Here is a 51,389-nt window from a genome sequence, read left to right as displayed (position 1 = left end):
CTGTGTTTTGAAACTGAATACCCTGTAAAGTATTTTCCATCCTGATTTTACAGAGATGATTTTTACCTTTCTTTTTTTTTAATAAAACCCTTCTTTTAAGAACCTGGCTGATTTTTCCATTGTTCCAAGATCCAGGAGTTTGGGTCTTTGATGATTTTGTAACCAATTGGTTAGGATATTATTCTCAAGCCTCCCCAGGAAAGGAGGTGTGTAGGGCTTGGGGGGATATTTTGGGGGAAGACGTCTCCACGTGGTCTCTTTCCCTGTTCTTTGTTCAGTATGTGGCAGCATACTGTTCAAGGCCAAGGCAAAGTTTGTACCTTGGGGAAGTTTTTAACCTAAGCTGGTCAGAATAAGTTTAGGGGGTCTTTCATGTGGGTCCTCACATCTGTACCCTAGAGTTCAGAGTGGGGAAGGAACCCTGACAGATGGCATTGGTCCCCGTCAGCATGACTTCATTGGAAATCCACTGCTTGAGAGCTGGAGCAAGAAGCAGGAGGCCCAGAAGCTGCTGTGGAGACACAGAAGGTGATATCCTGGCTCCAGTAAAGTCAATGAGAATTGTGCCATGGATTTCAAAGGGGCTGGGATTTCACACAGGGACTGCATAGATAGCTCTGGCCTCTGGAGGAGCCTTCAAGATCTGTAGGAAATCCTGAGAGAAATTTGGATTCCAGGGGCTCAATCCCTAGTTTCTTTTGCAGGGGGCAAACTTGCACCCCCTGCTCCTGATAGCAGGATCCTCCTCCAGAAGGGGAGCCTCGTGGAGTTTCCATCCTCTTGGGCAGCTTTTAGTTCCCAGTGGAATGATCAGGCCCTATGGAAGTGACTGATTTAGTTCTTGTCCTACACGAGTTTCTCATGAAGCTCTGAGTAGCTTAAATCTTGTGTGTTTTGTTTAATTGTCCCATTCACCATGACCACCATTAATCACATGTAGAAACCTCAGTCACTGCACTCTTTGATGGTAACTGTATAACTTTGACCTTAATTCTTTAGCCCCTGTTCAGTGTCTCATTAAAAAAAGGGGGGGAAAGTAATAATGTAGACTTCTTAAACATACATGCCCCTAGCATTAACACCACTGTAAAACTTATAAAATTAGGTTGGTTGGGGTTTTTTTTGGAGGGGGGGAGAAATCTGATTAGATCCTTTTATAATCTGGTTCTCAATGTAAAAGCCACAGTAGCCACTAAACAACAAATGATAAGGAAAGTACTATTAATATAATTTGCCCTTAACTATCACATTTCATCTGCAGATCTACAAGTGATTTACAAATATTAAATCAATTAACCCTTACTGTCTGTGAGAGCCCATACTGGGGCAGTCCGGCCCAGTGATCAGACACAGGATGGAGTCAGGGTCACCACTGGAAGTCACATCAAAGGTCAAAGCCAGAGTAGTCACTGGATTTAAGGTGAGGAAGCAGGAACCAGTAACAAGTAGCGATAACATGGACAAAGAGCAAAACCAGGAATAAGGAGAAGTTACTTAGTCTGAAGTCTAGCAACTAGTTGTTTAGACAAAGGGTGGTACAGGAACAGGAAGCTTTATGCACAGTGGTGTCCAATCAGCAGTCTGGTGCTAGTCACCTGACCCAACAGCGTCAGTGGGTGTAGCTTCTGGTGGTGGGGTCTTAGCTGCAGTTCCCTGTTCTCCCCCTTTGCAGTGCACTAGCATAAAGGCTAAGGCTCTTGCTCAGCAGCCCTCTAGGCCTGGGTTTGGTACTTGACTTATGAGGAAGGTCAGATTACCACAGCCATTTTATAGATAGGTTAAAAGCCAGGGTTAAATGATCTGCCCAAGGTTATCTATGAAGTCAGTGGCAAAGGTGAGGAAAGGCGCCAATGGATTTAAGCCCATGGTGAAATCTTGGCTCCATTTAAGGCCCACTGACTTCAGTGGAGTCAGGATTTCACCCCAGGAGTCTCATCACTTGTCCAAACTGCCTCAGAGGCTGCTAGAACTGCTGTGTCTGTACAGCTCTAGGTACAATGTGGGGGCACACACTGCCCAACTACATGGGCTTGGCACCAGTGTTCTCCATGAGTTTGGGGGAAGGAATTTTCTCACGTGCCTTGGAAGAGTAGCAGAGTTGATCCACGGCAGCCGTTTCAACAGTCCCTATATGCACTAGGACTCCCCCGCCCCCGCAACACACGCACAGTCAGAATGACTGGGAATCTGTATTGTCACCCATCCCCACCTATTCTTTATCACACCCCAAGTGTTCGGTGTAGGCTGTAGTGAAGCCAAACCATTTCTGATGCATTATGGGCCGCTCTGCCCATAAAGGGCTATGATGGGATTGGGGAAATGGATTTGCCCAAATATGCATAACGCAAGTGATCGGGACTGTAGGAAGATGAGGCAAGAATGATCTGCACAGATATTAATCCGCTACAGAAAGATGAGATTAATTACCTGAGGGCTGCAGGAATGCTGGAGAGATAATCAGTCAGCCATAAAGTCTTTTCAATCCTCTCAAGGTCATCAGCGTCGACTAAATCTGCTCCTATTGTGAAAGGAGAAAGTGCTCTAATCTTCAGAGGCAACTTCACATTATCAGTTCTGGGAAGTAGGTTTCTAGGGCCATCCTCTGCCCTCAGGTACATACACGTAACCTCTTTCAAGCCAATGGGGTTGCCCGTGTGTTAAATGAGGGCAGAATTCAGCTACCTGAAGCTTTTACAGTAAGAGGTATAAAGTGTCAAGTCCCTCTACAAAACAGGTTTAAGACAATCAAATACCAAGTCTGCTTTGTCTTAATTACCTGCTTCGAAACAGACTGCTGCAAAGTCTAACCGCAGCCTTTACGTTTCTGTTTGTTAACTGCTACAGGGGAGTTAAATGGTCAAGGGTTGCATGAGATTTAGCCAAACAACAATGAAGTCAATAGGAAGCACCCAGATCAGTATTATGCAGCTCTTTGAAACTGTAAGAAGAGGGCTTTTCTCTTGTTTCTCTTTTCTCTAGTTTTCTCTTGGGACTGCCACTAAATAGAGATGATCATAATGGTCCCTGCTGGCCTTACTTTCTGCAGGTAAGAGGCTGTGCTATGTTTCTGAGAGGTGCAGGATAAAACTAGAAGCCAAGGAGGAGGGGAGACCTAGTGTGGCTTTAAGTCGCCTTTATATCCTCCAAGGCCTGGAGAGACCCCCAGCATAATTTAACCAGCCCTGGGGGTCCTGTCTAAATTACAACCACCTCCCAGGGCTGCCCTGAATCTCTGCAGTTCTGCACCCGCCCCAGACATGCCCCACCCCCTACTTGGGAGGTAGTCCTCAGGAAGTAGCCTGACAGCTGGCTTCTGCCGTTCCTGTCCTGGGGAGAATGCTCCTCCAGCCAAAACCATGACTTTTAGGACCCCCCTGTGCCACTCCAGATGATTTACCCTGTGTAAAGGGGCCAGAGTGGGGGGTGAGGATCGCACCCTGTGAATCTAAGAAAATGTATTTACGGCTGACAGGAGACATGAATGTGCTAATTACCATCTTTTCTTTTGACATGACAGTAGCAGAACTCAGCATCCCCATTTAGCACAATGGGAACTTCCACTGATTATACCGTATGCTACAGCACCTGTCACAAGCCTTTTGGAAGGGATGTTGAAAACCTGTGTCACCCTTCACTGTTACATTTATTTTACTCACCTGACTGACACCTCCTGCACTGTAGCTTAAGTGATAGAAATTGCAGAGGTTGAACGCTTGAATTACAATATGTGTGTGTGGGTCTTATGGTTCATCCTCAGAACTTGTTGCTATGGACACTACTGGTTTAACAGATCTTCTGACTGATTTTCTTCAATGTATCATAAATATTTGTAGCGCACCACTGACTATAGGGTCTCGCTGACAATCTTCTCTTCCAGCCATCCTCTCATCTCCATTTTCCTACCCCTTAACTTCCAAGCACATTAGGTATCTAGTGATATATTAACTTCCTTTTTCTTTAAATTAAAGAAGGTAAGTGCCTCCGAATCTCAAGAACTGGTTAAAACTTCTGACAGAATGCACAGCTTAATTGAAAACATTCATTTTGTCCCAGAAATTTAACGAGGGGAAAACTGCTGTTTGCCTAGCGCTTCTGCCAGTGGCAATTGAACCATTATTCTCCAGTGAATACCTCACCACAGCAATTCAGCCATCCCTTTGCAAAGTCAGAGCTGGAATACTGCAATCTACTGCATTTGTAGTGACTTTGAGAAGCATCTGGAGGTTTCAGCTAATGCAGAATGCAGAAGCTCAGTAACTGGACAGGCTGACTCATTATGCATGGTTTTAGCAAAAAGGTAATTCTACAGTATCACTTAGAGTTGATTGAATAATGAAAACATTTATTTGCAAATAATTAATTAAACATTAATTGCAAAAAACTGGTCAAATCATTTTTAAAATATTCACAAATACCTTTTTCCAGGAAAAAAAAATTGCCAGAATTGATTGGGTCAATTATTCACAATGAATGATTCAACTGCTGTAGTATCAATAATCTCTAACCATGCTTATTTAAAAAAAAAAACAGAAAGGCTGTAAATGTAGTGAAGCACATTCAGTTTCCAGATGATCAGCTGTTTTTGTGTTTGCTTTGCATTGTTGAAAGAAGTAACATAAGCCCTTTCATGTGAACCAAGTCATTTTTCTTCTTCTTTTTATAGAAGTCAAATAGCACTCTGACTGCTATGAGTTAGGTGCTGCTCTGAGCAAACAAGTTGTCATTTGGCCAATTAATATCTGTGTAAGTTTTTTATGAAAGGTTTGCTTAAGGATATTGAGGGGAACAGAGAAAAACTTTAACTATGCTTTGCTTTCTTTTTGACACTGAACATGCAACCATGCACGTACCATCAGCTACGTTCCAATCGAAACTGCTTTCAGATTCTAGATCAAAACTCTGTAGAATCCTTGAAAAACTCCATGGACCAAATTCCTCATCTGCAAGCGAAGGTGAGGGAAAAGGTGCTACTTGCAATCCCCACTTCTTGGATCTGCTCAGTGCTGTGTTGGTCCCCTCAGCTCAAGTTAGAGCAGCCTTCAACTACCAGTGACCCCATGAATGGAAAATCCCATAACTTAGATTATAAAGTCACCTCTCTAGGTAGTAAACGAATGTGGAAAATGACACAAGAGAGAGGACAGGATCCTGAGTGGGTTGTCATCAGTAAAACTTTCAGATTCAAACTGAATGTGCAAAATACAAGGCCTGGAAAACAGTGGAAGGAGAAAAAGTGTCTGCAGTATTGGAATACATCCCAGTTGCCCTGAAGTCAGTGAGGGGTTTGTTGATTTCCGTGGTAGCACAAATTGATCCAACAGCAATACATGAAACAGAGGAAGGTAAAACTCAAGTAGAACGGGATGAAAACAGGATCTCCAAACTCCTCAGAAATATGGTTGTATATACAGGAACCTTTAAGACACAGAGGAAAAGAAAGCATCTGTTTTAGCACATCTTCTATTGTCCATGTGAAGTGCCTATACCTAACAGCCAGAGCCTGATTCTCCACTAGTTGCACGGTTAACTTCTGTACCCGGAAAGATAATGGAGCAAATAATGAAGCCATCAATTTGCAAACACCTAGAAGATAATAAGGTGATAAACAACAGTCAGCATGGATTTGTCAAGAACAAATCGTGTCAAACCAACCTGACAGCTTTCTTTGATGGGATAACAAGCCTTGTGGATAGCGGGGAAGCGATAGATGTGGTAGATCTTGACTTTAATAAGGCTTTTGATACCGTCTCACAAGACCTTCTCATAAACAAACTAGGGAAATACAACCTAGATGGAGCTACTATAAGGTGGGTGCAAAACTGGTTGGAAAATCATTCCCAGAGAGTAGTTATCAGTGGTTCACAGTCATCCTGGAAGGGCATAACGAGTTGGGTCCCACAGGGATCGGTTCTGGGTCCAGTTTTGTTCAATATCTTCATCAGTGATTTAGATAATGGCATAGAGAGTGCACTTATAAAGTTTGCAGACGATACCAAGCTGGGAGGGTTGCAAGTGCTTTGGAGGACAGATTAAAATTCAAAATGATCTAGACAAACTGGAGAAATGGTCTGAAGTAAATAGGATGAAATTCAATAAGGACAAATGCAAAGTACTCCACTTAGGAAAGAATAATCAGTTGCACACATACAAAATGGGAAATGACTGTCTAGGAAGAAGTACTGCCAGGATCTGGGGGTCTTAGTGGATCACAAGCTAAATATGAGTCAACAGTATAACACTGTTGCAAAAAAAGCAAACGTCATTCTGGGATGTATTAACAGGAGTATGTAAGCAAGACACGAGAAGTAATTCTTCTGCTCTACTCTGAGCTGATTAGGCCTCAACTGGAGTATTGTGTCCAGTTCTGGGCGCCACATTTCAGGAAAGATGTGGACACACTGGAGAAACAAAAATGATTAAAGGTCTAAAAAACATGACCTATGAGGGAAGACTGAAAAAATTGGGTTTGATTAGTCTGGAGAAGAGAAGACTGAGAGGGGACATGATAACAGTTTTCAAGTACATAAAAGGTTGTTACAAGGAGGAGGGAGAAGAATTGTTCTTCTTAACCTATGAGGATAGGAAAAGAAGCAATGGGCTTAAATTGCAGCAAGGGCGGTTTAGGTTGGACATTAGGAAAAACTTCCTAACTGTCAGGGTGGTTAAGCACTGGAATAAATTGCCTAGGGAGGTTGTGGAATCTCCGTCACTGGAGATTTTTAAGAGCAGGTAAGACAAACACCTGTCAGGGATGGTCTAGACAATACTTAGTCCTGCCTTGAGTGCAGGGGACTGGACTAGATGACCTCTCAAGGTCCCTTCCAGTTCTCTGATTCTATTTCTTACCTGGTGCAGTTATTGACACCAGTGCAAATCTTAAAAACTACCATTCTGATCTGGCATTTTACACCCCTTTTGTCCTCACAAGTGTATTTGTCTATGCCAGGCAGTGGAATCAAGCCCCTGGTGTCCAATCCTAATAAATATTTAGCCCTGCTATTGATATTGATAGGAGCTGAAGAGCCCTATTCTAAGAACCTCTCCTAACAGCAAATCTTGATTATTTTCTTAATGCTCCCTTTCACCTTATGTTAAGAGTAAGAGGTGCAAGATGGAAACATTATAAAACACTGGAAAAGAGGAAGACAACAATGCCTGATTCCTCACTTAGTTGGAGAAGCCCTGGAGCCACAGCCCCATGAGCATGCCCCTGCTATAACTTCTCTGTGGATATCAGCCACAAGTGCTATCAGTCTAACACTTTTCACCTGCGCTCAAAATCATGTATTATTTTTACACCCTTCCAAACACCTTCTACACCCCTGGAAACAAACATACAGTATAAACCATTCACCGCAGGGCCACTGTTGTGTACTGCTACTGTGCTATTTGTTCCACTAAACAAATAAACTCATGAGTTATTCAGTCTTTCCTGGTGTAGCCAAACACAGGGCCAAATAATCAAATGCATAAATAATCTTGTTAATGACAGAAGCTATTGAACATTTTGTTATACTAATTAGGCCAACAGGCACACAGGTTACGAGCAACACATTTTACATCGGAGGGGAGGAAAAAGCACTGTAGCAATGGAGCAGGCTTTGTAGTTTTAAATTATATGAGTAAGCACAGCTCAGAAAGCAACTCAGCAGGCTTTGATCCACTCAAACGCAGCTGAGAGCTTTTCAATCACTTCTGACGAAGCAGGCGTCCTTCTGTCTTTTTTACGCACACACACACACACTTCACGATCTTCCTTATACATAATCAGTCAGATGCCGTATAAGTTCTCCAGATGGTCACATTTAGAAAACAGAAAGACTGCATGTGATATGTCGCCATGATTTAAAAATATAGTGAAAACTGTCAGACTAAGGAGCCAGTAAGAAAATCAAGTGCTGGGTCTTTAAAGATCAAACTTGGAGATGCTTTACAAGAGGGTGCTTAAAAATACAGGTTGCCTATTAAAGCAGTCTTCTGTGTTCACTCCATTGTTCAGCTTTATAAACCGTACACTGTTCTGGAGCACAGAATGCTGAGAGATCTTTTACCTTAGTCCACTCTTTAGGTACCATGGGAGTCCAAAGTGAAATGAGCTTGAACAACTGTCCTCAAAACGCAGAACTTTCCCTCCTAAATCATCTCACCTCCGTGGCACTGAGGATCCCCCATGCAAGGGGAAACCCCAGCTAATCACACAAACTAGTTTTATATCTGTTTTGTGCTACTGGGGCCAAAGTCTGGCCCAGTACCTCCCACAACACACTGTCCCCTCACACTGGGGTGGAGCATTGGCTCAGTGTGAATTTGGTAAATTAAATCAAAGACACTTTCTGCCCACTCACATGCCGTTAGGGGGAATCAGATCCTAAAATGGCCAAGAGTTTTAATACAAACCTTCAGGGCCAAGATTAGCAAAACCTGCCTTCTCATGACAGCCCATGTTGTATCTGAGTCTCCTTTCTTCTTCTGTCATTAAATTTTACCTACCATTAGCATTAGCCCAACTTCGTAATTAGGTAAACTTCATTAGTCTGCATCAAAGAAAATCTTTCTTAAATGAACTGTTAATGAGCTCCATCTGTCTGATTAGGGGACTCTGCTTTCAGTTTCAGCTTGTGCAAAATTTCATTTCAGAGAAATACTTTATAGCATTAAAAGAAAAGCCAATTAGCACAAAGCCAGCCATGACTTCGAAACAAAATGAGTCAGATCCTCAGCGAGTGTCATTTGCTGTAGCTCCATTGACTTCAATGGCATTATGTGGATTTACTCCAGCTGAGGTTCTGGCCCTAGCTCTTTACTGTGGCCACTGATTTGATTGTATTTATTTTTATATGACATTGAAGGAGGCACTGAGGAGGCTTGTAAAGCACAGGTACCAAATCTTATGGGGGAGGGGGAGATCTATAATACAAGTTTTATAGAAATGGACCGAAGCTCCAGCAATTGGGAAAGCCTGGGACTGAATTCTAGGGGTCAAGCCCACATCTGGTTTTATGGAGATGTTTTGAAACAATCTGTGGGGGTTGAGCCTATAATGAATGGCATCCATCTGATTCTTTGGTAGGAGTTCATATGAAAAACAGCAGTAGGAAAAGATGATTAATGACACCTCAGTGCTGCCATGACATTTGTACCTATAATTTTGTAACCTAAATGGCATTTGTGTGCACACATTCAGTGTCATTTGCACCCACATTCATTTTGCAAATGGAAAACAAATGGGTGTTAAGAAAATATTGCAGGTCAGTAGCTGGGCTGCACCTGGCACAGTTTAAAAAGAATATATTTTCCAGGCATAAGGCGCTAATAGTACACAAATCCCCTTCGGCACCATGACTTTACTAGGAGAGCGAGTTGGAAAGCCTTGCTGCTGGGGCCCCGTTCCAATCCCACTTCCCATTGACCAGACAGGAGAATACAGCCATAGCAAAATGCCAGGCCAAAGAAATGCTTTTTACAACCGTTTCTGAATGTGGCCAGGCTCAGGTTTCAGCCAGTTCCTACAAGGCACTAACTCCAGGGGTCGGGGCCTGCTGCCATTCCTACCAGAAGACTGCTGGAAGGAGAGGTCAGTAAATAAAATAAAAAAATAAAAATTACTTTTATCTTATATAGCTCCTGTCACCAGAGGAGCTCAAAGGGTTTTATATTCATAAGCCTGGCAACACTCCCTTGAGATACGTGGGAAATAATATTCACCTTTTACAAATGGGGAAACTAAGGCACAGAGACGTTAACTTATTTGCTGATGGTTGCACACAGTCACTGGGAGAGCCAGGAACAGACCACAGGTCTCCTGCCTCCTACTTCTGTAACAGAACCAGCTGAGCATGCTTCCTCTCTAGTCCCCACTCTTTTCTTACTGCGATCTTGATCACACTGTAAATGTGTCATACTGAACTTCTGACAGTTCAATCATTTTACAGTGTTTACCCTTCGAGATTTAAATGTAATAAGTTCATTCTAAATACACACGTGTCCTTTTTCTCTGGTTCTATGAACACTTTGCACCTGGATACAATGTTTCTCTCATTATTCTTCTGTGACAAGGCAACAAAAAGCACTACTCATTTATAGCCTTTTCGTCATCTCAGAGAAGCAGCAAAGGGACTGGACCACAGGGGGAGGGAAGAGCTTTGTTTAATTTTAATTAAATTCACTTCTTTCAAGTCTGAGTAAACTCTGGATCCAGAGCAATCAGGCTAATTAGATTATGAACACTGTTTGTTTCCTTAAAGGACAGCCAGCATTGTGCTATGAAGCACCTGACACGTTCCTCCAAAGCAGTTCTGTAGTACTTTACACTCTGGGTTTAGCAAACATTCTAGCATTTAAAGGATGATATATCAACATTACAAGGGGATTTTCTAATTCAGAATTGCCATCCATGGGGTAGCCCTGTAATTGTTCCTTCCTTCCTGTAATTCTGTTCCTTGCACTCTTGCTCCAAGTGGGAATGCCTTGTTTTTCATCTATCATCTGCTTCCCATGGAACTGTGACCATCTTTTATGTAGTACACAATGCAGACACTGATCCAAAGGGGCTACTATAACCCACGACTGGGGCAGCCACAAAAACAGGACAAAATAGAGTCATTGGGCAACACTCTCCCGGATTGAAAGCCCACTGAAGTTAATGGGCATATGCCCAGGGATGAATTAGCCAAAAGAAAGCAAAGAATCCCTATTCACTCTGCCACCCAACTACCCACACGTGATCATGCAAAAATACTGCAAAATTGCTTCCAGATCTAAAGTAGTCATCACACCATGACATCACCATTGTGTTGTAAAATGAACACCTATGGAACACACTGATCTGGACATCCTTGAATATACTTTTACCAAAGTTTGCATTATGAGACTATAATTTACATGTAAAGGGCCAAATTCTGTGCTGACTTATCCACTGAATTCATTAGGAGATATAGATTAGCAGAATTTGACCCAAAACATGCACCCAAATCATGCAGAAAAATGTAGTAAAAGTCATCATTCTAATCCCTGATGCTAGACTTTCATCTTTGGAAAACTACAGTAAGTTCAAATACCAAGCAGGGCACTAGTGCAGTGAATTATATAGGCTCTTCCTAGTCATCATTTGTCTACATCATAAAACCACTTCACCAACTGGCATAATACTTAGACCTGCCATGAGTGCAGGGGACTGGACTAGATGATCTCTCGAGGTCCCTTCTAGGCCTATGATTCTACGTTTGCCAGTATGCTCAAGAGCTGATCAAGACTGGAATAGCAGGGGTGTTGCAGGTCAGGGCTCAGATATGCTGGCTGAACTATGTGGAGAAGCTTGCCTGTGCAGACTGTACCCAGGCTACTCCAGTTATTAGTCGCTCATCCTCAAGACCAGGTGGCCTATAATATACATTAATCCTCTAAGTAATTGACTCATGCATCTTCAGTCTCCACGTAGAGTGACTCGGTGCCAATATCTTCCAAATCCGTCTCCTCCTTCCTTTCAAGGACTATCAAATCCTCTCTAACAAAAAAGGATAAATCTTCCCTTCATCCGTGTTTTGAACAGTCCCATAGAAACAACCTGAAACACTCAATGGCCAAGGTATCACAGCTCCAGGCAGGCTTCAGTTGGATCCACATTATTAATGCCTTATATGCAATTTTGCCTCCATGTTTCCTGTTTTTCCTTCCTAGATGTCTTTCAGTTGTAAACAACACATTACTGAGCTTACTTTTTTCTATATATTATAGTCCATAAACCCCAAATTGCTTGTTTTTCCTTAATGTATTTCCACTACAATCATATTTCATTTTTCTCTTTCTCGACATTCAGACCTTGTGGGTTTGTGTATACACACACACACCTCTCACCTCCTCCTTCAGTCAGCTAATTTTAATGCCTGCCTCACAAACATTATCTAGTTATTTGGCAGATTATCTTTTTTATATAGGATTGGTGTGTCCCAAAATAATTTACTGTGCTACTGTTTCCTTTCTACACCCTTAAGCCATGAAATCAGAGTCCTCACAAATCAGGACAGACCTGAACAAGGCACAAGAGGGACTTTAGATACAGCCACTCCCAGGATTCGTCTCTAACCCTCCTTCCGCATGCTGTGCCCATTCAAACAAGACTCTACTCTTTATTTAGCCAAATCATTGTTTACGAACATATTCCATGATGTTAAATAAAGCAGAGTTTATGCAATGCAGAAGATTTTTAATCAATCACCTTTTATAATTGCAAAAGGTTTGACGTCACAGGTTATTTATGATCTTTAACACTAGAATATAATGTTGTGGCTATATTGTAGAGCTGGATAAAAGTATACGTACACTTTCCTGTGTATTTCAATATCCTCTATTGACAGAAGATAGGAGACCTGTGGTAGGATTGGAGACCAGGAAATGATTTTTGTGATTTCATTAGAGTAACTGACGGAAGCATTTCCCTCTAAGGAGGGTTAACAGATGGCCCGTTAAAGTTACAACTTCTTCTTTAAATAGGCTGTCACCAAAAATGCTCTGCATGGCAACAAAAATAATATTGATACAAACTCAGTGCCCAATTAAAAGATTGTCTGCATAAACTAGAACGCAACATTAATAACTGCTATCATTGCAATACAGAGGACTATGGAGATGCATTTGCTCTTTGGGGTTTCCTTTGAAATGGTTTTGAAGTGAAAAATGTTTAAATAGCTTGAAGGAACAAAACAAAGCATGGGACTGCCTAAACCACTGTGGCTTATAGTTATTATGTACATGAGTCTGCTGGAAGTCATCAGTAAATCAGATTATTCTGCACCTGGAGCCCACTCCAAACATCTTTGAAGTCAGAGGGAAAATTACCATTGACTCCAATAGTCTTTGGATCAGGGCCTTGGGTTTTGATCCTAACAGGAAATGAATGTGTTAGTTGACTGAGTTTCTAGATCTAGTTCAAAAGATTTTAGACAACAATTATTGAAATTATATCTTGGGTCACCTCAGTGAGTGATGTTGCAGCCTGAGAAATTATTTCCTTCACAAGAAAGAAAAATAGCAAACATTCAAAATAATATGATACCATTTAATTTGATGTTTGACTAGTTATAAAATTCTACAGCACACTGAAAGGTACTTTACTAATGCCAAAGCACTGCAAAATAACAATCAGTATTAGCTCTATGAAATGCTGCCCAAACTTTTACATGTACAAAAAACGGAAATTGCATCGCCCCCAACCGCTGAACAACTCCATTGGCTTCCCATTCATTTTAGGAACCAGTTAAAAACTGCAGTCTTTGGCAAATGAAGACTGTGATGGATGATCAGAAGCCCTCATATCCCTGTTCATTCTGATCTGCAGCAATGCCTTATCCACCTTATCCAGCCTAGCTGAACTTCTTCACATCTTCTTAGAAGGTTGCAAAGTGCATTCACTTTTCAACATGTTAGATCAACCTCATATTTAAGAGAAATACAATGGTGTATTGAATGTGACATTTAGGGGGAAGTTAGTGGCCTAGAATTATTAACATCTCTTTTTACTATTATTTAACCCTGTTTTTCTTCAATGTCGGGATTGTTAGAAATTTCTCTCATCTGTTCTAGACTTCCTTTCTTCTACTCCTAATTCCTTTCTTCTTTCTCCATTCCCGCTTCTTCTCCTACCTCTCTCTTGTGTTTTTTCGTCTTTTCTCTCTCACTTTGCTATTTTTCCATCTCATCCTACTGCTGTCATCTCCTTGTGAATCCAGTTCACATTGGTCAGTATGTAAAATTAAGCCCTTGCACAGTGCACCTTTGTGTTCACCATCGCTAAAGGCTTGATCCAGCTCTCATTGATGTCAGTGGAAAACTTCAACCGACTTCAGATGGTACAGTAATTTTCCATGCTTCCTTCATGGTAACTACTCTGCAAGAACACATTTGTTTCTTTAGTTTACCACTCTTAAATTTCTGCTTCTTACGTTGTTTCTACTTTATGTAGCATGGGAGAAAAAAAGTGATAAATCAGAAAATAAGTCTTAAACTCAGAGAGGGAAGCAAAAGAAGGAGTATTTTCTTATTGCAAAACCTACTCCTACAGCTGTGGATGCACTCCCTGGTATGATTGATGTGCACAATTGAAACTTAGGAGCCTAAGGCTGTTCTAGTATGGTTTGTGCTCTACTAAAGATTTGAGAAATTGCAGAATACTATGGTGGAATAGTTATTACCTCAGGTACATTAGACCCCAAAAGGTCTCATCTGGTCCAACAGATGAAATATGATTTTATTGTCTAGAACAAAAATACAGCAAAGAAGACAAAGGTTCAGACTCTTTGGGAAGGAAAAGCTGAGAGACTATTATTGATACCAAGACATTTTGCCCAAGATCTACAGGGAAATGTTTAAGTGAAAATATAGTAAAGATGTTGCTTTCATAACTCTAATTTGTAAACTGCAGAAATGTAAATGATATAGCTCAGTGGTTTCCAACCTGCGGTCAGTGGACCCCTGGGGGCCCACAGACGATGTCTAAGATTTCCAGAGGGGTCTGCACCACCATTTGACATTTTGTAGGGGCCCGCTAATGAAAAAAGGTTGAAAACCACTGATGTGGCTAAATAGTAGGATTTTCAAAGTGCTCAGTGTTGGCCTAACTCTGCTCCCATTGACATCAATGAGAGTTTGATTTCAACAGGAGCAGAGTTAGGCCAACATAAGGGTATTTTTTTTTTTTAAAACAACCCTTAAGAGTCTAAGGGGATGTCTACACTGACAGAGTTACAGCGCGGCTCAGAGAGCGCTGAAGGGAAACCGCTGTTGTGTGTTCACACTGTCAGCTGCCTGCACAATAGCGTGTTCACACTTGCAGCTGTATTCAGAGTGGTGCATTCTGGGCAGCTATCCCACAGAGCACCTCTTTCTCTTTTGCTGCTAAGACTTGTGGGAAGTAGAGGGGGTCGCGGGGCATCCTGGTTTCCTGTCCAAGTGCCCCATGATACATTGCTTTGCATCCCAGCAATCCGTGTGCTTCCATCTGCATTTGGTACCATCTTTCAATGGTTTGTGTATTGCGCGCCCTGCCTCTTTGGTCTGCAGGAATGGATCCCGCACTGCTGACCAATATGCTGCTCACTCTGACTAACATGTCTCGAGTGGCAGTGGAGTTATTCCTTAAACTCTTGCCTTTGTAGGAGTGCGACATTGATCTCACCACACATAGTAGCTATGACATGAGATTGCTTGTGGCATTCACGGAGGTGCTGACCACAGTGGAACGCCGTTTTTGGGCTCAGGAAACAAGCACTGAGTGGTGGGGTGGAATCACATTGTGATGTACATTTGGGATGATGAGCAGTGACTGCAGAACTTTTGGATGAGGAAAGCCACATGCATGGGACTGTGTGATAAGCTCACCCCAACCCTGCAGTGCAAGGACACGAGAATGAGAGCTGCCCTCTCACTGGAGAAGCGCGTGGCGATTGCACCGTGGAAGCTGGCTACTCCAAACTTCTACCGATCGGTAGCTAACCAGCTTGGAGTGGGAAAGTCGACCGTTGGACTCCTGTTGACGGAAGTGTGCAGGGCCATTAATCGCATCCTGCTCCGAAAGACCATGACTTTGGGCAACGTGCGTGACATTGTGGATGGCTTTGCACAAATGGGCTTCCCTAACTGTGGAGGGGTGATAGATGGCACGCATATTCCAATTCTGGCACCAGATCACCTAGCCACTGAGTACATTAATTGTAAGGGGTATTTCTCAATGGTTCTCCAGGAGCTTGTGGATTACATTTACAGACATTAACAATAGGCATTTTACAGACATTAACACAGGGGGGTGGAGTGGAATGCCACGGGTATAGACTGGAGCCAGGAGGTTGATCAGAGTGTGTTGACGGTGTCTGGGGGCAGCATGGGAAAGAGTTTTGTGACAGCGGCTGAAGGGGAGGGCGAGCGCAGAGCTGCTTGGTTTGAAGAGCTAGTATCTCCTGGAGCGTGTCTGCTTGGTGCTCCATAACCTTTAAGAGCCTCTCCATAGCTTCATTCTGGCATGCTGTGTTCTCCTTTCAGTCCCTCTTCTCACTGTCCCACCGCTCCTTCAATTCCTGTTTCTCGGCAGTGGCGAGCATCATAACATCACGCAGAGGGTCCTCCTTAGTTTTTCTTGTCCGCTTTTTAATTCTGCGCAGCCGTTCTGCTGCCGGTAAGGGAGGCTGGCCTCCCAAGGTCACCTCCGTGAAGTTTAAATGCAATATTTTACAGAACCAGTTTTGTTTGCAACACAAAGAACACTGATTCAGTGATTTAAAACACAGCCAGTACTCACACACCTGTCACTAACTGGCTGACCCCAGGCAAGCACACATAAGCCACAAGACCCCCAAAATGGTGAGTAGCCGCAAGGGCAGGGTAAATCAGTGTTCCCGGACCCTCCTGTACACTGTAGGGGGGGCCTGATAATAATTCCTGTGCCCACACTTTCCACAGGATGCAAAAAGAAAAGAGTGGCACCTTAGAGACTAACAAATTTATTTGAGCATAAGCTTTCGTGAGCTACAGCTCACTTCATCGGATGCATTCAGTGGAAAATACAGTAGGGAGATTTATATACACCGAGAACATGAAACAATGGGTGTTGCCATACACACTGTAAGGAGAGTGATCACTTAAGATGAGCTAATACCAGCAGGAGAGCGGGGCGGCGGGGGTGGGAGAAAACCTTTTGTAGTGACAATCAAGGTGGGCCATTTCCAGCAGTTGACAAGAAGGAACAGTGGGGGGGGGATAAACATGGGGAAATAGTTTTACTTTGTGTAATGACCCATCCACTCCCAGTCTCTATTCAAGCCTAAGTTACTTGTATCCAGTTTGCAAATTAATTCCAAGTCAGCAGTCTCTCGTTGGAGTCTGTTTTTGAAGTCTTTTTGTTGTAATATTGCGACTTTTAGGTCTGTAATCGAGTGACCAGAGAGATTGAAGTGTTCTCCGACTGGTTTATGAATGTTATAATTCTTGACATCTGATTTGTGTCCATTTATTCTTTTACGTAGAGACTGTCCAGTCTGACCAATGTACATGGCAGAGGGGCATTGCTGGCACATGATGGCATATATCACATTGGTAGATGTGCAGGTGAACGAGCCTCTGATAGTGTGGCTGATGTGATTAGGCCCTATGATGGTGTCTCCTGAATAGATATGTGGACACAGTTGGCAATGGGCTTTGTTGCAAGGATAGGTTCCTGGGTTAGTGGTTCTGTTGTGAGGTATGTGGTTGCTGGTGAGTATTTTCTTCAGGTTGGGGGGCTGTCTGTAAGCAAGGACTGGCCTGTCTCCCAAGATCTGTGAGAATGATGGGTCGTCCTTCAGGATAGGTTGTAGATCCTTGATGATGTGTTGGAGAGGTTTTAGTTGGGGGCTGAAGGTGATGGCTAGTGGCCATCTGTTATTTTCTTTGTTGGGCCTGTCCTGTAGTAGGTGACTTCTGGATACAATTCTTGCTCTGTAAATCTGTTTCTTCACTTCTTTTCTATGGGTCCAGATGATGAAGATGTCATCCCTCCTCAGGCCCTACGCTACCAGCACTCCCAGCAATCTTCGAGACACCACTGACTTCCTGAGGAAACTACAATCCATCGGTGACCTTCCTGAAAACACCATCCTGGCCACTATGGATGTAGAAGCCCTCTACACCAATATTCCACACAAAGATGGACTACAAGCTGTCAGGAACAGTATCCCCGATAATTACACGGCAAACCTGGTGGCTGAACTTTGTGACCTTGTCCTCACCCATAACTATTTCACATTTGGGGACAATGTATACCTTCAAACCAGCAGCACTGCTATGGATACCCACATGGCCCCACAGCATGCCAACATTTTTATGGCTGACTTAGAACAACGCTTCCTCAGCTCTCGTCCCCTAATGCCCCTACTCTACTTGCGCTACATTGATGACATCTTCATCATCTGGACCCATGGAAAAGAAGTCCTTGAGGAATTCCACCATGATTTCAACAATTTCCATCCCACCATCAACCTCAGCCTGGACCAGTCCACACAAGAGATCCACTTCCTGGACACTACAGTGCTAATAAACGATGGTCACATAAACACCACCCTATACCGGAAACCTACTGACCGCTATTCCTACCTACATGCCTCCAGCTTTCACCCAGATCACACCACACGATCCACTGCCTACAGCCAAGCTCTACGATACAACCATATTTGCTCCAACCCCTCAGACAGAGACAAACCCCTACAAGATCTCTATCAAGCATTCTTACAACTACAATACCCCCTGCTGAAGTGAAGAAACAGATTGACAGAGCCAGAAGAGTACCCAGAAGTCACCTACTACAGGACAGGCCCAACAAAGAAAATAACAGAACGCCACAAGCCATCACCTTCAGCTCCCAACTAAAACCTCTCCAACGCATCAAGGATCTACAACCTATCCTGAAGGACAACCCATCACTGTCACAGATCTTGGGAGACAGGCCAGTCCTTGCTTATAGACAGCCCCCCAGCCTGAAGCAAATACTCACCAGCAACCACATACCTCACAACAGAACCACTAACCCAGGAACCTATCCTTGCAACAAAGCCCATTGCCAACTGTGTCCACATATCTATTCAGGGGACACCATCATAGGGCCTAATCACATCAGCCACACTATCAGAGGCTTGTTCACCTGCACATCTGTCAATGTGATATATGCCATCATGTGCCAGCAATGCCCCTCTTGCCATGTATATTGGCCAAACTGGACAGTCTCTATGTAAAATAATAAATGGACACAAATCAGATGTCAAGAATTATAACATTCATAAACCAGTCGGAGAACACTTCAATCTCTCTGGTCACTCGATTACAGACCTAAAAGTCACAATATTACAACAAAAAGACTTCAAAAACAGACTCCAACGAGAGACTGCTGACTTGGAATTAATTTGCAAACTGGATACAAGTAACTTAGGCTTGAATAGAGACTGGGAGTGGATGGGTCATTACACAAAGTAAAACTATTTCCCCATGTTTATTCCCTGTTCCTCAGACGTTCTTGTCAACTGCTGGAAATGGCCCACCTTGATTATCACTACAAAAGGTTTTCTCCCACCCCCGCCGCCCCACTCTCCTGCTGGTATTAGCTCATCTTAAGTGATCACTCTCCTTACAGTGTGTATGGCAACACACATTGTTTCATGTTCGCTGTGTATATAAATCTCCCCACTGTATTTTCCACTGAATGCATCCAATGAAGTGAGCTGTAGCTCACGAAAGCTTATGCTCAAATAAATTTGTTAGTCTCTAAGGTGCCACAAGTCCTCCTTTTCTTTTTGCGAATACAGACTAACACGGCTGCTACTCTGAAACCTTTCCACAGGATTTGGTCATTATGGAAGATATCTTGCTGCTGAGGGTCAGCAGAGAATCAATGGAGGGTCTTTTCCAAGACTGCAGCTTCCGTGCTGGCCCCTATGCGGCTCGCCTGTGTGCAGCAATGGTCCCTGCCCCAGTGATGGCACAGTGGCACGGGAAAGTTACCATTAATGGGGCAAGAAACAAAGCAGCTCTGCCGAAGAACCTGTGGTACTGGATTGCCCCATATCTTCATGAGAGTTTCCTGGAGATCTCTGAGGCAGATTCCCATGAAGTGAGGGAGTCAATCAACAGCCTGTTCCGCCACTCAGACTAGGCATGCGGTGGGAGACAAGCCTGCTTTCTGCAACCCTCCTTCCCCCAATAACTTGCTTCAGTGATTCCCAAAATCAAATCCACTTACCAGGGCTTCCTCTCCTGTTTGCACTTTGCCAACATCCAACAGCTGTGACTGGCTAGGCTCCTCTGGGGTAGAAAAGAGCTCCTGGCTGCATGCAGCTCTGACCTCCAAGTCATCCTCTGTCTCTGGGTCTTCCTCCTCCACATCCTCGTACAAGATTTCCTTCTCCTGGCTTGGTCCACTTTTGACTGGCACATGAGCCACCTAAGTATCCACAGTGGTCTTCGCAGTGAAGGTGAGGTTGGTTGCCACCAAGTATCACGTCTAGCTCTTTGTAGAACTGGCAGCTTGTGGGCACACACCAGAGTGGTGGTTTGCCTCCCGCGCCTTGTGGTAGGTGTTTCACAGCTCCTTCACTTTGACCCTGCACTGCAGTGTGTCCCGGTCATGGCCCCTTTCTGTTATACATTGTGAAATCTGTCCATAGGGTTCATAATTCCTATGGCTGGAGCGCAGCTGGGAGTGGACAGCCTCCTCTCCCCAAATGCTGATGAGGTCCAGCAGCTCAGCATTGCTCCAAGTGGGGGATCACCTGTTGCGCGGAGCAGGCGTGGCCACCTGGAAAGATGTGCTGAAAACACTGCATGCATCACTGAGCAAACAGGAAGGGGACTTTCAAAATTCCAAAGGAATTTACGGGGTGGGGATGATGGTTGGTCACCTGACGGCAGGGCAGCAGAGTTCAGACCGATGACCAGAGAGGCGAGAACAGGCATTGTGGGACACCTCCCGGAGGCCAATCGCAGCACCCTGTAGACACCAGGGTGTCTACACTGGCACCATAGTGGTGTAGCCCCAATACAGAAAGCTGTACGCCTCTCATTGGGGCCATTTTCTGCGCACGAAGTGGCTTGGCAGCGTGTGCACCTCGGGAGTTACAGCGCAGAAAGCTGCTTTACTGCACAGAAACTTGCCAGTGTAGACAGGGCTTTACTTAGCTACAGAACCTTCTTCCATATAAGAATGTTCTGTACACACAGTTTTAGCTAGTTATTAAAAAAAAATCACTGATATAGTTCAGTTGAAGAGATTTAACAAGAAAAATACATTGTAGAACAGTATATTCATTCCAAAGGTATTTCCTTCCTGTTTGACCAGATAGTACAGATATTTCATTCATATAACACTTTGGATCTTTGCGCTTATCCCAACTCTTGTAGCCACTGCTCAGACAAAATTTTCATTTAAGTCAGTGGGATCAGTAAGGACTAAATAGAAACTGAAGAAGGACTTTAGGATTTAGCCAAACATTAACCTTCAATAAACACGCTACATAAAAATCTCTGGTATAATATAGTTTTTTATATCTGTGTATATGGAATGAGTGTGTATGTGATCAACAAAAAATTTTGGAAGAAAAAGTTATTTTAGTTTATTCCAGACAAGAAAAATATCCAAGAGGACAAAAGAAAATACAAAACAAAAACTAAAAAAAAGACAACAGCAATGCTCTTCTGGTAGCTAAACCAACCATTCATACAGAATGTTAACTGATTTTAAGGTATCCTGTATCAGGCGTCTTTCATACCACTGTCACAAATGAAGCAGATAGCCTGCCTTACGAAGAATGATTAAAGGTAGATAAAACAGATATACAAGGGTGAGAACTATATAATCACAAAAGAGGGGAAAAAATATGGGAGGTGAGAGAGTATAAACTAAAAAATTTAATGGGATAAAACTGATAAAGCAGAAATTCAGCCTGAATATTAGAGAAAAAATCTCCCAACATTAAGCACTGTGGTGTAGTCTCCCCACAAGGAAACTGTAAAAATCCCACCAGGTGGGACATATAAATTTATACGGTAACACTCTACAAAAATTGGGATGTAGAGCACAAACATGCATTGGCTGGGGAATAGATTAAATGTTCTAACAGTCCTATTCCAGTTCTAGTTTCTATGGTTTTATGAGACAGTGCTCCACCAGCAGGGAGCTACCCACAGGAGTCATATAAATTGCAATTTTACATAAAAACATGGGCCAAATTAATCTGTTGTAATTCCCTTGAAGTCAACAGAATTACAGCATAGATGAATCTAATTTAGTGTTTTCAAATACAATTCCTAGTTTGTACATAGAACCAACTAAGCTTTTTCTCTTGATTTTTAAATCTCCCATCCCTGTAATATTTTGGTGCTGTCACAGATCACTAAAGGTTCATGCCAAGTTCAGTTTCATTGGGACCAAAATCCTCTGTCTTCTTGGTTCGGCACTTTGATATGTTTCTCTCTTAGAACTCTGCACTAGTCACAGAGATGTAGCTTTCTTTTAACAAAAGGAAGATAAGATGTCACTGAAGGTAACCATTCCGTTTGGGAGTAAGCTACCTGCCTGTATGAACAGGTATAGACATTCAAAATCACAATGATGTAGATAGCTCTGGTTTGGCAATGAGCATCATAACAAGGCTGGAAACGGGAGCCAAAACTAAGAATAAAGATTATAATCTAAACAGGAGCACGATATAAAAGCCCAGGCTGAGAGAGATCCCTTGTGGTAATTATGGATACTGCACTTGCATAATGACAGGTTTCAGAGGAACAGCCGTGTTAATCTGTATTCGCAAAAAGAAAAGGAGTACTTGTGGCACCTTAGAGACTAACCAATTTATTTGAGCATGAGCTTTCGTGAAGTGAGCTGTAGCTCACGAAAGCTCATGCTCAAATAAATTGGTTAGTCTCTAAGGTGCCACAAGTACTCCTTTTCTTTTTGCACTTGCATAACATCCACACACATAAACCACCAACTAATGTAGAAACATAACTTGCACCATTTCTGAATGCTGAAAATATTACATATATTTGCTTAGTGTGCAGGGGAAATGCACGTTTGCTGCCAGATTTTTGTTCAGCAAGGTTTCCTATCACAGTGCTGCAAAACTAGGATTCTACTGTATTTACCCACTATACTGGGGTTTTTTTAAAACACACACTAACAAGTCCCCAGGCTCAGTAAACATGATCTCCGCTCTAAATGATATTAGCATGAAAGGGATTATCACCAAGAAATATGTCACAACTGAAAATATTTTAAAATCTTAACTTTTGCCTTTCAAACTTTTCATGAGAATTTAGCACCAGCAAAAGGTGTGAATCAGCAGCCTGAACCCTTTATATATAGACTAGCACAGATGAGCTGCAGAAGCAAAAAAAAAAACCACCTCTCCCTGCACTCTCCTGACAATACACCATAGCTCAGACAATGAAGAGCTGACTCTGGGGGGTCGTGAGGAGAGAGTTCCATCTACATTCCCATTTAGGGAATATCTACATGGAGAAATTTTCTGGCACAATTATATTGTAATAATTATTCTGCTATAATTATATCAATACAAGTCCCTGTATGGACCGCTATTGCAGAATAAAAGTAAATTTTATGGCAGACTAGAAGCAGAGTAATTACTCTTCTCACACAAAATCACCTTTATTCCACAATAGAGGTCTATACAGGGATATGTACTGATATAATTATAACAGAATAATAATTCCATTGTAGCTGTGTCACAAAATTTCCCCAAGTAGACAAGCCCTTTGTCAAACAAGTTATTCAGTTCAATACTGAGTTAGCTGGGTGCAATTCTTTGACCTGTGTTATGCGGGAAGTAAGACTAAATAATCTAGTGGACCCTTCCCTAGCCTTAAAATCTATTAATTTAACTAGAATAGTGTTTTTTTGTATTGACTGCAGTCCAACAGGGGCTGGACAAGGATCTTCAGGCTAATCCCATATAGGCCAAACAAGCCATCAGTTGGGAACAATTTTTTGTCACTATCAAATGGATGTGAACAGATTGTGATTGAAATCTTGGCCCCACTGAAGTCAATGGGAATTTTGCCATTGATTTCAATTAGGCCGGGAATTCACCCTAATTATTAAAAAGAACCCAGCAGCTTGGCTGATGTCACTAGTGGACTCTACTCCACCAATAAACTATACTATGCTGATAATCATTCCCACAGGAAAGAGCCTGAGAAAAGTAAGAGCTGGAATCTTATCTCTTGGCCTGAAGATTAACATTCTAGCACTCTGTCAGAACAGTGGGAAAAAGAATTTCAGAGGGGAGAGCTGTTCACTGAGGAGTCCCTACACCTAAAGCCCAATATATTAATAATATATCCCATTACCAGTCCAATTCCCTTTTAATCTTAAAACTTTGTAGATGAAATGTTGTTTAATGACAGTTGGCTTAGTTGTAAAAAGTCAGAATGCACAGAACGGAGAATTTTCCATTCTCACACCATGCTGAGAAGTACTCATATTATATCTTTGGGGACCATTTTTACAGGGATTTAACAACATAGACCTTTGACATTTTCTGTTTATATAGGACACTGGCCTGAATTTAGAGCCACCCAAATCTAAACAGATCCTGTGTGTTTTCCTCTGATTAAAAAAAAAAAGTTAAAACCAGTCACTTTTTCTCCACAGAATATAATGTTCAGGCCATGTCTTGCAATGCTAGATATTACCCAGGCTATGGGGAAAAAAATTCCAGAAACAGCTGAATCCTCTCGCCCCCACCCAATCATTTAAAACACATAAAACCTCTGCATAAAGCATTGATAATATGGAGTGGGGAATGATTTTCTATTGGCCAGGAGTTGGACTAGATGAGCTAATAGGTCTTCTCCATTCTCAATTTCTATGAAAGTTACTTTAAGGAGAGTTTGTAAAGCACTAAACATCAAGAGACGAAAACAAGCAAAGATTGTGAATGCTGAAAGAAACCTATGGTACCTTCCCAATAAAGGGACTTCTATGGTATTCTCTTAGATAAGCATCGTTAAAATAATGTAGGGAAAAGGCCAGAAGGCTACTTCCACTGGAAGAAAGATAATTTGTCTCATTAGCTTTAGTGACAAAGCAAAGGCTTACAATATATTGAGAGACAGTGTTAAAAACAAATTTCTGGTAAAGGAGGACATGTTTCACAGGATATTTACAACAGGAAACAGGTTTCAGTTCTATTCTTAGAAGTTACCTTCACTCAAGACAGTAGTAAATATTTGACAGTTCTTCAGAAGGAATATTTGACACAAAGTAAAGAAAACCAAAGTGCTTTTTAAAAATAACTTTATTATAAACCTGTAGTTTTAATAAAATATTCAAAAATGCCAACGTAGTATGAAAACCCTGTAGCCACTCAGTTACCAACTGCTTCCAATAACATATAAAAAATGCAAGAAACGACTGCAATTCTTATGGTGACGTCAGTCAGCATTTTCAAGCTTTTAAGTCCCCTTGCCAACAACAGAGATGCTGTCAATTACCTGATGGAATGGCTGAGTAATACCACCTCTGAAAACAAGCTTGGATGAAAAGACTTAGCACACGTACAGATACTGTATCTTCAATAATTACGACCTGTACATGTAACTCAGGACAAGTAAAGTAGAAGCCTAGAGAAATCTGGATAACTGTGGAATGAATGTATGCTAATGAGCTATTCTCCATGAACTTGTTCCATCGTATCTTTATATCTCAAATTAATTTTGTCTACTTGTTGCCAGTTCCAGTTTATAGAAACGACATGAGCCAACATATTCTGTAATATCTTTGATGTCCAAACACAGCAGACAGATGAGCTGCACTGCACCCAGATAAAACATATGAAAATGTACTGCAGTTAAAAAAAACCTGAAGAGTGGGATTTTGAGAAGCATTTGAGAGAGTTGAAATTCAGTAGGAGCTGGGATATCTAACTCCCTTAAGCATCTTTGAAAATCCCAGCCTAAAAAGCCATTTCTAATTTAATTCAAAATAATTCAACATAACAACATACATCAATAAGGAACGAGAACTGTTTGATATTTTTCTGAACTGAAGCATAGAGAGCTTTTCTAAAAAGCAGCGTCTTGTATGCAAGAGATTAAATCTAGATCTACTCTATAACTCTGCGTCAGACAACTTGACTACAACAAGCAGAAGTTGCCGTGTAGCCTGAAAGTAATTCATTTTAAACTGTGTTGGAGCTAGAGTCCCTAGATTGCCCATAGTGAAAGGGGCTTAGAAATTAGATGTACAGACATCGTAGCAGAATAGGTTGCAAAATTTCTATAACATCTGCACACATTACTGACATCTTCCAAAACAAAGCAAGTCATTTATCAGTGTGATATAACTGCTTCACTGAGGTGACTGAAGAAATTAATGATTGCTTAGCTAGAAGATATTTAAGATTTCTTTTTGACTAACCCTCCTACCAAGAACAATGCAAAAGAGTCAGTAGCATTTTAAAAGATTCCATACATTTCATTGTTTCAACAGATGAAAAGCACAAGCTCACAGGTTATTAAAATACAAAAGAATATTTATAGTTCTGCTTTGCACTTCAAATAAGCAGCTAGAAATCAAAAGCCTCTGATCACAAAAGCTGACAAGACTGCAGGATGAAGAACTGACTTCAAGTGAGTTTATTTCCTTCCCCATCCCAGATCAGGTTAATCCAAGATTAACCAGGAATATCTGTGAAATTTCTTAAATACCATCTGCAGGTAAGGGGGTTAAACTCATTCTTCTGAGTTTATGGACATGTTGATTTCTAAAATACTGTAAAGAAACAGTCAAAATCCTCATTCCATAGGAAGAAAATATTCCATGTACTTTCTTATGTCTGCAGCCTCAGGCTTGGGAAACGTTTTTCTAGACTGTCAGCAAGCGTCTGATCAGCCTCACGCAGCGCTTCAAGGAAACTTTCCACCTAGAAATAAAACACAAGTATGAAACAAAACACAAATACACTCAGATGGAATGAAGGAATTGCCATACTGGCTCAGACCAGTGGTCTGTATATTCCAGTAGCCTATCACTGACAGCAGACAGTACTATTTCAGAAGAAGGTGCAAGAAACCCTGCACTAGGCAGTTATAGGACAAATTAATGTGCCCCCCAAACATCCAAAATTAGAAGCTGGTTTGAAGCCTGAAAAACGAGTGTTTATATCACTTCCAAGACTTTTTTTTTTTTAAGTGTTTACTGATGTAGAACTGGATCTTCTAGTTATCTATATAAATAGCTAAACCTTTTTTGAATCATGCTAAACTCTTGCCACGAGATATCGAGTCCAACGACACCCACAGACTAATCTATAGAATACAATTCGCTCCAATACCAGTGAAGGTTTGAGCTTGCTTAAAAAACATATATTTGTTTTTCGTTCTTTGGAAATCAGATATGCTTTTTTTTTTTAAATCACTCAATTAAAACAAAGCAGCTCTGCCATTTTACATTAGCTGATGATCTAGCTCAAAGTTTTGGCTGATGTGAGCCAAAAAAAAAGGAAAGAAAATATGAATGTCTGATGTGTCATCCGATATTGCATCTTATGTCAGAGTAATCCTGCCCTCTTTAAACCTGGCTATAAATTGCCCTGCATGTTCTCACCCATGTTAAAGATTTTGTCACATACTCACTGAAGTGAAATATAGTGGTAAAAGATTCTGAAACGCACAGGAACATTTCTGTTCATTTAGATATCCCTGGTTCAATCCCTCTAATATGTTTTCCTAGAAAACAACAGTAAAAAATAAACACAACTAGTATTTCATAAACAGTTGCTGAATACATAAGCTCACAGGCACGTGTATAGTGTCATATATATAAGCCCCGTCGTTTTCAGTTTAAACTGATTTTTACCAAAAAACTCCCAGGTTTTACAAAAAAGTATTATTCTTTTTTTTCCTGAGTTCCACCCTACTTTTGTATCATTCAAATATATAAAAAATAACTTGTTCTATTATGAAAATACAGATATCTCATGCATTGTATTGTATTATGATAATACACTAGTCTGTGTGTATGTGCAAAGCTGCCCGTTGAAGTAAAGCTACAAATTAGTCTACGAGATGTACACAGGCACGCACACAAGCTCTGAAGTGCATGCACAAGCGAACGTACTGATGAATCTCACACCCACCACGTACACATTTCAAGCTGTTAGCAGATAACGGTTTAAAGATTTGACATACACAAATGGGAAGAAAATGAAAATCTGTATCAGAATATGTTTCAGAACTCAAGGAAGCACTCAAAAGTTTTAAAAAAACAAAAACAGGAGAAAAGGATGAAGTTGAGTGTATGTGCTGCACACGATGTGTCCCAATTATTAAATGTAAATATTCATAGTCTAATAATTCTAAGGCTACAAGAGTACATTTTTTATTCAAATGAAAAGTTTTATTTGGGGATTAGAGATATACTGGTTCTTAAACTCAGAAGTGGCATTGTGTTTTAATTCTACAGCAAACCACATTGATGAATGGAATTCAGAGCATTAATCTACTGAATACTTTCCCTCCCGTCTTTTATCCACCAAAATAAACCCCAATATTTACCCAGAAAAATTATTAATAATTTTTTGCACTGATTTTCACCTGTTTTTGTTGTTGTGGTAATAAACACTGATAAATTCCTGGGAAAAATCAAACAAAATAAAAACTGAAAATAAAGAGCTCTACATATACATGTCCTTGTATTGTAAAGCAGGTAAAATACATCATATAAATAAGAAAGCTTACAGTCTAGAGACAATAGTTGACGCAAAACCGAATAGAAAATGGGAAAACATTCTCTCAGTTTAAATGCTCTCACAAAAAAAATCTTCAGAACTTCTTAGCCAGGAGCTGAGAAATTACCACTTAAATAAAGACCTACATGTATTCTTTCCCTGACTGAACTTCATTAATTCACATGCAACAAGGAATTACCAATGTACATCAAGAAGGTTACTTTGTGAGATAAACTGATTGAAGTCCTCAGAAATATCTTGGTCTCTATCTTGTGCCATATAGGTTACAGTTGTGCCTCCAGTCACTTCTCTAATCAGAACCTTACAGAACTCAATTCTGGTACATAGTTGTACTTTGAGCAAAGAAAAGGAAGAAAATGCCCCTTGAATAATAAGATTTCCTCTTTCCCTCCTCTGCATAAAATCCTCCTAAAATTTTTCTCTTTACCTTAGTCAATTCTTGAAGCATATTGGAAAGCAATTCACAACAGATATCCTTCAAGATTTTCAGATGGAAGTCTTCCTCAACTGTTCCCAACTTCTTAGTCTCCTCTGGCTGTGATTTCTTTGAGTTATCAAAAGATCTCTTCCCACAGTCCTCCATGTTTTGTAAGATTCGAATCAAACTCCCAATCAGAGGCATATCTAATATACAAAAACAGGAAACCACAGTTTTACAAACTGAAAGACAGATTTGGGTTTTTTTTCCCAGATACTGTCAAGAGGATCCATTTTGAAACATGAAGAAATATTTGATAAGGATGTAGAAATGTACATTCAGATTGCTTCAAGACCATAGGTTATCTGTACATGTCACTGTTTGTCAATAAGGTTTTTAAAAGTGTCAGGAGATAGCACAATCCAGGAGACAAAACTTGAGAGACCTGGGAATTGTTACATACAATTGGTATCTCACTCTCTATCATAACTGCACACCACTCCTTTCTGTAGGCCATGTGTCTTTAAAGACATAGCTCCATGGCATGGGGGAATTTCCCCAGCAATAGTTCACAGAAAGCACAATACCTCCCATCCTTCTGATGCCTAAGCCAAACCAATCTCCCCCCTTTTACTGGAAGGGTATGTGCTACCTTGTGCAGGTCCAACTCCTTGAGCCCTCTCCCCATTACTTGTATACCTAGGCTGCACCAAGCCCAGACCCAATAGCAAAGGAAACCTGGACATTGCTGTAAGCCATTCAATTTAGTTACCATCTGAAGAAAGGAAAACAGAGGGTAGTACAGTAAACTTTGCACAATAATAAACCCAACTGCCAGCCAAGTGAGCAGTGCAATTTTCTGCTCCTAAAGAAATCAACTCTCATTCCATGTCACTCCTTTCCATCTTAAAGGCTAGCCTATGTTTTCATCCATTTCTCAGAGACATTCACAATGGTTGATGCAAATGATAAAAATGCACGAATTAAATGCAGAATTCCCTCCTACCTCTTAAAATAACTGCAACCCCAGCCTCTGTCATTAACAAGTATTATTTTTGCAGTTCTATTACTTATCACCATAACTGGTAAAGAGAAGACTCAGCTGAAAATCCAGCTCCAAATACCCCCCGAATTTTAGAAACATTTAAATCTGAACTCTGGTTTAGATAAAAATTTTGCAAGTCACCCCTTTCTTTATAATAGGCCAATTTGTTACCTTTATGTTGTTCTAAACTTGTAACAATTCTGTGCCCTAAACCAGTCTTGAGTAACCATTAATAAATTAAATTAACATGCCACCCCACTACTGGCATGACTCTAAAGTCATCAATTGTACAGGAACTAAAAATACTTGCTTTTTCTCATCTTGACATATTCCTGTTGTATCTGTGAAGCAAACATGGCAGACAGTACAGACAAAATAGAGGCCAATACACTCTTCTGCTCTTGAATGATGATTGGTGGATCATCTGGCTGGCAGAGTTCATGGCAAACCAGACCATAAAGTAAAGTCCAAGTCTCTTTTCCTCCATCAGGAGATTGCACTTGAGAAAGAAAAAAACCGATTCAAGGAGAGAATTTTTTTTTACTTAAGTATCTGTCACGATCTAACGTCACTGCAGCATTGTTCCATAATATACAACAATTCAAGTGTCTTACCAATAGCCTGAATGCCCTCATCCACTGTGGTTAGGAGCTGCAAGATATGCATATAAACATCAAGCCCCTCTGGATTATCTGAGCTACATCAAACAAAAGAAAACAGATGAGTTCATTATTAATAGAAAAATGACTCTTCATGAACACTAGGATACAAGGATTATCCAACTGGCCCACAAACAACAAGAAACTTTAGAATAAATCATCATGGCACTTTTATATGACAAATCACAGGGACCAAATCCTATTACTCATAGGAGTAGCCCCACTGAAGTCAAGAGTTTCAGGATTGGGCTGCAAGAAGATAATCAGCAGTCACCCTAGCCCCAAAATTAAGGAGAAAAAGCACACGTACCAGACTTGTTTTGCTGCTTCAAGTACACAAGGTACAATCTTAAAATCTGTATGTTCTTCTGGGGAATCATCTGTAGACTGTCCCACTGACTGACAAGAGCCATTTTTAATCCACTTTAACATTAGTTCTTCATCCAGGTCAAAGAGCTTGTCCACCACCTCACCCACTTTAACCAGCAGTTCAACTGCACAGACAAAAACATAATAAATTTTGATGAATACTGAAAAACTACCATACAAAATTCTTACCCATGTTAACACACAAAAAACAGAATTTAGAATAAATATTCATGCTGAGTAGCACTTCACACTTTCAGTAGTCCCACTGAAATCAAACATACAAGACCCTCAAACAGAAGAGCAAAGTATTATTATTTCTTAAAATAGGGAACAGTAGGGATGACATTCTTCTAAGTCAAAAAGCTGAAATTTTAGGATTTTTGCATAAACATTCTGCTGTTTTTATTTAGCTGAAGATGAAAAACACATTTTTATAAATGTCAGTCAAGGTACATGCTTAAAACAGTGTAAGAATTGTAATGTTACAAGAAGAAACAGAATAGCTGCCTATTACTTGGCTTATTTTTCTAAAAGTGTTTTTCAGTTTAGTTCTAACAAGACAACAGTGCATTTAGATAGCAAACCTTAAAAAGAGATACAATGTTACACTGGAATAACTGAAAACATGGGCTTGTTTTAAAACAATAAAAATGCCAAGTACATGTACTTCAATAAGGACCACGTGATTTGCCTTAATGAAAGAAATTTGATCCTGCACAGATGTAAATCTAGGGCCGATTTCAATCTTCCCTTTTTCTTTAGGGATCGGACAGATCTATAAAACCTGCAAGAGTACATGCAGTTTATTCTGTACTCATGAAGTTTACTATTTTTAATGTATTCTACACTTTAAAAAAAAAACAATTTGTCTTTACAATTCAGATGTACTTCAGCATTGCGTTTTATCTATCAACACCAATACCCAAATTACTTGGCAACTTACCATTTGTAGAGCTTGACATGATAAAACAAACACAGTCATACACGGATGGGTTTTCTCGGATTCTTTCAACCCAGATGTTGGCCACCTCAGCTTGGGAGAGGCAGGTTAACAACAACCTAGACAATAATTGCAATTTTAGCTTTGCATGTAATTAAAATATAGTGGGTCAGGTCCTAGTTACAGTAGTGTTACTGTGGATTTACACTAATCTTACTGGTACAATGGAGAAAAAAAATCAAGCCCACGAGGGATGAAATCCAAGTACACTGTGGAACTTAAGAATGGAAAGGGAGAGAAAACAAAATAATCAGCCCACTCTCAAGGATTTTATTTACAAGCATTAGAACACATTAAAACTATCAAACATCAATATTTCAGTTGCTAACAAGATGCCCTACCTGCTTGTTTCCAGCAAAGTAGGAGAGTCCGAATCACATAAATGTTGCAATAATATTTGTCTGTAAATAAAAGTTACAATATGAAGTTTAACTGAATTGTTCTTAAAAAAAATTAATTTTAGAACAGGATTAATTTCACATCAATTTTTCATACCAGCAGTTTGCCGCAACATAAAAGTAAAATCCTCCTCTACTTGTGCAGAAATTAATGATATTTCCAATTCTAAAAATTCAGACAAAAATGCATTCCTGGGCATCTATCAATATATGCTCAAGGGTTTATGATGAGTGTTAGGAGGAGACTCATGGTTAACTCATAGTTCTTCTCTTCATCATAGCTTTTTTTAGCACTGAAAATTTCTCAAAGCGGCATTATCTTCCATTCAGCAACTAGTCAGTTGAAATGCCCGAACTAAGTTGGGGCAGAGAACGAGAAACTTTGTTCCTCCTCTTAACATAACCCGTGTGAGATACAGAACAGTGGATTAATTTATCTGCATTGCACTTCTCAAGACAGACAAGCCCAATAAATGACCCTTTCTTTGTTAAAAAAAATAAATAAAAGAAACGACTACAGAGACAAAAATATTTACAATAAAATTAATTTTCTAACATTTAACCCTAATCTATTTGGTCCAAAATCTAAGACTAAAAAGAGTCTTAATGTTTAATCCATATTTTGTAAACATATACACACACATGATGCAAAGCAAAAGCACACACAAACAAACTCACCCAAGATTGTCATCTTTACTAACAGACATGCATATGTCTTGGAAACAGGCCATATTACCCAATATTCCCACACAGATTTCCTGTGAAGTCAAATTATAGTGGGATTAGACAATGCAATATAGGTACCCTTAGGGTACAGATCTAACTGTGGGGGAGCTGGTTCTCACTTCTTTTCTACATGAGTTAGTATTAGCGTTCACTTTCCACACAGACTGAATGTTTCCATTAGAGATGTCATGTAGGAATGCCTCGGATGCACTGATGGCTAATTATACTATGGACAAATGATGGCAAGTATTCCTCAGGCTTATCATAGTTAAGGGTTTAAAAAATCAAAAATGAATATACCTTGAAACAAACTTCTCTGGTTTCGTTAGATAGGCCAGACAAATAGATACTTTGTGCAAATCAGTTTGGAGCTTAGCTGGATTCATAAGCATAAGAACAGCATAAGAACAAAGAACTCAGCACACAAATGCAACCCCATGACATATTCGCCTCCTGACAAGAGAAAGGATCTTCTCAATAAACCCCTCACAGACCTCAATTGCTGATTGCAGTATTTTAAAAACAAAATGCAGCAGATATCACCAACAGATTATATTCACTCCTGGACAATGACCAAAAGAATGTACAGCTCTACACCGAGATCAAGGACTCTGAAGTATCTTGTGAATAACTAGTGCTAATAACAAATGTCACTGGAAACCTTGAAATCTCAAATCTTCAGTAACGTAAAGTTTGGATTCTAGCCCTGACAGGTAAAAAGGTAAAAAAGAAAGTCATTTTTACTCCCATCTTTTTTCACCACCTTTAAATTACACCACAATTTTAGCAGCCACTGTCTCAAATTGCTAAGGAGAGACGCCAATGCCATGGCATATATGATCAGAGAATTTGGAACCCAACTTTCAAATGACATAAAGCATTAAAAGTGAGATTCAAAAGCCATCAGTATTAGCCTAATTCTTCTTCCACTGACTTCAGTGCGAGTGGAGTTAAGACAACTGTGACGGGGCAGAGTGGCCCCACACTGGTATCGTGGGGGTTAACCCTTCCTTCCTGGCAGAGGAAGCCCTGCTGGGCATGCGCCAACTGGGGAATAAGTATAAAAGCCTGCAAAGGTGCTCAGTCTGGGCTGACCACGGGAGGAGAAGGAGGCACACTGCCAGCTCTGGAGGCGGGACACCCAAAGTTCCCAGATCCAGGGGCCAGCCAAGCCGGGACACACCCAACGCCCAGGATGGAGGTTTTGTCCAGAGGAGACAGACCGGAGGACCCCCCCCGCAGGAGTGGAGAAGGCGACATTGAGGGTAGGAAGTGACCCAGGGGCATCTTAGAGACAGGCAGCATCAAAGCTGCGCTGACACTCGATGTGTTGCGGGCGGATCCCCGCTGAGCTAAGCACGAGGGGAAACACCGCCAATAGAAGAGCCCTGGGTCGGGACCCGGTGGAGAGGGCAGGCCCGGGTCCTCCTACCTCTCCCACCATTGGGATACACCTCCCTGCCTGAGGGGGAGTTATATGGACTCCGGCCGCCGGGACACACTGCCCCAAGGTGCAGGGTGAGTTATATAGACTCCGGCCACCGGGCCACACTGCCCCAAGATGCAGGGTAAGTTATACAGACTCCGGCCGCCAGGCCGCACTACCCTGCTTGCGAGGGGGATTGTATAGACTCCAGCCGCCAGGCTGCACTACCCCAACATGGGGAGCGATTTATGTGGACCTGGCCGTCGGGCTACACTTCCCGATACTCAGGGCGACACCTGGACTCAAGCGGTTAGCTCCCACTACCCCAACTAAGGGGCAAGCACAGGAAAGCAGGCCATGGGGCCACACTGGAACGCCCTTACAGGACAGGCGTGGGAACATAGGAGTGGCTAGGCCCCAACACCCCTCCGCCCCCGCCACAAAGGGGCGCTGCAGTACCAGACCCGTCACAACAACACTGAGCACTTCTGGAATTCCTAATCTTAATTCCTATCTAGAGTGGATTGTGAGATACAGACTGCTAAAATCACATGAACTGAAAAGCGGGGGGGTGGGGGAGGGACAAGTGATTATAAGAATGACAGAATTGTAAGTACTGATATCTGATAATCCACTAAGACCAAAATCACCTTGGGAGACCAGAACAAATACCTACATTCAAGACCTGTAACATTTTCTAAGCACTGATCATAGACCAAAGAGCAGAAGGAAGATTGAAAGCACTGGCTGTAGTGTATTTTAAAAGCCACCCCCCAACTCCACCTTCCCATTCAACTCCTATACAAACAAAACAAGAAGGAAGGAGAAAGGGGAGGATATTTTGCAAGTGTTCACCTAGGACAGCACTTTCCATTAATCTATACTTACAATAAGTCGAGGACACTTAGACTTGGCAAACACTCCCATAAATATATCAGGGGCATTAAATTCTTGGAGAAATAATGCAACATCCTGGGGAGAAAAAGTGTTAATTAGACTTTTTTTTCCTTTTTAAAATATAATTTCCACATGCAAATCAAATGTTTCTCTCATTGAATCAGGCTGGATCAAGCAGTTGTCAGATTCACTGTGACAGGTGAGTTATCTACCAAGCCCTGTAGGCTTGTCAATTACAGTCAATGACAAATGAAAATAGAGACACACAACTGTAGATATGTTTGATCTTGTCCTCTTCCCTGATCTTTCAGTTGTCAGAGTTTTTGCCTTCCTCATGCTGATCTTCAGTCCAAACTTTCTGCTTTCTCAGTCTACCTGGCAGTTATTCTCTGTAAATCTTCCTTGGACAATGCTAGGAAATCAACATCCTCTGTGAATCTAAGGTGATTCACTATCCTCCCACATGAAATAAGAGGAGTCATATTATCTCTCAGTGCTAATCAATACTGCTTCCAGGACCAAACTGAACAAATTTGGCTAAAGCGTGCATCCTTGTCTCACTCCTATGGTTATCCTGAACCTTTCCACCAGCTTCTTGTCTACTCTCGCCACACTCATTGACTTGCTGTAAATGTTTTCTACCAGCTTGATCAATTTCTTGGGGATGCCATATGTTCAAGACTTGTCATAATCTTTTCTGCCAAATGCTATCAAAAGGTTGTTTAAAATCTCTAAAGTTGTTAGAACACAACCAAATTTGTTATATCTGCTTCTCTGATATCCGTCTCATCACAAAGAGCTGACTTTTTATACTCCATCCTGGTCTAAATCTGGTCTGTCCCTCTGCAAGCACTGCTTTATGCACCTCTCCATTCTTTTCAGGGACCATTTCATCTACTGTGTTCCAGACTCCGTACAACTCTTCAGAATATTCTTTCCCTCCTTCGTGCTTTGCTTCTTCATCCTCAACTATTTGCCTCCACTTGTCTTTCACTGTTGACAGCTTCAACTCATATGTCCCATTCAGTTTTCTTATCTTTCAATACAACTTGTGTCACACTTCTTTTTGTGTATTCCTCTTTTTTTAAAAAACAAAACAAAACATTGTTCTATGTCTTTTCAATGTTCATTTCTTCTTTCACCAGAAACATGATGTTTTTCTGAACAGCTTCCTTGTATTCTTTCCTGACACATTTCCTGATAAATTGGTCATAGATTTTAGTTCTTGGCACATTTTCAGTTGCGCCCAGCCTCAACCCCATCAATGCCAACATTAACTTATGAATTGATCCAATATCTGCCACAAATAATCTGCATGACAACACACTTGATTTCCACCTGTGATTCACAAGTACATCATCTATCATATTCTTACTTTGCCCATCACGTGATAGCCAATTCCACTCCCTCATCAGCTTTCTTTGTTGGAACAGCGTGTTCATTATCACTGGGTTGTTGCGTAGGCAGAAATTTAGTAGCTTCTCTCCTCTTTTGCTTTCTTCATTGAGTTTCAATCTGCCTGTTGCTCCATCCCAGAAATCCAGTCCAATCCTACTTTCACATGAAAGTTTCCCAACACGATAACCTATCTTGTCTTCAAACTTCGTGTATTGCTTTCTGTACATCATTATAAAATTCATTGATTTCTTCCTTGCGCACCGCTAAAGTCAGTGCATATACTTGTACTATTGTGACAGAAGCAGATTTTATTCTAAATCTCCTCAACATATGAAAAGATATTGGACTTTAGCACCAATGCAACTCCATCCTGGTGTCTGCCCCTTCCCTTCCCGGGACCCAACTGCCTGTATCTAATAGAAGGTCTTTCTTCATGAGCTAGTGCTTGCTTTAAAGCACATAAAAAATCTTGCAATTCTCAGCCTGGTACTTGAAAAAGTTTCATGATAGGGACAGGCATCTTTTATGTCAACTTACCAGGCGTACTCTGCTTAGGGGATCCTCAGCAGATAGCACCAACTAGAATAGAGAAGGAGCAACACCATCCAAGTTCGGTAGCTGGCAAAGAGTGCTTGTTAAGTCTTCCACTAACCAGAGCTATCAATCCTCTTCTTAGAGGAGCATTTCGACTGAAGACATTCAGTGAAAGGCTGAGGCACTGCAGAGAAATTTCTCAGCTTTACAGTTGAATTCAATACTTCATTACAGGCTGCTCACCAACATACCTCGTCCATTGACATGTCCCACATTTTACAAATGTCATTCTCCATTTCTTCATCTAGCTCTGTCTGCACTTCCTCACGATTCGAGTTGGAGTCACTCTTTTCAGGGCTAATGACCTATCAAGTGAAGTAAAAAGAAAATGGAGCAACAGTGAGGGAGTGACAGTGAATTCTTCAAGACAATCTATTGCTTTAGTTATCCAAAGAGAGACGACACTAACAATCTACTCTTTTCAGACCTTCCAAAACTGTACTGCTCATTTTTAAGCATTTTCTAAATTAATCTTCTTGGGCAGAAAAGACTTTCCTTGAACGATATGCAGGCCTTTCACCTCACCTGGGCTCAATTTACTCATCTAAAAAAGCAGGGACAACAATACTTACCTACCTGACAGATTGCTGGGAAGTTTAATCAACATTTGTTAGAGGGTATGAGGTCCTCTCTTGAAATGTTCAAGTATTACTTCCTTTGCAGAGATATTACACACAGGTGAGTAAGATATATTTCTCATAACAAATTAATTGTGTGCACTGGGCTAGCTACATTAAAGTTATCAAATCATACAACGATATGTGAGCAAGAACCAGGCAGCCAAGCATCTGAGAGAGAAAGAATGTTTGGTGCCAACTTAGAGTACTGGCCCTCCCCATCCAGTATCCTATCTCCAGCCCTGGTCATCCCTGATGCTTCAGAGGAAGGAAATAAAAAAAGAAGAACACCCCCAGAATACATTGTGGGCCAGGAAATGCCTTCCTGACCCCCCACCAGTGGCTGACTAAAACCATGAAGCATAAGCTTTTAGGAACATGAGACATAAACCAGAAGTGAACCCCAGGGCTCTTGAGCCCTGACCCCCTACATCACATATTTGTCATACATACTTATAAATTATACTCATAAATTTCTCAAGTGCTCTCTTAAAACTAATTGTGTTGGCTGCCCCTCAACTCCTATTGGGATGCTGCTTCCACCCCTCTAATGACTAGAAACATTCTTTTAATTTCCCACCTGAATTTGTTCATGAGCAGTTTACATCCCTTTATTCTTGCACCAAAGTTGTCCTTTAGCTTAAACAGCTGTTCACCTTCCTTATAACAGTGAGCAATCTTATCCCTGGTTACTTACTGAGATCACTTTCTCTATATGTTACAACACCCATTATTTAACCTGCAGGTCATCTGTTAACACAAAAAGAGCTCAGTACCTAAGAGTGTCCCCAGCACATCTTCAGAGACCGAGAAATGGCACTTATCACGCACCTCTATCAGTTTTGTAAGGATACTGAACAGCCAATGCTTGCTGTAGACTGTGTTCCCAATGGAATCCCCTGCTGCCTGCTCGTCCTCAGCATCACTAGAAGGGGGCGAAGGATTCCGGTCCATTTTTCAAAAATCCAGCACAATCTCTGGACCAGAAGTTTTCCAGCAATCCTGCTTCTCTAGAAACAAAGATAAGTGGGGAGTGACTCCAGGCAAGAGCTGGCAGCATCCCTGTCCCTATCAAACCACGGAGGGGTCCCAGTACTGGGTTTACCATGGCACCAGTGGCTCCATGGCGCTGGGCCACACTCAGAAGGCGCCCCAGTGTCCGGACTTGCTGCTCCAGCCTCAAGCCTGATCTCCCAGCCAGCTGAGCAGGCCAGGAAATTTACCCCCGACCCTGCTCCACCTCCGCCTCGCCTCTTCCTGCCCCTGCTCCACCCCAGCCCTGCCCGCACTTCACCCCACCCCTTCCCCTGAGCTAAGTCCTGGGGGACTGCAGCAGGGGTCAGGCTCTCCCTGCACTCAGTGGGTAGCAGGAAGTGGAGTGACTCGGCCCCAGCCCGCTCCACCGGCTCCCAGCCACACCACCAGTGAGTGCTGGGGGGCGGTTCCCCTGTGCCCCCCAGTCCCAAGGCTGGGAGCCAGGGGAGCAGAGTGGAGCAGACTGGGGCTGGGTCACTCCACTTCCCAATACCCCATGAGTGTGGGGTCAGGCCCCCCTGCAATCACCAGGCAGCAGGAAAGGGAGCGACCCAGACCCAGCCTGCTCCGCCAGCTTGTGCTGGAGGGTGGTTTCTCCCCTACCCCGCAAGCTTGCTCCTGCCCCCCACACACCTTGGGTGCAGCTCCTCTTCCCCCCCGCAGGAGACGGCATAGGGCACCACAATGTCTAGGGGCAGCCCTACTGGCCCCCTCCAGGCATGTGGGTCTTGAGGGAGCCTGGCCGGGGCAGGCCGGGCTCCCACTCTGCCCTGATGGTTGTGCCGCTTCCAAGGGGCCAGAGGGATCCCTGACCGGCCCCAGCAGTGCTGCAGGCTCAGCCCATGTATGGACATAGTCACTGCCAGCAGGCCAGTCAGTGTGGCTGGGGGGCAGAAAGGGCACGGGGGAGTAGGTCTCTGGAGGGTCGGGGGGGGGGGGGCCTGAGTGTTCTGTATGGAGTACTCCTGGGGGAATGAAAACAGATCCCCTGCAGATTTCTTTGCTTCCCTTTCAAAAGTGACGGAGAAGCAAAGGGAGGGGGGTGGCAGCTGAGAACACACATGGGCTTAGTTTGGGGGGGGGGGGCAGTATCCCCTAACAGAGGCAAGGCATGGGGGCACACAGAGTCACATGCCACTGCCTCCCCCACCCTTTCTGCAAGCACAGAGCTGCCCAAAGAGAGTGCTGCTCAGAAGATGGCACTTTCTGGGTCCTAGATTGAGCTCCCATTCTGTGTGCTGGGAGCCATCCTGTTTTCTGTACAACAGTTAAGTGCCTATGGTGGGGAAGGGCAGGGGCAGGCTGTGGCTTGGGGGAAAGAGGCAGTGGGGAAGGAAGGGGGTGGGGTGGGGTGGGGAGAGGAGGAGATGGAATGGTGGGGAAGGGGCATGGGATGGAGAAGAGAAGGGGATGGGGAAGCCGGGGTAGGAAGAAGCAGGGGCAGGGGGAAAGAGACAGGGGGGAAGGAAGGGGGTGGGATGGGGAGGAGATGGAGCAGTGGGGAGAGGAAGGGAAGGGAAAGCAGGGGCAGGAGAACACTGGAGCCCAGGGTGCGGCATCCCCTTGGCAAAAACTGGGGCTCCCCTGTTAAACAGGCCCATCCAACCCTCACTCTGACAAGCTCAATCTCCCCTGCATCTGAACCACGCTGATGAGCCCTCCAGACACCCTCTCCACTGAGCCCCAAACACCTGCACCCCCACCCAAATGAACCCCATCTCTCCTGTACCCCATCTCACCCTCCCCGCTGAGCCCCAAACACCTTCACCTGGATCCCCTGCAGAGTCCCATTGCCCCTGAAACCCCACAATGAGCTTCTGTGCATCCAACTCTCCCACTGAGCCTCCCGCACCCAGATTGCCCCACAGAGAACTCTCTTAGCCCTACACTAAGCCCTCTGCATTTGGATCCTGCTGCCGGGCTGAGCCTGTTAGCCCACAACCTGATGTGCCTGGCACGGGGGGGGGTGGGGGTGGGGGGAAGGGCCCCAGGGTGTTTCTGGAGCAGGCCTGGCCCCTGCACTGCGTCAGGGTCGGGTACAGCCTCACGGCGGAGTCCCTGTCCCAGGATGGGGTGGGGGGAGGCTGCAGGGTAATCTCCCACCTCCATGCAACCAGTGGTCTGTGCTCCCCACTGCCATGTTGGAGCCTCCACATTTATTTATTGACGAATAAACTCTGCAGAATCTTAAAACATAGTGCGCAGAAATTTTAATGCGTTGGTGCAGACTCGCCTCAGGAATATGGGGGGCTGTGACGGAGGTGGGGGGGCTGTGAGGAAGGCGGTGGGCAAGTCTCTGGGCGGGGAGCGGTGTGGTGCAGTTGTGGTGGGAGGCCATTGGGCGAGGTCTCTGGGCAGGGGGGCGGTGTGGGGCGGCCTCGCCCTCAAGGGGAAGGGGCCTGCGGGCCGCCCGGGGCTGGGCAGGCCAGTGTGCGCCTGGCAGCCGCAGGTTCGTAACCAGAGCCCTCCTGCTGGGCTGCTCCCGCCGCCCTGCGGCTCCGTGCCCCAGCCCCCCCGTCACGCCGGAGCCCGACCGCCCCGAGCCCCCCTGCACCTTGCCCCACAAATGTGTGTGGGGCCAGGCCCACAAAAAGCTAATCCGGCCCCGAGGCGTCTCCCGCAACCACAACCTGTGTCGCCTTCCCCGCCACGACACGAACGCCGCATCCCGCAGAGCGCTGCTGCCTCCTGCCGCCCCAGCCGCCCGCCAGCCAGGTCCCCTCCCCGCCCCTCCACCCCACGGACCCAGAGCCCACAGCGCGCAGACCCCACGGGGCACCGGCTCCCCGGGCCGCCCAGGCAGCCGCCGGTCTCAGAGGGCCGGGGCAGGAGACTCCGCCCATCGCCGGGCGAGGCAGGGGCGCGGCGGGCACCCAGAGCAAGTCGCGGCCCGCTCCCTCCTCCCTCGGGGCTCGACCCCTCACGCCGTGGCGGGGACGGGAGCGGCTCCTGCATCGGCCCCAGCTCCTCAGCCCCGCGAGGGGCCGGATTCCGCCGCACGCGGCTCACCCGGCCAGGGGGGCTCAGCGCTCTCCGCCGCGCGGCTGCTGGGCCCGGCCCCAACAACCCTGCCCCGCGGCCTGCCAGAGAGAGAGAGATAGACAGCGCCTCAGCCGCCCCACAGCGCCCCCCGCAGCCCGGCCTCCCAAGACAGACAGCGCCTCAGCCGCCCCACAGCGCCCCCTGCAGCCCGGCCTCCCACAGACAGACAGCGCCTCAGCCGCCCCACAGCGCCCCCCGCAGCCCGGCCTCCCAAGACAGACAGCGCCTCAGCCGCCCCACAGCGCCCCCCGCAGCCCGGCCTCCCACAGACAGACAGCGCCTCAGCCGCCCCACAGCGCCCCCTGCAGCCCGGCCTCCCACAGACAGACAGCGCCTCAGCCGCCCCACAGCGCCCCCCGCAGCCCGGCCTCCCACAGACAGACAGCGCCTCAGCCGCCCCACAGCGCCCCCCGCAGCCCGGCCTCCCACAGACAGACAGCGCCTCAGCCGCCCCACAGCGCCCCCCGCAGCCCGGCCTCCCACAGACAGACAGCGCCTCAGCCGCCCCACAGCGCCCCCTGCAGCCCGGCCTCCCACAGACAGACAGCGCCTCAGCCGCCCCACAGCGCCCCCCGCAGCCCGGCCTCCCACAGACAGACAGCGCCTCAGCCGCCCCACAGCGCCCCCCGCAGCCCGGCCTCCCACAGACAGACAGCGCCTCACCCGCCCCACGGAGCCCCCTGCAGCCCGGCCTCCCACAGACAGACAGCGGCTCAGCCGCCCCACAGCGCCCCCCGCAGCCCGGCCTCCCACAGACAGACAGTGCCTCAGCCGCCCCACAGCGCCCCCTGCAGCCCGGCCTCCCACAGACAGACAGCGCCTCACCCGCCCCACAGCGCCCCCCGCAGCCCGGCCTCCCACAAACAGACAGCGCCTCAGCCGCCCCACAGCACCCCCCGCAGCCCGGCCTCCCACAGACAGACAGCGCCTCACCCGCCCCACAGCGCCCCCCGCAGCCCGGCCTCCCACAGACAGACAGCGCCTCACCCGCCCCACGGAGCCCCCTGCAGCCCGGCCTCCCACAGACAGACAGCGCCTCAGCCGCCCCACAGCGCCCCCTGCAGCCCGGCCTCCCACAGACAGACAGCGCCTCAGCCGCCCCACAGCGCCCCCCGCAGCCCGGCCTCCCACAGACAGACAGCGCCTCAGCCGCCCCACAGCGCCCCCCGCAGCCCGGCCTCCCACAGACAGACAGCGCCTCAGCCGCCCCACAGCGCCCCCTGCAGCCCGGCCTCCCACAGACAGACAGCGCCTCAGCCGCCCCACAGCGCCCCCTGCAGCCCGGCCTCCCACAGACAGACAGCGCCTCAGCCGCCCCACAGCGCCCCCCGCAGCCCGGCCTCCCACAGACAGACAGCGCCTCAGCCGCCCCACAGCGCCCCCCGCAGCCCGGCCTCCCACAGACAGACAGCGCCTCACCCGCCCCACGGAGCCCCCTGCAGCCCGGCCTCCCACAGACAGACAGCGGCTCAGCCGCCCCACAGCGCCCCCCGCAGCCTGGCCTCCCACAGACAGACAGTGCCTCAGCCGCCCCACAGCGCCCCCTGCAGCCCGGCCTCCCACAGACAGACAGCGCCTCACCCGCCCCACAGCGCCCCCCGCAGCCCGGCCTCCCACAAACAGACAGCGCCTCAGCCGCCCCACAGCACCCCCCGCAGCCCGGCCTCCCACAGACAGACAGCGCCTCACCCGCCCCACAGCGCCCCCCGCAGCCCGGCCTCCCACAGACAGACAGCGCCTCACCCGCCCCACGGAGCCCCCTGCAGCCCGGCCTCCCACAGACAGACAGCGCCTCAGCCGCCCCACAGCGCCCCCTGCAGCCCGGCCTCCCACAGACAGACAGCGCCTCAGCCGCCCCACGGAGCCCCCTGCAGCCCGGCCTCCCACAGACAGACAGCGCCTCAGCCGCCCCACAGCGCCCCCTGCAGCCCGGCCTCCCACAGACAGACAGCGCCTCAGCCGCCCCACAGCGCCCCCCGCAGCCCGGCCTCCCACAGACAGACAGCGCCTCACCCGCCCCACAGCGCCCCCCGCAGCCCGGCCTCCCACAGACAGACAGCGCCTCACCCGCCCCACGGAGCCCCCTGCAGCCCGGCCTCCCACAGACAGACAGCGCCTCACCCGCCCCACAGCGCCCCCCGCAGCCCGGCCTCCCACAGACAGACAGCGCCTCAGCCGCCCCACAGCGCCCCCTGCAGCCCGGCCTCCCACAGACAGACAGCGCATCAGCCGCCCCACGGAGCCCCCTGCAGCCCGGCCTCCCACAGACAGACAGCGCCTCAGCCGCCCCACGGAGCCCCCTGCAGCCCGGCCTCCCACAGACAGACAGCGCCTCAGCCGCCCCACAGCGCCCCCTGCAGCCCGGCCTCCCACAGACAGACAGCGCCTCACCCGCCCCACGGAGCCCCCTGCAGCCCGGCCTCCCACAGACAGACAGCGCCTCACCCGCCCCACGGAGCCCCCTGCAGCCCGGCCTCCCACAGACAGACAGCGCCCCCTGCAGCCCGGCCTCCCACAGACAGACCGCGCCTCAGCCGCCCCACAGCACCCCCCGCAGCCCGGCCTCCCACAGACAGACAGCGCCTCACCCGACCCACAGCGCCCCCTGCAGCCCGGCCTCCCACAGACAGACTGCGCCTCAGCCGCCCCACAGCGCCCCCTGCAGCCCGGCCTCCCACAGACAGACAGCGCCTCAGCCGCCCCACAGCGCCCCCCGCAGTCCTGCCTGCCACAGACAGACAGCGCCTCACCCGCCCCACAGCGCCCCCTGCAGCCCGGCCTCCAACGGACAGACAGCGTCTCACCCGCCCCACAGCGTCCCCTGCAGCCCTGCCTCCCACAGACAGACAGTGCCTCACCCACCCCACAGCGCCCCCCGCAGCCCGGCCTCCCACAGACAGCGCCTCACCCGCCCCACAGCGCCCCCTGCAGCCCGGGCTCCCACAGACAGACAGCGCCTCAGCCGCCGCACAGCTGCCCCTGCAGTCCGGCCTCCCACAGACAGACAGCGCCTCAGCCGCCCCACAGCTCCCCCTGCAGCCCTGCCTCCAACGGACAGACAGCGTCTCACCCGCCCCACAGCGCCCCCTGCAGCCCTGCCTCCCACAGACAGACAGTGCCTCACCCACCCCACAGTGCCCCCTGCAGCCCTGCCTCCCACAGACAGCGCCTCAGCCACCCCACAGTGCCCCTTCGCGCCGACAAATTGTAAGGTTTGAGTCTTATTGACTACGCACTTTTACCCTAAAAATTGAGGAAAGGCCTAAAGAATTATTTGACCAGAGTCATTCTAAAAACCCCCCACTGCATGCTGCACATTTGTTTGCTCTTTTGTTCAAGATTGGAATGAGAGGTTAATTGCAGTGTTGTTCCAGCTGTATTGCTCCCTGGCTATCAAGATGGGTGAGGTAATAATGTCTATTATTAGAGACAAGCTTTCCAGTTGCACAGAGCTCTTCCTCAGGAATATAAGGCTGACATGATTTTGAGTTTTTAAGATTCCTTTGTTTTTAAGTGAAGATGTTGGGGTAAATGCACTACCAGAAACCTAATGACACTGCTGTCAGCTGCCTGGTAACTATCCAAACACTGGGAAGCACACAGCCAGAAAACACTGGTTTCATCCAGTGATGACTCTGATCTCAAACTGAACAGAGGTTCTACCCACCTGACAACAATAAATATATACTTTTAAAATGTAAGCACCATTACTGCTTATTAAAGTGGAACTAGACTCCCAGCACCATAGAAAATGCGTTTTCATCTTTTCATTTAAAATGTTAACTTTCCTCCTGACCTGCCCCACAAATTTTTTTTTTGTCATGATACCTAAACCTTTGCAGGGTGGTTTTTATGCCCCCAACTAATTAGCCAGGTAGGATGGTCTTATGGTTAGAGGACTGGACTCCATTCCTAGCTCTGCTATAGACTCCCCTGTGACATTAGGCAAGTCAATTAACATCTCTCAGATCCCTGTCTGTAAAATGGGGATAATAATAAAAAGGAGAATTACCATAATGAATCAAAATATTCCAGTAGCCTGTCTCTGACAGTGGCCAGTGCCTTCTGCTTCACAGGAATATGCAAGAAATCAAGTAAAGGACAATCATTAAATAATCTGGAAGTTTCTTCCAAATCTGGGGCAGTGAAGGGTTACCTTTGTCCCCGAATCATGAAGATTTGTATCCGATATTGTTTTTTATTATTGCTAATATGGCTTAGGGTGGTTGTAGGTGAGGATGTTTGTTCATTCACTGAGAGCTTCAGTATTTTAAGATTTGATTTATTGTAGTTTTGCACAGCTAAGGGAAAAATAGAACCATTGTAAAGTATTACAGGCTGCATTAGTATTTTGAGGGAAGGCCCTCTGGTCTGTAGCGGTTTGGGTCTCCTCCACTTCTGCCCCATGCATTTGCCTCCTGGTCTTGACGTGTGTCTTCGGCTCCTCTGCCGCTAATGCCACCCTGCCAACCTTCCCTGGCATCACTGGAAAGAGGAAACAAAGGTTATCCTAGACAGTTTATAGTTAAATATCATTAACTAAATTATTTACTTTACACTTATCCCCCATAGTTTAATCCCTACTTTTCCATAAAATTGAGGACATGCACAAACACCTCACCAACAGAAGTTATTCCAATAAAAGATATTAGCTCACTTACCTTGTCACAGACACAAATCTTAGCCTGTCTCTAAATAGCAGGAGTCATCCCAGAAGTGCATCACTGCAGTAGTTGTGAATTGAAAAGCTTTCCCATTATTTGCCTCCACTAAGATATAAGCTCCTTTGTATCATAGTCATCATGTTCAAAATCAACATTTGAAAACAATCCTCATTAGAGGACTGCAGGTGAACCTATGATCGTAGTTTCCTTGGATGAAATACCAAGGACAATATGTACCAATTCTAGATTAAAGTGAGGTCCTGCAATTATTTAAATTTTAAAAGCCCTGTGGTGAAAACATTGGCCTCCCTGCACATAGTAATGGGATCTGATCTGAGAATATATCTAAATAGGTCAGCTCAGAAACCTCCTTTACAACTCAAGAATGGGCACAGTCTTCACACTTAGCCAGTTCAGAGGTTAAATAAAAATGTCCTCGCTTCAAACAGGACAATAACTAGTTATGTACTTCATAGTAATTTGATTGCATAGCTCTCTGCCGACTTTTAACTCATAATCCAAGTGGAATCCATTACCTTATAACTTCTGCTGCCCATTTACCGCCAGGCCCTCTTTGGGTAGCATCATAATTCCCACGAGCATGGAAATATTTATCTGAATTTTTATAATTCGCCTCCCGCATGTCGCTGTATGCACGCCACATATCCCCAGCGCCTGGAGAAGAGAGAAAGGATTATAGAGACACTGAAAATTTAAAACAAAACTTTGAGGTTATTCCACCCACATTCCTCTGAAGTAGTGAAGCACCATTCTTCTCACTTCCCCACTGTGGCTTCCAAGTATAGTGCTTCTATCAAAGGCAGTGAGGCTCTTATATACCATTGAGCAAATACTTGATTTTTTGGTTCAGTGGAAGATCTGAGAAATCCAAAAAAGATTGTTGAGTTTCAAACCAAAACTAATTTGTTATGGTTTTTCTCATCAAAATGAAAAACAGAAATAGTATTGTTCAGGTTCATTTGAATAGACATTTCTGCAGCAAAATGTCAGAATAGTTCACTGTGAAAATTATTAATTTTAAAGTTTTTTTTTTCAGCCAAAACTATTTGCCAAATTTGACCCAAGTTTGCAAAAAGTTGCAGTGCCCTGTGAAATGTATTTTTTGGTGTATTTGGTATTTGAAAGAAAAAATTGCCCAACTCTCCTTGATACTCAGGACTCCCCTTAGAGGTACAGGGATTTGCAGCCATTTATGCTATTTTATTAACTGAAGCTTCCACAAGGTGACACCTCTGGAGAAGGAAATAAAAGTTATCCATTAGTTATCAATGCATATATATGCCTTCAGATTTTACTAGACCCCTCTGAGATCCACATGAGGAAATTGAAACAGTTAAAGTCAGAACATGGTCAGCTGGGTGCACAGGTTGCAGTTAAACATCTTGCTAAATGTTAAGTGAATCTTGTCTGGTGAAAATATCTGTTTAATTATGACCCATAGGACTTTCTACAATCTATGGCCCATACCTGCCATCTGATTTGCTCTGGTTCAGGCAGCCTTGTGCTTGGACTCCCAATGAGGGACCTAAAACTGCATCATTTTAAGGGATCAGAAAAAAATTCTAATGTATCTTTTTGTGACGAACTGTGTAAATTTCTTATTCACCAGAATTTATCAAAAATTGTTCTAGAGCTCCTGTCTTTGGCTTGGCTTTATATCTACACCGTGCTGAGGACAGTTTTGATGAAGAACAAGCAGTTAGTAAAAATCATACCTCGATAAGCATCCCTTATGAATGATCCAAAAAGCATCAGTGAACCAGTTCTGGGCACTGACACATAGTACCAGGGACAATAACAACATGCAGTTATAGAACTTCATGGTTCACTTCTTTAGGCTGTAATAGAAGGAGAATATATGTCAGAAAACTCGGCAATATTTTAAAGACTCCAGACATAATATAAATTCCTCTTATATCTGCTTTGGAACAGGTACATGGATCTTCAGGGTCACACACAATTCAAAAGTGTTACCAAAGTGCTGATTTCAATTCAGAAAAATGAAATGCTCTCTGCCATCGAGCACCAGGCTGGGACATAAGTTGTAAAGATAGAAGTTTTCGTTTCTGCTTAAGTTTTTACATAATAAAAATCACTAGTTCTATGACAAAAATTGAATACACAACAAGGTAAAGTGGTACAAATATGAAGTTTCCATATGGAATGAAACTTACCACTGCTGTATGGCAAAGCCCCGGAAAAATGGAGTTCTGTCTGATGGAGTCTCACAAGACTATATTTATAGGAAGCCTTATCTCAAAGAGGAAATTGGAAATAATTTACAGAAACGTGGCTAAATTCAAATTGGGCAATTCTTTGCTTGTTGAATGCCAACATTGCTTCTATTGTTCCTTTATTTCTTCTCGAGGCCTCCTGGTTTGAATTGGTCAATGTCTGTATTGTCTCTCTATAGATCTAACTATCTATTACTTAACTAGTGCCTAATATGATGAAATGTCCATCATTTACTGGAAGTTGCAGGCAGTTACTTTTTCGACTTTCTTCTAATTTTTTTTAATTGGTGAAATGAGCAATATTTTTATGTAGAAGCTTTAAGTAATCATCATGCTTGTACCATAAATGCCAAGTCAGTTATATCCTTATGTATAATTGTAATTAGGGGATCTCAAAAGAGATGGCAAAGGTAGCTGGAGAAGCCTTTGCCATCAGCTTGTTGGGGCATGAACCCATCTTTTTGTTCTGTTTGTACAGTGCCTAGCCAATGGGTCCTGATCCAAGAGACTATAGTAATAGAAATAAATAATATAACTTAATTACTAGAGCTGGTCAGAAATGGGATGTCATCTTTGCAGACATTTTCATTTTTTCCCTTTTAAATTTTGATGGAAATATTACAAAATTTTGAATTTTGGAAAACAACTAGCTTTTATTACCACCATTATGATCTCTAAGAAGGGAGGTTAATTTATCTGAATAGCAGTTAACTTATTGTGTAATTTTGTTGGCAAGATCTAAGCCATAAGCTACATGCAGTTATATGAACAGTTTCAAAATAATCTTTTAATTCAAAATATTACAAGTCGATTGGAATCATCAGCTCTATCAGGAATTCAGGGTACTTTGTAAAGTGTGTTTTTATTTCTGATAAATACTAACCTTAACTTTCAAAATTTTATTTAAATGGCGTAAATACAGTTTACATTTTCAGATCAGTGCATGGGAGATAAAATGTAAAACTCCTGTTGATTCTAAATCGAAAGATGCAGATAAGTATCTGATACTTCAGGTCAGACTTTGCCCTTTAAAGTTTGTAAACTAAAACATAGTTTTTGTAAATGTTCAGTGTGATTCTTCTGGGAATGTAATCTGAATAAAGTCATCATGACTGGGAAGGTCTTATGAAACAGTGCTAAATCAGTCCCACATGCTAGCCCAATATAATTCTATGACTTGTAAAGAGAACAGACAGTAGCTGTATTGTTCTTGCTTAATGCCCTGTTGACCAATCTCGCTTTGAACCCCCTCACTGGTTGGCTTCTTCTGCAGAATTTCTTCCCTGAAGGTGTCAAATTTCTTCCTCTATGTTCCAGATGTCATAGTTTGTTCTTTTCAATTATTTATGACTATTTTACTTCTTTCACCACCACTCTGTAACTTGAGATTCTATGTAAAGCTCACAAGTGATTTCTCAGCAATGGAAACTTTATATATTATTGAAGTAGGACAGTAGGACATCTGACTGAAGACATATTAAATACATAATCCACCACCTCGCCCTTTCATAAGTTCTCATGATGTATGGAAAGTTAACTGGGTATATTCTCCTAAAAAGGAATAATCATTCCTGTGCTGAAATAATTCACTCATATATTGTCCAAGCTTTAAAAGCATTTTGGAGATGTTCTGAAAATTTCCCTTGGACAATAGCTCATACAAAATACCTGCCATGAACAAAGCTTTTGGAAGTGTCTACATTCAACAGTATTAGCCTTGACAACAAAATGACATATTAGGCTGAATCATGCTGGGAGCCCCGGGCCCTTTAAATCACCACCAGAGCCCTGGGGCTCCTGGCTGCTGCTACAGCTGCTGCTACCATAGGGCTCTGGTGGTGATTTATGATTGAGGTCTATAAAATCATGACTGGTGTAGAGAAAGTAGATAAGGAAGTGTTGTTTACTACTTATCATAACACAAGAACTAGGGGTCACCAAATGAAATTAATAGGCAGCAGGTTTAAAACAAACAAAAGGAATTATTCTTCACACTGAACACAAAGTCAAACCTGTGGAACTCCTTGCCAGAGGATGTTGTGAAGACCAAGACCATAACAGGGTTCAAAAAATGAACTAGATAAATTAATGGAGGATAGGTATTAGCCAGGATGGGCAGGAATGGTGTCCCTAGCCTCTGTTTGCCAGAAATTAGCAATGAGCGACATGGGATGGATCACTTGATGATTACCTGTTCTGTTCATTCCCTCTGGGGCACCTGGCACTGACCACTGACAGAAGACAGGATACTGGGCTAGATGGACCCTTGGTCTGACCCAGTAGGGCCATTCTTAAGATAATCAGGGATGCAGCTCCATGCTCTGTGTGTCCCTAAACCGTCCTCTGACTGCCAGATGCTGGGAGTGGACAATGGGATGGTTCACTCAGTGATTGCCTGTTCTGTTCATTCCCTTAGAAGCACCTGGCACTGGCCGCTGTCAGAAGACAGGATACTAGACTAGACGGACTATTTGTCTGATCCACTATTGGAGTTCTAATGTTCAGCAAAAATTGCAATAGATTTTTGCCTTTGAGAAAGATGTTATAGGAGATAGTATACTGTCTTTAT

General features: G+C 44.4%; 1 protein-coding gene and 1 pseudogene across 5 annotated transcripts; both read right to left on the bottom strand.

Moving 5' to 3' along the window:
• Positions 1-24,806: 24,806 nt before the first annotated feature.
• Positions 24,807-41,967, bottom strand: SAAL1 (serum amyloid A like 1). 5 transcript variants are annotated; one of them, XM_048855910.2, is made up of 14 exons: positions 41,869-41,967; positions 38,656-38,834; positions 37,399-37,512; positions 37,151-37,192; positions 35,207-35,290; positions 32,845-32,924; positions 32,110-32,169; positions 31,712-31,827; positions 30,710-30,893; positions 30,355-30,437; positions 30,051-30,239; positions 28,705-28,901; positions 27,163-27,255; positions 24,807-26,450 (listed from the first exon to the last, which is right to left on the bottom strand). In XM_048855910.2, the coding sequence occupies exons 2-14, from the start codon at positions 38,776-38,778 to the stop codon at positions 26,358-26,360; spliced, it is 1,458 nt and encodes a 485-aa protein (XP_048711867.2). In that variant the 5' UTR covers positions 38,779-38,834; positions 41,869-41,967; the 3' UTR covers positions 24,807-26,357. The 5 variants fall into 5 exon arrangements, with proteins under 5 accessions (XP_048711867.2, XP_048711868.2, XP_074985448.1 ...); XM_048855911.2 differs by lacking the exon at positions 41,869-41,967 and adding an exon at positions 41,605-41,821; XM_075129347.1 differs by lacking the exon at positions 41,869-41,967 and adding an exon at positions 41,627-41,821.
• Positions 41,968-46,167: 4,200 nt separating this feature from the next.
• On the bottom strand, positions 46,168-48,408 carry LOC125639217 (serum amyloid A-5 protein-like; annotated as a pseudogene).
• Positions 48,409-51,389: the final 2,981 nt, after the last annotated feature.

Source organism: Caretta caretta, chromosome 6 (assembly GCF_965140235.1).
Source record: "Caretta caretta isolate rCarCar2 chromosome 6, rCarCar1.hap1, whole genome shotgun sequence".
Classification (NCBI taxonomy): domain Eukaryota; kingdom Metazoa; phylum Chordata; order Testudines; family Cheloniidae; genus Caretta; species Caretta caretta.
This window is presented reverse-complemented; position numbering and strand designations above follow the sequence as displayed.

Bases quoted from the DNA above. Each gene is read 5' to 3' on its own strand.
- SAAL1 (XM_048855910.2), bottom strand. From the start codon at position 38,778: ATGGACCGGAATCCTTCGCCCCCTTCTAGTGATGCTGAGGACGAGCAG. The intron at 32,170-32,844 runs GTGAGTTTGTTT...TTTTATTTACAG, and splicing joins AGTAAAGATGACAATCTTGG to ACAAATATTATTGCAACATT. The intron at 31,828-32,109 runs GTAGGGCATCTT...ATTATTGTCTAG, and splicing joins ACTTTGCTGGAAACAAGCAG to GTTGTTGTTAACCTGCCTCT.